Source organism: Rhipicephalus microplus, chromosome 7, assembly GCF_043290135.1.
Source record: "Rhipicephalus microplus isolate Deutch F79 chromosome 7, USDA_Rmic, whole genome shotgun sequence".
Classification (NCBI taxonomy): Eukaryota; Metazoa; Arthropoda; class Arachnida; order Ixodida; family Ixodidae; genus Rhipicephalus; species Rhipicephalus microplus.
In genome coordinates this window covers 123674655-123746743 of record NC_134706.1, presented here as the reverse complement: position 1 = coordinate 123746743, position 72089 = coordinate 123674655, and the positions used below count along the sequence as shown (strand labels likewise).

Below are 72089 nucleotides of genomic sequence, written 5' to 3'. Positions count from 1 at the left end.
AAACAGTGGGAAACGAGATTTATTTATTATCTAAACTTCTATTACAGCTACGCCAATGAAATTTTTTCGGGACGTTGAACTCAAAAAGATAAATGAAGAGAACGAAAACGAATTCCACAAAGGATACAGTTTCATAATTGAAAAAAAAATGAAAACACGTTTTACATCAGTTTCAGTATGGTGTTTGTTTACGAAGGATAATCGTTAACAATTATAACACCGTTTAAGTGAGGTCGATTACAGGAGTATATTGAAGATCACTGAGCCTTTACGAATCGAAGGACGCCTAGATGTCCGCTTTATCCTGCGTATATTCTTAATTATTAGTGAAAAACCAGGAGCTTACCAGAGCTGCCGCCGAGCCCGGAAGCGGTGCAGTGGAGTGTGGCAGCTTGGGCTCGTTGGTATGGCGTGACGATAGTTATGGCGCGAGAGAACAAAACGACGACACAGTGTGCTTCGTGTCCTTCTTGTCTCTGTGTCGTCGTTTTGTTCTCGCGCTGTAACTATCATGGTGCAGTGGAGGCACATTGTTTATTGTGAGGCAAGAAAAAGAAATCCTCGGTAGTGGAGATACAGAGAGACATCTGTTGTTGTTAGGTAAAAAAAAATAAATATTTGGCACGCACCATAAACATATAGCAGGAAGTGCCAATTAGAAAAGAAAAAAAAAAGAACAGAGCAGAGGAGCCAAGTGAAATTTCGACAGGGAAGGATCTGCAGGAGAAGTGGACTGCACCCCAGTAGTATCAGACAAAAAAAAAAAAAAAGGCCCTCAGTTTGCTGTACAATGTTGATCTTGCTGCTAACATGTTGGTAATCTTGCGATGCGCAGCTCAATGGTGCTGTCTTGGAGATCTTGCTTTCGTGTTGTTTGTTACAGTAGGAGCTTCCGGTGGAGTTCAACTTCTCTTCATAAATGATTGCTCTGTAAAGCTAAAGTACTTTACTGCATGATGATGGATGGTAGCGCAGACAACGAACACGGACAAGAGAAGGCACATAGACACAACACAGCGCTAACTTTCAACAACAGTTTATTACACGCAGATCTCCGTGGTGTATGCGATCCACCACGCCAACGTCGCACGTGCGTAGCTCTAAAAACCATCAAATATAACCAACGCGCGTGTTCCAATACTTTACAATTTTATATTTTTCAATCTTTTTTTTACTTTTTCTTTCTTCCTTTTATCCCATGTTACCACAAACCCTATCGCGAATACATGTAATCAAGTTCCTTATCTGTCAACACCACTGATGGGCTGCTCACACACGTGTCACCTAGCTCTGAGCTAGGTGACACGTGTGTGAGCAGCCCATCAGTGGTGTTGACAGATAAGGAACTTGATTACATGTATTCGCGATAGGGTTTGTGGTAACATGGGATAAAAGGAAGAAAGAAAAAGTAAAAAAAAGATTGAAAAATATAAAATTGTAAAGTATTGGAACACGCGCGTTGGTTATATTTGATGGTTTTTAGAGCTACGCACGTGCGACGTTGGCGTGGTGGATCGCATACACCACGGAGATCTGCGTGTAATAAACTGTTGTTGAAAGTTAGCGCTGTGTTGTGTCTATGTGCCTTCTCTTGTCCGTGTTCGTTGTCTGCGCTACCATCCATCATCATGCAACCATACCAACAAGCCCAAATCGCCACCCTCATTTACTTTACTGCGCCCCCTTCCACCACCCATTAGTCTCAAGTTGCTTTGAATATAGGTTTCATCAGTATTTTTTTTCCCTCTAGTAGCCGATGCAGAGTAGGTACGTAGGATTAAAATTATTCTTCGATTTTCGTTTCGATTTTTGATATATGATGATGTTTAGTGGATTTAAAGAATCTCGAGTTGCTTACAATATTACTGGTTATTAAACTTTTTCGTAAACTTTGGAGCTATAATTGCACGATTCTAGTTCTGAAAAATAAATTTTTGAATCATGACAGATGAACCTCAATATTTTTTTAGAATTTTACCCGTCGTATGTGCAATGTAAACATTTTTCACAATTTTAGCTTCAACATTTATTTCTTTTTCTTCTTCAAGTTTTTTTTCCTGTCTCAACTTTCTTCCTTTTTTCTTTTCTTTCATTTTCCCTTTTTGTTCTTTTTCTGTTCTCGCTCTGTTGCCTTCTTTCCTTTCATAAAGCAAAACATACGGGATTTTAAGTGCGAATCATTTGTTAGCGAACTTCGGTGACTTTGAATCTATCTATCTATCTATCTATCTATCTATCTATCTATCTATCTATCTATCTATCTATCTATCTATCTATCTATCTATCTATCTATCTATCTATCTATCTATCTATCTATCTATCTATCTATCTATCTATCTATCTATCTATCTATCTATCTATCTATCTATCTATCTATCTATCTATCTATCTATCTATCTATCTATCTATCTATCTATCTATCTATCTATCTATCTATCTATCTATCTATCTATCTATCTATCTATCTATCTATCTATCTATCTATCTAGCCGCCTAAGACTTTTAGCTCTCCTGGCCGTTTCGATAACGGTATCGAGACCAACATTGGTATGGCATAACATGACTGTATGAACAACATATTTGATTAGTCATAACATGAAAATCATGACATGTCTGTCATGAATGTCATGATTTACATTTCGTGGTCCTGCAGCTCTTGCGGTAGTTTCGTTCACATGGCATATTGCAAAACTGGTATGGTATGGCATGATTGCATGGCGAACACAGGTGACAGACTGTAACATGAAAATCATGACAAGCCTGTAATGTAACAACATGACTACATGCCACGCTCATGATGCGCTGGCGGCCATTTCGCAAGCGTCACATATAACAAATTTGGTATTACAGCATGTGAATGAATGACAAAGGTCTGATACTGGTGCAAACATGATAATTATCACGCATGCGTGTCATGTAACAACATGACTACATGCCACACTGATGATGCGCTCACGGCCGTTTAGCTAGTTTCACATATGCTAAATTTGGTATTAGGTGATGCCAATGGACGACGAAGGTATGTGACTGGTGCAAACATGATAATCATGAGACGCATTTAATGTAACAACATGGCTACATGCCACGCTCATGATGGGCTGGCGGCCGTTTCACTAGATTCACTTGAACCAAATTTGGTATTACGTGTCGTGAATGGATGACCAAGGTATGATACTAGTGCAAACATGATAAACATGAGATGCGTGTCATGTAACAACATGACTACATGCAAACTGATGATGCGCTCGCGGCTCTTTCGCCAGTTTCAGAGGTGCTAAATTTGGTATGACGGGATTGCAATGGATGGCGAAGGTATGTCACTGGTGCAAACATTATAATCACGAGATGCGTGTCATGTTAGAACATGACCACATGCCACAGTCAAGGTGCCATTACATTTCGACGTGACACGATGCGCGTGCTCGCAGGCGTTGCCACGCCAGGCGCCAGTCCTGCCATATAGTGGCAGGCGCGCGCCGCGTTGCGTTCCTGTGACGCATGCGTGTTTCTGCGCGTCTGACGTCCTTCCGTCACGAAAAGAGGGAGACGCAGTGTTTTCTGTGCAGCACATCAGCGCGAAATGCAGCATTTGCATTTCGCGCCAGTTGCCCTCGGGCCGCGCCGATGGACGCTGGTCGTGCCTGCCGTCAGACTATAGAGTGCTCACGTTTTGCTAACGTTGCGTCACTGTGCGTGTGCGCGCGTCAGTGCTACATTGGAGTAAATTGTGCACTTCATGATGCACTAGCGGCCGTTTTGCTAGCTCCACATATACTAAATTTGACATTACGGGACGCCAATGGATGACGAAATGTACGACTGGTGCAAACATGATAATCCTGACACGCGTGTCATGTGAGAACATGACAACATACCACTCTCATCGCATGCTCATGGCCGTTTCGCTCGCTCCACATATACTAAATCTGGAATCACGTGGCGTTTATAGATGATGAAGGTAAACGACGCATCCAAACATGATAATCATGACGTGGAAGTCATGTATGGCATCATTTAGCTACACCTCGTAACGTTGTGCTGATTTTAAAGCGACATATCAACATGGGATCTGCCGATTTTTTCTTCATCTGTATCTCTTTTTTATTTATTTGCACCTTGTTTCTTTTCCTTCTTCTTTACTTTTATATCTACTTCTTTCGTCTCTTTTTCTTTTTTTTGTTCTCGTTTCTTTTTCATGTCTTGTTTTTCACATATTTTTTCTTTTACATTCATTTGACGAGCTTTCCTTTGGCAGTAACTTAGCTTAGAGAACCATTTAATAATAATAATAATTTCTTCTTCCTTTTAGAATGTATTAGGAGTAAGAAGGAGCATTTGCTTTCGGTCTTTTATTATTGATGAATCAAGTAGTTCTAATCTCTCTCCTCCCTTTCTTTCTTTTCTTTTTCTGAACAGTTTTTTTAGTATGATTTCATGATGAAAGGAACCGCATTCGTAGTCTCCCGTTTGTGATTTGCCCTGAACACCTTATTGTACCGTAAACGTTTTAGCGATCGCAGCTCCAGTTTGACGTCGCTACTCGTAAGGGTTTTCGAAGTAGCTCTGAATTAGGGCGAAGTAGCTCCTTTAGGGCTGTTATATGCCACCATCTTCTATTTCTGGTCCGCACACCACCCTATGCACTGATTGAAGTGTGTCTGAAGGGGCTTCTGATATCCCGCTTTCTATCTCCTAATGGTCAACATTTCTCAATGGTTTTGGTTTTGGTATTTTGCATAATTACGCAGTTGCTCGAGGTTGCCCTGCTCGGTTGCACCGAATACAACGGTTGGTGGGGATTTTATGCACCCACCTTCAAACCAGCGGGTCTTAGCTAAGGAGGATGTAGTGGCAGGTGTATTTGCTCCAGGTTGCGGTTGTGGGATTGAACCAGAGTTATGATGTTTATTCGGAGAGGCTTAAAACCCTTTTTTTGGTATGGGGGTCTGGCTTCCTCTGAGAAATTGTAGGGTCGCTTCATAGATTTTTGGTTTTTGAATTATCATAGAAGTATTTTAAACAATCATTCTCACATTTATGCATCTTGTTTTTTTCCTTTCCCATTATGATGAGTCGATAGGGATCGAGATTACTTACTGTTTGTTGTCCCTACTCACTCTGATCTCTCTTCTTTCGTTTAGTGGCGTTATTTTAGTGATTACTGCTGTTCCTTACTTTTGTATATTATTACAGACAGACAGACACAGACAGACAGACATACGGACGGACGGACAGACAGACAGACAGACAGACAGACAGACAGACAGGACTCACGAACGGACGCTTGGACGGACGCATGGACGAAAGCATGGACGAATGGAGAGAAGCCTGAATGCATGAACGGACTGAAACACCGATGCACGGACGGATGGACGGAAGCAAGAACAAACAGATAGACGGAAGCACGGATGGACGGCCGCATTTACGGTCTAAGGGCCCTTACACGCGCTAGCCGCACGACCGCTCCGCACACCCTCACCGCACAAATGGGAGAGAGCGGCCTTCTCTGTGACGTCAGGCAGAGCGGCTCTCAACTTTTGCAAGCCGCAAGCCGGCTCGCATGGCTCTTCCTCATTGGCTACTGCGAGAAACGGCCTGCAAGGCCGCCCCGTCGGCTCGCTTGGCAAACATGGCGCTTGCTGAAGAAAGTCCTGCAGCGACATGGAAAAAGGATAGCTAATTTTATCATTGTGACCATCGTAAGCGATGTGAGACTCCCGGAAAGATATTGGTGGCCATCCAGTGTTCACTGCCCCGTCAGCAAGTGCGATCGACAGCGGAGACGAAGAAAGGAGCACAGTGTAGAAAGTGTGTTCGCGGATGCGAGTGTCGTCGTTTCGGGTGTTTCCTGGGTTGTAGCACCATCTTTCAAGTGTAATCGCAAAGAACTTCCAAGATTTCTGTGATGTGATCATCCACCTTTCTAAAGCAGGATATGGGTTTAGTGCGCGCCGTAGTGAAACGTTTGTAGTCATCGCAACAAGTGTTAGCGTCGGGTGTGTTCTGTGTGTGCCGTTCATCGCAGAAAAGAGTACGGATAAATTTTAAACGCTTCCGAGCGTTAGCTTCTGCTACGATAAGGATGGGCAAGCTTTGTTGCCCATCTTTGTTGTTATTCATAATGCGCAACGCCGTACGACTGCTCTTGTGTGTAGCTCTGTGGTGAAGTTCTGTGGACCGTGTCACATTTGAGTGATTCTGTCCAGTGTTGTGAAGTGTGTTCATCAAATGGAAACCATGAAATATGTAGGAGTGTACAGCTCACTTTCCCATTTGTGTAGTTGCGTGCACGTGCCCTGAAGAGGAGCTTGCATCCAAGATATTTTTGTGCATGTAGCCCCCCCCCCCTTTATTAAAGGTACGCTTTATGATCAATTGTCTATGAATGCGTCAAATAAGTTATTGTAGACCAAGTTTAAGACCAAGTGTAAGTATTGCAATAAATTGTCAGATGTTCGACAGTATCTGCTAATGCAGTATCAATAATTTTGTCAAGATTAGGCGTAGTCATGCTACATTACTTGAACACCATAACAACTGATATAATATGGATGGTTATCTGCTGGCATCAAGCATTTGAAAAATAGTTAAATAATATTTTCAATATCGTGCGGAAATGCCCATGTCGGTCTTGTAAAATATGCATCTGTCATCATCAAGTGTGTAGCAAAATATTTCGAGCGCATGTCAGGTCAAGAAAACTTTAAACAACAAAAATGCTTATTATCGTTAGCTGAGTGTTGGATGTCATATAGTGCACAGAAACTGAAAAACGTACGCCTTGTCTACAAAGAAGGATGCCGTCTCTTAATTAGCTCAAATATTTTATTAAATAAATACATTATTACGATGAGAATTCATCATTCTTGTCGGTAGTAGATATTTTGCAATTGGTACAAAGTAGCCGAAGAAACTCGTCGGCAATCCTGTACACTGATCACCCATCGTTAGTAGTTGTTGAGTCTATTTAGGTAAATGAAATCAGCATAATCTTTCAAGCTGGCTATAATAAATAAATCCAGCTATATGTGCATGTTATTGAGGGGGAGGTGTTGCAAAGATTTCTGGAAAAAACTGGAGCTATTCCACTCTGTGAAGGTGGGTTACCAGCCGAGCTGTGTCGCACAAGGATTTTGTTTGCTTACTTTTCATATTTATACATTTGTTAATATTCGCATATGCTTTTTAAAGCAGTTCCACCCCAGTTTATGTGGCCTAAAAGTGCGACATGCAGGTTATGTATTTATTTATCCATTTATTTTGTTGCTAATCACTTTTTTCAGTCACCTTTTTGTGTCTAATTTTTTATGCACCAGTAGTGAGTGGTAATGTTGGCCCCATTTCTGTAGGGCATACCCTCTAGGAGCTTTCTGTAGATTAGGTATGTGTTTCCGGAGTCACAGTACATCCATACTTATTACTCTCGTTGCACTGACGTCAGTCAATTTGCCTAGTGCGTCAGCTGCCAATTGAACGCAGCCTGGACGCACACTGTCTTTTAATTCGAAATTTCAATCTAGAGACAGTTGACGACCATAACTTTCTCTTGAATATGTAGCTCGTGGAGTTGTGTGGACCTATACAGTAGAACCTCGCTGATACATTCCCGCCTGATACAATTTCCCAGCTGATTGATATGTGTGGTTTAACATGCCAAAACCACGATATCATTATGAAAGACGCCGTAGTGGTGGGATGTGGAAATTTTGACCATCTGCGGTTGTTTAACGTGCACGCAAATCTGAGCACACGGGCCTGCAGCATTTTCACCTCCACCGTAAATGCAGCCGCTGCAGCCGGGATTCGATCCCGTGACCTGCGGGTCAGCAGCCGAGTACCTTAGCCACTAGACCGTTGCGACATGGCAATAATTTCCCGGCTGCTACGCTCGCAGTCGTGAAAATAAATGAAACCGATTTAGATCATAAGTATTCTCAGATCCTGCATTTATTGTGCACTTTTTTTTTCAGAAACGTATCCACGTTTTATTGTATCATAAATGTAAGACATGATTCTAACATCGCGACTTAGGTGACTTCGAGGCAGTCTAATCACGTAGAGATTAACCTGTTTTGACGAGACAGCGACGTTGCTAGAATTTTGTTGTGTCTCTGTGCATGAATAACAAAGGAACCAGCACGTAATGTACTGATAGCACTGACGTAATATGACAGTTCGCGTCCCGCTGTTTCGGTACTGCAACATGGCTGTTTTAGGCCCAGCAGTGCAAGCCATTGATAGCCTTGCTGTCAAGAGCACTGAGAATACTCGAGTGCAGTGTGATTGCATTAGCAGCAGCCATTTTACTGTATTCGCATTTGCTTGCCATTCATTTCTCTATAAACACGTTTACCGTGCTGTCCCATTGTGCCATTGTGCACTGGGTTGAAGTCAAGTCCAAATTTGTGCATATTGTAGAATATTGGCCGTTGTAAACTCTCCTAGGGTTCCATTAGCGATTGCGACCGCAAAGTACCTACTATTTGTCTGCTAAACGAATCACGCTCCTGTGTTGCTGTAAATTTTTTTGAATGCTGTGGTTGTTGACGACGATGAATTATAGCTGGGCACTTTGTAGTGGTTTGTCTTGCTGTGCCTTATATTAGTGGCCGATAAAACACTGGGCTTTCGTTAAAAGGAACCTGGAATGGTTTTGGTGATTTTGTACAAACCTATTGGGCTGGTAGATTAAGTCTCAATGGTTATTTAAAGGCCGATTCAACCACTCTGCATAAACTGTGTAATTTATTACTACGCTTTAAAGCTGCCAATCGCTGGAAATCGGTGCAGATTGTTGCAAGTCAGCCGAATGCCTTTCAAACTGCCCATTCATAGAGCAACATGCTCTGCCCAGAGCACGTCAGCAGCCTTGTCAACTTGGCTGCTTATCTGATTGGCTGTCATAGGCTGTAGAATGTGCAGAAGTAAAATCGACTGGTAGGGTGGCAGCACCTGTCAGAGCAGATATACATAACTTACTTCGTGCTCTTTCTTCCTGTTGCCAGACGGCGTGCGTGCTGCCAGGCGCAGTGCGTGATGGCCTCCGAGACTGCACGCAACCTGTCGGTGTGCCATCTCGGAGGTCTAGACTGGTAAAAGCTCCAAACGGCGAGCGCACTCATGAGAGCTCTGCGATCGCCAGCGGGCCTCGTCAGTTGCGGTGGTCAGGCATAGGTGAGAAGAAGGGCATGATATAATTGTTGGTTGTGGCCTTGGTACACTGCGTGTCAATCAATTTATGGTGCGAATGGTTTCATGATGCTCTGACCTAAGTGCTGACAAAACTTTACAAAACCATTTCAGCGTCTCTTTTATGAAAGTTTGCCGAGTTGAATAAGCGTTGAAGTACAAGAATAGGTAGGGCTACGTAGAGGCAGGAATGCCTAATGGCAGATTCCGATGGTGGAGCGGCCTATGTGCAGAGTCGGAGGGGCAGACTTTTGATACTTTATGAGCCCGGAAAGGAGGAGGAGGTGTAAATGAACAAAGAGGAGGGATCTGTAACTGTTGTAAGCGATAAATGCACGTACGTGACACGAGTGAAGGACACAGGACAAGCGGTTCGCTCGTCTTGCATATGTGCATTTAGTGCTTACAAATGTTATGGATCAATACCAACTACCCTGAACCCAGTGCCTTCTCAGAGAAGGAGGAAGTGGAGAATTCCAAAGAAGCATGTGGCTTGTGTAGGATGCTGCAAATGATGGTTGTGTCATCTGTGCATAGGCGTACCAGCCGGGGAGGGCAAGGGGGTGTGAGCCCCCCTACTGAAAAAAGTTTGGGGGGCCGAGCCCCCCACTTTTGACAGTGGTGACTGTTCGCTGCACGCCGGGGAAAGCAACAATTGAGGCGAAGTTTTCCTTCACCACAGTGGTGACTGAATTATGTTATTACAAGGAAATATAACAATATACTAAAATTCCTCCAAGATTGTAGTTGTGACGATTTTCCTTCTAGGCTCTTGCGGTGCGGGCCACCTAAGCGGCGCTTTCGTGCCTTGTGCTGTAGCATTCTAGAGCAGGCCAGCGCTGAACAGGCGCCTAATAACATTGCATAACTTGTCCACGCTTTCGTTCTGCTGCGACTGGCTGATGCAGTTACGAATGCCAACGGGCAAACTTCTTATGAACTGGTGAAATCCTATGCTTCTCCAGGAAAATTATTTTCTTTGATCAAAAATAGATATTGCCACGTTCCATTTCCCAAGCTTTTGTTATCGTCCCAAAACACCACACGATTCTCAGCGCAAACCGCGCCTGCAGTTTTCGAGAGGGTTCCGGACTGTAGTAGATCATTTCGATAAGATCACGCCTACTGTGCGAATGGTACAGATTGTTCTGGAACGTACGCCGCCGCCAGCGGTAGCGCTAGAACATTCGACGGCGGGAGTATAAATGCCGACGTGCTTCACCGCTTGTGAGTTGTTGATCGAAGGTGTTTGGGTGTGGACGCCGATACGCCGACGTGGACTAAGTGAAAAGCTTCTGCGACGGTACTTCGGACCGTACAGGGTGGTTCGACGTCTCGGCTCACTTGATTACGAGGTTGTCCCCGACGGCATCACGAACTCTCAACGACGCCGATCGCGACCTGAAGTCGTCCATGTCGCACGCCTAAAGCCGTTTCATGCACGTTAACAAATTAAAACAGTGCTTTTTTGTATTATTGTTGTATTGTAATTTATTCATTGTACTTTCTTGCATTATTATTGTACCTTCATCTTTAGTTAAAGCATCGGGACGATGCCTTATTCAGAGGGGCCAATGCCACGTTCCATTTCCCAAGCTTTTGTTATCGTCCCAAAACACCACACGATTCTCAGCGCAATTCGCGCCTGCAGTTTTCGAGAGGGTTCCGGACTGTAGTAGATCATTTCGATAAGATCGCACCCACTGTGCGAATGGTACATATTGTTCTGGAACGTACGCCGCCGCCAGCGGTAGCGCTAGAACATTCGACGGCGGGAGTATAAATGCCGACGTGCTTCACCGCTTGTGAGTTGTTGATCGAAGGCCGACGCTCCGTTCGCCGCTATCAGTCCGAGACTGCTATCTGTGCGAGACTGCTGCTGTAATTGGACTTTCCGTTTACCGGGCACAGGTCCGCCCAAATAAACAGTTAAATCCCAACACGAAGTCTCCTGTCTTCGGCCCCGTCACGAACCCGTGACATCTGGTGGAGGTGCTGCTTCGTTCATGTACCGCACGCCCCCGTCAAGCCGTGAACCCAGCCCACGTCGCGAAGAATACACCGACGCCAACCAGGAGCAGCGAACAAGCCGCCGACAGCAAGGGCTACCACCGGAGTACGGGATTCTAGAAGACAAGGCGCGGAAGACCAAGGCCATGACCGCGACTGCAGCGACAATGACAACCACCGCATCCCTGCCCACGATGGTCATGCATCAACCAAGGGAACCACCTATTTTTCATGGGTCATCGTTCGAAGACCCGGAGTCCTGGCTAGAAACATACGACCGTGTGGCCGCCCTCAACCACTGGGACAACGAAGAAAAGCTCCGGCGTGTGTACTTCTACCTGGAAGACACCGCAAGGACCTGGCTAGAGAATCGTGAGTCCACGCTCCGAACGTGGGATGTCTTCTGCGGCGCATTTCTGCAAACGTTCGCGAGCGTCGCTCGCAAAGAAAGGGCCACTGCTCAACTAGAGACCCGGGTTCAGCTACCGAATGAGAAGGTTGGAATTTTCACAGAGGAGATGACCCGCCTATTTCGTCACGCTGACCCAGACATGCCTGAGGAGAAGAAAGTTCGTTTCCTCATGCGAGGGGTCAAACAGGAGCTCTTCGCGGGACTAATGAGGAATCCACCGAACACTGTCCAAGAATTTGTATCCGAGGTGACCACCATCGAAAAAACCCTTGACATGCGCACCAGACAGTATAATCGTCGCCTGACTCCAGAATGCGCTGCTGCTCAAACCAGTGACTCTGAAAACCTGCGTGAAACGATCCGAGCGATCGTGCGGGAAGAGCTGCGCAAACTGTTGCCTTCGGCGCAACCTCAAGTGGATTCGATCGCCGACATTGTGCGAGAAGAAGTTCGGCAATCACTTCGAATTCCCCATACACCGCTGCCCGAGCCAGAAACTATGAGCTACGCCGCTGCAGTGCGCCACAACGCTCCTCCCCGTCCACGCCAAAACGCCGCCCCGTCGCACTTCCGTCGCCAGACACCACTGCCGCCACCACCCCCACCGACGACCTACCGTTCACCAGCGGGCCAGCGCAGTGCGTCGAGAAAAACCGACGTTTGGCGCACCCCTGACCACCGCCCACTGTGCTACCACTGCGGCGAAGCCGGGCACACTTACCGCCGTTGCCAGTACCGACAGATGGGACTGCGTGGCTTCGCCGTCGATGCACCGCGTCCGCAGCCAGGAGATCGGCCACGTGACATCGCCGACTACCTGGCAGGAACTCAATGGACACCACGAAGTCCTTCCTGTTCGCCGTCGCCCAGCCGCCGCACGTCACCGCACCACCGACAGTACTCTGGCCTAACGCGGGGCCGGTCTCCTAGCCCGTATCCGGGAAACTAAGGGCAGCAACCGGTGGAGGTGCGGTTGCTGTGCGACGAACTACCGAAGATCCTCCGACGACGCCGCGACGGGGCTTTCCGAACACAACGCCAACCAGGCAAAGCCCTGACGGCGAAAGCTCACTTACCGAAGGTGGCCTGACGACGCAACATGGAAGCAGCGGAACAAGCCGACGCAGCCGTGACGCGACGCCACGCCCTAACTGTAATGCGAGACGGCGAACTAGCGACCTCGACGTTCTTATCGACGGCCACAGTGTGACCGCTCTCGTCGATACTGGAGCCGACTATTCTGTCATCAGTGGGTCGTTCGCCGCGAAGTTAAAGAAAGTTAGGACAGCTTGGAAAGGCCCTGAAATCCGCACAGCCGGAGGTCATCTCGTAACGCCTGCAGGAATCTGCACAGCGAGAGTCAGCATTAACGGCCATATTTATCCTACAGACTTCATAGTCCTACAGCGTTGCTCGAGAGATGTCATTCTTGGCATGGACTTCTTATGCCTCCATGGTGCTGTCATCAACTTAAAAACAAAGTCGATAACGTTATCCACAGAAGAAGCACTACCGCCGCGCACGCCGTCTGGTGGAAGAACAAGTCACCATTCCGCCTCGCTCAAGCGTCATTATTTCAGTCGGCGCTCCTGAATCACCTAATTTCAAAGGCGTCGTTGAAGGCAGTCAGCATCTGTTGGTCACCCGAAATATTTGCGTCGCTAGAGGAATTGCAGAGCTGCGGGGAGGCAAAGCAACGGTTATGCTCACGAATTTCAGCAATGAGTACAAACATGTGAACAAAAGAAACAACGGTCGCATACATCGAAGAAATTGTCGAAGCCACCAGTGCTTTCGCCCTCGCCGATTCTGCGGAACCTGCTCAGAGGAACCAAGCACCTCCCATAGCTTTCGACGTCAATCCCAGACTTCCGAACGATAAGCAAGAACAGCTCAAGGCCCTGCTCCTGCAATACGAAGATTGCTTTTCGTCGTCATCGAAAATTCGGCAGACCTCAATCACGAAACATCGCATCATAACCAAAGAAAATGCCAGACCACTCCGTCAGAGTCCGTAGAGGGTTTCGACGCGAGAACGTGAGGCCATGAAGAGACAAGTTGATGAAATGCTGTGGGATGACATTATCCAGCCGTCCAAGAGCCCATGGGCGTCCCCCGTGGTGTTAGTGAAGAAAAAGGATGGGACCCTACGTTTCTGCGTCGATTATCGCCGCCTGAACAAAATCACAAGAAAGGACGTGTATCCTCTCCCACGAATAGACGACGCACTTGATCGGCTCCATAACGCCAAGTACTTTTCGTCAATGGACCTCAAGACTGGCTATTGGCAAATCGAAGTCGATGAAAGAGACCGAGAGAAGACGGCGTTTATAACACCGGACGGCCTCTTCGAGTTTAAGGTGATGCCCTTCGGCCTTTGCTCAGCGCCTGCAACTTTTCAACGCGTTATGGATACAGTACTGGCAGGATTGAAGTGGCAGACTTGCCTTGTGTACTTGGACGACGTCGTCGTGTTTTCCTCGAGTTTCGACGAGCATCTTCGGCGCCTTGAAGCTGTACTTCAAGCCATCAAAACTTCCGGACTCACACTAAAGCCAGAAAAGTGCAGATTTGCGTATGAGGAGCTCTTGTTTCTGGGGCACATTATCAGCAAGTCTGGAGTTCGTCCCGATCCACGGAAAACAGCCGCCATCGCCAACTTCCCGCCGCCCACTGACAAGAAAGCCGTACGCCGATTTCGGGGCCTGTGCGCCTATTATAGGCGGTTCGTGAAAAACTTCGCCCGCATCGCCGATCCACTCACTAACCTTACCAAGGCTGACGTGGAGTTCAAGTGGGAAACGCCACAGGAACACGCTTTCCAGGAGCTTAAAGATCGCCTCCAGACGCCTCCGTTACTTGCCCATTTCGACGAATTCGCCGAGACAGAAATACATACTGACGCAAGCAGCGTAGGTCTTGGCGCCGTTCTTGTGCAGAGGGCTGACGGACTTGAAAGGGTTATTAGTTACGCCAGCCGATCGCTATCCAAAGCAGAAGCAAATTATTCCACAACAGAAAAGGAGTGCCTCGCCATCATCTGGGCTACGTCGAAATTTCGCCCCTACCTCTACGGCAGGCCCTTCAAAGTTGTGAGCGACCACCACGCTTTGTGTTGGCTAGCCACCTTGAAGGACCCTTCAGGTCGCCTCGCACGATGGAGCCTGAGACTTCAAGAATATGACATTACTGTCATTTACAAGTCCGGCAAAAAACACTCCGACGCTGACTGTCTCTCTCGTGCGCCTGTCGACCAACCGCTACCCGACGACCCGGATGACGACTACTTCTTGGGAACGATCACTACCGACGACTTCGCTGAACGACAGCGGGCCGACCCGGAACTTAAGGCCCTAATAGAATACCTAAAGGCAGGACCGCCGAAGTCCCGAAGGTATTCAAGCGCGCACTTGCGTCGTTTTTTCTACGAAACGGTCTTCTACAAAAGAAAAACTTTTCACCGCTTCGGGCTAAGTACCTCCTCGTGGTGCCTTCAGCTCTGTGACCAGAACTCCTGCAGGCCCTGCACGACGACCCGACGGCAGGGCACCTCGGTGTTTCTCGCACGCTTGCGAGGATACAAGAAAGGTACTACTGGCCACGTCTTACTACCGACGTCACTCGTTATGTGAGGACATGCCGGGACTGTCAGCGACGCAAGACACCGCCGACAAGGCCAGCTGGACTTCTGCAGCCAATTGATCTACCTTGCCGACCTTTCCAGCAGATTGGTATGGACCTACTGGGGCCGTTCCCGACGTCGACTTTCGGAAACAAGTGGATCGTGGTAGCTACCGACTACCTCACCCGCTACGCCGAGACAAAACCCCTGCCAAAAGGCAGTGCATCCGAGGTAGCTAAGTTCTTCGTCGAAAATATCGTCCTACGTCACGGCGCCCCGGAGGTCCTTATCACCGACAGAGGAACCGCATTCACTGCCGACTTAACTCAAGCGATCTTGGCATACAGCCAAACAAACCACCGCCGGACGACAGCGTACCACCCACAGACCAACGGCCTCACCGAGCGGCTTAACAACACGATCGCCGACATGCTGTCAATGTACGTCGATGTCGAACACACGACGTGGGACGCCATTCTTCCGTATGTGACCTTCGCATACAACACGGCGGTGCAGGAGACGACGCATATATCTCCATACAAATTGGTCTACGGAAGGAGCCCGACAACGACGCTCGATGCCATGTTACCCAACGTCACCGACGAAGAAAACCTCGATGTGAGCGAGTACCTTCATCGCGCCGAAGAAGTCGACAACTTGCGCGGCTCCGTATCAAGAATCAACAGACGACCGACAGCCACCGTTACAAGCTTCGACGACGCTTCGTGGAATACCAGCCTGGTGAACGTGTTTGGGTGTGGACGCCGATACGCCGACGTGGACTAAGTGAAAAGCTTCTGCGACGGTACTTCGGACCGTACAGGGTGGTTCGACGTCTCGGCTCACTTGATTACGAGGTTGTCCCCGACGGCATCACGAACTCTCAACGACGCCGATCGCGACCTGAAGTCGTCCATGTCGCACGCCTAAAGCCGTTTCATGCACGTTAACAAATTAAAACAGTGCTTTTTTGTATTATTGTTGTATTGTAATTTATTCATTGTACTTTCTTGCATTATTATTGTACCTTCATCTTTAGTTAAAGCATCGGGACGATGCCTTATTCAGAGGGGCCAATGCCACGTTCCATTTCCCAAGCTTTTGTTATCGTCCCAAAACACCACACGATTCTCAGCGCAATTCGCGCCTGCAGTTTTCGAGAGGGTTCCGGACTGTAGTAGATCATTTCGATAAGATCGCACCCACTGTGCGAATGGTACATATTGTTCTGGAACGTACGCCGCCGCCAGCGGTAGCGCTAGAACATTCGACGGCGGGAGTATAAATGCCGACGTGCTTCACCGCTTGTGAGTTGTTGATCGAAGGCCGACGCTCCGTTCGCCGCTATCAGTCCGAGACTGCTATCTGTGCGAGACTGCTGCTGTAATTGGACTTTCCGTTTACCGGGCACAGGTCCGCCCAAATAAACAGTTGAATCCCAACACGAAGTCTCCTGTCTTCGGCCCCGTCACGACCCCGTGACAATATCATCAACGCTGCTTTGTCGAAGCTGCTGTCAGCTGATTAATGTTACGAATATCTTTAATGTCATATAGTGGTATGTTGAAGCGCCAAAAAGGGTTTCCGCTTTAGTCTTTGATAAACCTGAGCAGCCTTGCTTCTGGTAACTTGGAGCGATGGTGGCAGCTTGCAAAAGGTAACGAACAAAGCAGTGGACTCGAGCACAGTGGGAATCTCAGGTTTTGAGCTTGTCTTTTAACGTGATCCACCAGACCAAGGAGAAGGTGAAAGAGTATGGTTTTAGCAATATGGAGGCTTAATTGAGAGTCGGGCTAGTAGGTTTTCATTCAACTCGAATGATCTTTTGCAGCTCAAAATACAGCTTAGACAGCAAAGAAGCACACATGTGCAGCACTGCTTATTTCTCTCTTCCTCTCTCTCAGCAAGGACGAGCTCACACAGATGTGTTCACGCCAAACTATTAAACGCCTTGATGCTCCAAGTGAAAGTATTTTATTACGCTCATGTTATTTCATCTCGAAAGCTGCTAAAAGTAACTGCTGATAAAATGACCGGCGGCTACTTTACTTGAATATTATTTTAAAGAATATGGTCTTCGATTACGCCAAAAAGCTTTAGGTATTGTTCAGTGCGTGAATGCCCTGTTTAATGTGCATGCGCTGTAATGAACACCGCGATATTTCACAGATTCATGTAGTCATGTAAGAGGCAGGCGATTTTATGGCACACAGACAAATTTAAATGCCGGAGAACTAATGACAAACAATATGCTGACGTATTGAAAATAGCTTAATCTCTGGCTTTTTTCATGGTCGTTTATAAGTGGTCTCTACGCAATGAATATATATATATATATATATATATATATATATATATATATATATATTATGGAGTCTTGGTTTGGAAGACCTTTATTAGGCCCGAGGAACCGCCAGCCGACAGCTGAGATAAACGAACCAAGATGATGATGCTACGTGACAACGATGAGGATGCATGAGCAACACATGATAATGATGATAATGTACAGATGAAGAGGATTGGTATACTAAATGCCCACACTAATTCCCCCCACGTGAAAGCGGCCAGCCTGGCCGCGGCAAGTCAAGGGGACAAATAACGTCGCATGCAGGGCTTCATACGGGAGACATGGACGACCTCAGTAGTTCGATAACGGCGATCAGCTGGGGCTACAAGTGGCGTCACGCGATAATTCACTGGTGAAGTTTCTTCAAGAACTGTGTACGGCCCGATAAACCGTGGCTGGAATTTGTCGCACAAACCAGGTGTGCGAATAGGCGTCAAAAGAAGCACTTCGTCTCCAGGTTGAAAGGATATAGCACGATGGGATTCATCATAAACCAGCTTTCTGTCTTGCTGTCGGGCTTCAGTGTTTATACGAGCACGTTGGCGGCTCTCTGCGAGCCGTAAAATGTATTCCTCTGAAGAGGATGGAGATAAATTCACATGGCAGGTAAAGAAAGAGACGTCCAGGAGAGAAGTAGGGGAGCGTCCATAAACTAGGTAAAATGGTGAGTAGCCGGTTGTCCGCTGAATAGCCGTATTGTAGGCGAAAGTGACGAATGGTAGGACTACATCCCAGTTCTTGTGGTCTGGTTGAATGTAGGCGGCGATCATGTCAGAAAGAGTGCGGTGAAATCGCTCAGTGAGGCCGTTAGTTTGGGGATGATAACTAGAGGCAGTCGTGTGAGTTGTGCCAGAAGCGCGAAGAAGTTCGTTCACTAGTTATGAAAGGAAGGCCCTTCCACGGTCACTGAGCAATACACGTGGAGCACCATGACGCAGTATAATGGCTCGGAGGATGAAATCGGCAATTTCCGAAGCTGAACCGGTAGTGACGGATGCCGTCTCGGCGTAGCGCGTCAAATGGTCAACGGCTGTTACTATCCATCGGTTTCCAGCAGCACTGACTGGAAGGGGGCCATAAAGATCGATGCCTACAGCTTCGAAGGGTGTGGCTGGGCACGGAAGAGGCTGTAGTGTACCGGCTGGAGCAGATGTGGGTAGTTTTCTAGATTGACAGGTAGTGCAGGACCCAACGTACCGAGCTACACTAGTGGTAATACCTGGCCAATAAAACCGACTTCGAAGGCGATCGTAGGTTTTGTGATAACCAAGGTGACCTGCCGTCGGATGGTCATGAAGTGCTCTGAGGACTTCGGACCGAAGCGATCGGGGTAGAACGGGAACCCAGCGCTGACCGTCAGGATGGTAAATTTTGCGGTACAGGACCGAGTTGTCCAGCTTAAACTGCGAGAGTTGGCGACGGAGCCTCGCATTAGGTGGACGGGAACTGCCAGTGAGGTAGCCTATAATACGTCGACAGTATGGGTCAGCCAGCTGTCGAGAAGAGAAATCGTGCGGGTCGTCCGAAGGCAGCTGGTCCATAGAGGCGAGAGAGGAAACCGCCGTAAACGTGGTCTCCGAGGGCGTGTTGTGCAAAGTGATTGCGGAAACGCTGAGGGGAGCCGCTGGTTGTGGGCAGCGAGAGAGAGCATCGGCGTCGCTATGCTTTCTGCCACACTTGTATACGATGTCAAAATCATATTCTTGTAGGCGTAGAATCCAGCGGCCGAGGCGTCCCGACAAGTTCTTGAGTGTCGAAAGTCAACATAAAGCATGGTGGTCGGTCACGATGGTGAAATGGCGGCCATGAAGATAGGGACGAAATTTCTGTACTGACCAAACGATGGCGAGGCACTCCTTCTCGGTGATCGTGTAGTTCCTCTCGGCTGTGGAGATGACGCGGCTGGCGTACGCAACGACTCGCTCTCGCGAAGAGTTGTCGCGCTGGAGGAGCACGGCTCCTAAACCGTGGCCGCTAGCGTCTGTATGGAGGAATGTCGGTGCACCACCGTGAAAGTGAGAAAGTACAGGATCGGTCGTGAGGGCACTCTTCAATTTGTCGAAAGCCGATTCACATTCCTGAGACCACTGAAAGGGCGTACCAGAAGCAAGTAGCTTATGTAGTGGTGCGGCTATGGAGGCAAAGTTTTGTATGAATCGCCGAAAGTAAGAGGCGAGACCAAGGAAACTTCGCAAATCTTTCGGCTTGTCAGGGCGAGGGAATCGAAGCACCGCCGCAGTTTTCTCAGGGTCTGGACGAATTCCGTCCTTGCTCACAACATGACCGAGGACCTTGATAGATCTGCTGGCGAAATGGCACTTCTTGGTGTTAATTTGAAGACCAGCGCCCGCAAGGCAAGTCAGGACCTCGTCCAAGCGTTGCAGTTGTTGAGGAAACGTCGATGAAAATACAACAATGTCATCGAGGTAACATAGGCAAGTCTTCCATTTCAGGCCACGCAGTACGGTGTCAATCAAGCGCTCAAAAGTTGCGGGCGCAATGCATAGACCAAACAGCATAACATTGAATTCGTATAGGCCGTCCGGGGTTGCAAACGCAGTTTTTTCTTTGTCCTCTTCGTGCATGAGGATTTGCCAATAGCCGGAACGCAAGTCGAGGCTTGAAAAGAATTCAGCACCTTGTAAAGAATCGAGGGCGTCGTCGATACGTGGCATGGGGTATACGTCCTTCCTAGTGATCTTATTGAGTGCTCGGTAATCGACGCAAAATCGTACGGAACCGTCTTTTTTACGCACCAGAACCACTGGAGACGACCAAGGACTGGTTGAGGGTCGGATTATCTCCCGTTGCAGCATATCGTCTACGTTTTCCTCAATGATTTTTCGTTCGGCTAGGGAGACGCGGTACGGACGACGATGCACAATGGATGTTCCGTCGGTCTGAATACGATGTGCTGTAGCAGTTGTCTGACCCAGGCTGGATGAATGAACGTCAAAAGAGTTTGCATGCTTTTGCAACAAATCAAGCAGCTGCTGCTTCTGTGAGTCTGTCAAGTCCTTGTTGATGGCTGCTGTAAAGGCCGAGGAAGCAGCATGATCTCCAGGATGGCCTTTAGAGGAGGCAGGGGTAAGAGGCACGACGCACACAGGCTCCAGATCGGCAACGCAGGCGACAGTAGTGCCCCGCGGCAGTAAAATTTTATCTGGTGTGGTGTTCGTAGCAGCGAGGACAGCTGATCCATCGTTGAAGCGAGCCACACCTGATGCGAGAGCTATGCCTTTATTAAGGCAACGGGGCGATGGAGTTACCAAAATGTCACCAGAGTCGACGTCGTTGGACAAAACTGTGACTAATTGATGTTCGTTCGGGGGTAACTCGATGTCTACAGCAGCGATGAGTCTAAGTGGCCTGTAGGTTTCGTCACTAAGCAAGTGGTCTGTGTCAGTAAGATGGACGACACGTTGTGCACAACAAATAGCCGCGGAAGCAGACGAAAGAAAGTCCCAGCCTAAAATGAGTTCGTGGGAGCACGGGGATAGCACAGCGAATTGTATGTGATGAAGAATGTCGTCGATTAGCACACGGGCAGTACAGAGAGCGGAAGGGCAAATCATCGTTCCCTGGGCTGTAACCAGTGTTGGTCCATCATAAGGCGTCGTGACTTTTCGAAGACGGGTACACAAATCAGCACGAATAATAAAAAACCCAGCCCCAGTGTCCACCAAAGCATCAACGTCTACTCCCTCAACTGAGACTGCAATCATATTGTAAGGGCGCGCTGGAGGAATTGGAGTACTGTGTAGGAATGCAGTTTGTCCTCCAAAAACTGCATTGTTTAGTTTTCCGGACGCCGATCAGAAGCGAGGGAAGCAGGCTGAAGAGGAGAAGAGGAGCGACGGTAGCGCGATGGTGAACGGCGTCTGGTTGATCGAAGACTACTGCGCAGTTCCTGGATGCTGGCGGAGATGGAGACCGACGCGGCGGTGACGAATAACGACGGCCTTGGTACAAGGCTCCTGCTATATAGTCTCGTTCGCGTATGTCGTACCCTCGGCGCTCATCTTGCTGGCGCTTGCGGCAAAAGCGTGAAATGTGACCACGATAGCCGCAATAATAGCACGTAGGGCGAGTCGATCGATAAGGAGGGTGGTAGCTTGTGTTAGATGCATCGGGAGAGAGAGCAGTGAGAGGGACAGATGATGGCTCAGGCGGTGGTGATGCAAAGCTAGTGGGAAAGCTTCTGGGACGTGCGGCAGCAACCGACGCGTACGTTCGTGGTGGCGACGTCGAGCTGACGGTGCCTGATGGTGCGGCGACGGCATGCGAGAACGATGGGAGAGTACGATCGACTGTGGGCTGCAGGTGGGCCATATGGGTCATGGACGTAAGCTCCTCCCTGATGACATCCCGCAATGACGTTGAAGAAGGCTGAATGGTACATACTGAAGGTAGTGTGAATCCCATTGATTCTAATTCTCCGCGTATTATCACCCTTATCGTTTCTCGTAGGTTTGGAGCAGTCGTAATACGGGCCGCATCACTGTCCGGTTGTAGACGCATCGACTCAAGTTCTTCGAGGCGCTGACAGGTTGTCGCAACGTCAGTAAGGGTAGCCGGATTCTGGATTGCAAGGGCATTGAATGCGATGGGTCCAATGCCCTTAAGAAGCTGGCGTACCTTGTCTGACTCTGTCATTGGGGTGTCAACCCGTCGGCAAAGTGAAAGGACATCCTCGATGTAGGATGTATACGACTCGCCGATGTGCTGTTTTCGAGTCGCAAGAGCTTTCTTTGCGAGAGCTGAACGGACAGCCGGTGTGCCAAAGACATGGCGAAGCTGATCTTTGAAGGCTGACCAGTCGGGGATGTCCATGAAGTGGTTGAGGAACCACGTCTTCGCGACACCCGTGAGGTAGAATGACACGTAAGCGAGTTTGTAGGTGTTATCCCACCGGTTAGCAGCGCCGACCCGTTCGAAATCGTCCAGCCATTCCTCCACATCTTCCCCGCGCATACCAGCGAAGGGATGGGGCTCACGCTGGAGGCTGTTAATGACGTGAAAAGGCGCGGCACGTGGTGGCGGAGTGGGAACGGCTGCAGCACCGACCTCTTCTTGGTGCGACATATTTCCGGACACCTGGCCCAAGCGGCGACCTGAACGTAGCTCCAGGGGGTAGAGTGGTCGAGAGGATGGCGGGGGATCCAACAGCACGCTCCACCACGTATGGAGTCTTGGTTTGAAAGACCTTTATTAGGCCCGAGGAACCGCCAGCCGACAGCTGAGATAAACGAACCAAGATGATGATGCTACGTGACAACGATGAGGATGCATGAGCAACACATGATAATGATGATAATGTACAGATGAAGAGGATTGGTATACTAAATGCCCACACTAATATATATATATATATATATATATATATATATATATATATATATATATATATATATATATATATATATATTATGAGACCACGTCCGGTACGGCAGCAACCAGGTTCTCTTTTTTAATCCAGACGCACGAGCCAGAGAGCCAGCCCGTGTGACATACGATGATGATCACTACAATGGTTTGGTCATACAGATGAAGATGAAGTACATAATCAGCGCTCACACTATTTTCCCCCCTTCGCGAAAGAGGGCAGCAAGTTAGAAAGGGTTGGGACGCCGAATATATCGTTTCAGTCGAGAGACGTGGGCGATCTCGGTGTGGCGGCGACGACGATCAGAAGCCGCGTTGACAGGAGCAACGCGATAGTTGACTTCAGATGTTCGTTCCAGGACGGTGTATGGACCGAGATATTGGTGAAGGAATTTTTCGCAGAGCCCAGGTACACGAACAGGTGTCCACAAAAGAACTTCGTCGCCTGGGCGGAACACAACAACTCGACGCTCTGCATCAAGGTCGACTTTTCTCTTGTCCTGAATGGTAGCAGTGTTGGCGCGGGCGATTTCACGGCAGCGGGCGACGCGAGTGGCGAACTCTTCCGGGAGAGATGAAGATGAATTGGAAGATGTGGACAAAAAGGTGGTGTCCAGAACAAAAGTCGGTACACGGCCATACACGAGAAAAAAAGGGCTGAAATTCGTTGTACGCTGTATGGCAGTGTTATATGCGAACGTGACAAAAGGAAGTATTGTGTCCCAGTTTTTGTGATCTGGTTGCACGTACATAGAGATCATGTCGGACAAAGTTTGGTGAAAACGCTCAGTCAGACCATTAGTTTCTGGGTGATACGCTGATGTGGTCTTGTGGATGGTGTTAGAGACCTGTAAGACTTCAGCAAGGACATGTGAAAGAAATGTCTTGCCACGGTCACTAAGGAGCACACGCGGTGCGCCATGTCGTAAAATAATGGCGCGAAGGAAAAAATCAGCTACTTCAGAGGTAGCACCAGATGAAAGAGCTGCCGTCTCCGCGTAGCGAGTAAGGTGGTCTACGGCAGTAACAATTCAACGGTGACCGGCTGGCGTAAGCGGAAGAGGTCGGTGTAAGTCTATGCCCACAAATTCAAAGGGAGTGGACGGGCACGGCAGTGGTTGCAATGGCCCCGCGGGAAGAGACGTGGTACGTTTTCGGTGCTGGCATGACGCGCAGGAAGCTACGTACTTGGCGACAGGAGTCCCGAGGCGGTCGTAGGTCTTGTGGAACCCTAAGTGGCCAGCTGTCGCATCGTCATGAAACGCTTGTAGAACTTCCAGACGAAGTGAGCGAGGAATGACGGGAACCCATTGGTTACCGAGAGGATGGTAAATTTGCCGACATAATGTTCCCTCTTGAAGCTTGAAACGGGCAAGTTGTCGTCTAGGCGGCTGTTTGGAGCACGCGATAAGCCAGTGAGCCGATCGATGATTGTGCGGCAGTAGGTATCGGCATGTTGGAGCGAGGCAAGATCTGTGGACGAAAGAAGGTCCGCCGAGGCAACTAACTGTTTCGAAGCAGCAGCCGTCTGTTTGGTCACTTTGGCGGGCGGTGAGGAACAGATTGAAGGTGACACTTCGGCGCTTTGCGAGAGCGGGCAACGGGACAAAGAATCGGCATCTTGGTGCTCTCGGCCCGACCTATATGTGACGCTGTAGTCATACTCTTGCAATCGTAGTACCCAACGGCCAAGGCGTCCCGACAAATTTTTGAGAGACGATAACCAACACAGAGCATGATGGTCAGTCCCTATTGTGAAATGCCGGCCGTATAAGTAAGGACGAAACTTTTGTATGGACCACACAATGGCGAGACATTCTTGCTCAGTGATGCTGTAGTTTCGCTCAGTAGGTGACAGGGTACGGCTCGCGTAGGCCACGACTTGTTCTTCGGAAGCGTGGTTCCGCTGAAGAAGGACAGCACTGGTGCCAAGTCCACTTGCGTCAGTGTGTAGCACAGTAGGTGCTGCAGGGTCGAAATGGTGAAGCACTGGCCGTGATGTGAGGCATTGCTTGAGGGTGTGAAAAGCGGCTTCGCAGTCATCCGACCAGACAAAGGGTGCGCTCGCGGTCAGAAGTTTGTGCAGAGGAGCCGCAATAGTAGCGAAATCACGTACAAAGGGGCGGAAATACGACGCTAAGCCAAGGAAGCTGCAAAGGTCTTTCTGTGTGGTTGGTGTAGAAAAGTGCAGTACCGCGGCAACCTTGTCGGAATCGGGCTCAACGCCATGTTTACTGACGACGTGACCTAATACTTTGATGCTCTGACTGGCAAACAGACACTTCTTAGTGTTGAGCTGGAGACCGGCCTTAGCTAAACACCTGAAGACTTCGTCTAGCCCTTCCAAGTGCTGTGAGAAGCTCGACGAAAAAATGACAATGTCGTCCCGGTAGCAAAGGCAGGTCTTCCATTTTAATCCCCGCAGTACCGTGTCTATCATCCGTTCGAATGTGGCTGGGGCATTGCACAGGCCGAAAGGCATTACATTGAATTCAAAGAGCCCATCTGGCGTAGCAAACGCAGTCTTCTCTTTATCAGACTCGTGCATTGGAATCTGCCAATAACCGGAGCGCAAGTCGAGACTTGAAAAGTACTCGGCACCTTGTAAAGTATCAAGAGCTTCGTCAATGCGAGGCATTGGGTAGACATCCTTACGAGTGATTTTGTTGAGTAATCTGTAATCAATGCAAAACCGTACCGAGCCATCCTTTTTTTTTCATTAGTACGACAGGAGAAGACCATGCGCTTGTCGAAGGCCTGATGACGTTGTGCGCGAGCATGTCGTTGACTTGTTCTTCTATAAGCTTGCGTTCAGAAGCCGACACACGGTAAGGGCGGCGGCGAATCACACGGGATCCGTCGGTGTCGATACGATGGGCGGTCACTGTTGTTTGACCCAGACCTTCGGAACAAACGTCAAATCAAGTTTTGTGCTTCATTAATAACGCTAGCAAGGCATCAGTTTGCGTTGGGTTGTCATGTTCACACAAAGTGGCCTTGAAAGCAGGAAATTCATCTTCCGCTGGCATACACTTTGAGAATAACGAAGCAGGTGAACCAGTGACGACACAAAGCGGCGCTTCTTCGGTAATGCTGGCAACAGTGGTCCCTCAGGCAAAAGAAGTGGTTCTGGTGTCATGTTGGAGGCCGTGATGCTTGCATAACCACGGGAGAACCACGCTAAACAAGATGCAATGGTGATCCCCCGAAAAATGCAGCGCTGGCAAGGAGCAACCACAGCGTCACCATCTAGAATGTCTCGTGACTTGATCGTAAGGACACGTTCTCGTCCGGGAGGCAGAAGGAAATCCGCAGCTGTCACAAGGTTGGGCGACGAAAGGTCGGCAGCAGAAGAAAGCTCAGTGTCCGTAATACGAATGAGGGGTCGAGCACACGAAATTACAGCAGACGCCGCTGACAAGAAGTCCCAGCCTAAGATTATCTGATGAGCGCACGAAGACAGCACAGCCAATTGTATGTGATGACGGATTCCGTCTATGAGAATACGAGCAGTGCACAACCCGACGACAAGCAGTTTCCCCTCCAAAAACTGCACCTTCTAGTTTTCCGAGTCCAGAGAGATCAGAGCGGGACGCAAGGGTGATGACGTACGCCGAAACGGTGACGAAGAACGGCGGCGAGATGAACGAGAAGGATGAGGCCCAGCATGAGACTGTGAAGGGGAGGGCGACTGACGGAAGTTGGATGGATACGGTGCAGGATCGTATTCATCGGGTCTCGGGGCAAAGTCTCTCTCGTAAGCTGAGTAACCACGTCGTTCATCCTGCTGACGGCGGTGGTAGAAACGGGATATATGACCCCTTATGCCACAGTAGAAGCAGATGGGGTGGGGAGGACGCCATGTAGAATAGTGGCGTGGCCTTAGCGTTTGCGTTGTCATCGCAGCCACATGGTCGCATCCGACGTCCGCAGGCACGGTCGGAACTGGCGCAGGGGCCCGCGATGCAACTTCTGCGTACGAAGGCACTGGGAAGCACACAGGAGACGGGGCATGTGCAGCGCTTGTCATTGATGCCCGTTCGTCCTTGATTATCTCTCGCAGGTTGGGAAGAGGTGTGTGGACAGACGCAACGGTAGGGTTGCCTGAAATAAGGCCGTGAAGTTCTTCTCTGACAATTGTGCGGATAAGGGCCCGCAATTCATGCTTTTTGGTAAGGCGAGCGTCACAGGAGGCGTGTGGAAGGCGCATGGAATGAAGCGCGTCCAGGCGTTGGCATGTAGTGATGACGTCCCGGACGGTAGTCGGATTCTGAATCACGAGAGCACTAAAGGCCACAGAGTTGATACTTTTCAGTAGATGTCGGATGCGATCGGCCTCCGTCATGTCATTTTGTGCTCGGCGACAGAGAGCCAGAATATCTTCAATGTAGGACGTATACGATTCGTCGTCCCCTTGGATGCGGGTTGCGACCTTCTGTTTCGCCACTACAGAACATCCTGCAGACGTGCCAAATACCTGACGGAGATGCCCCGTGAAGGCCGACCAATTGGAGAAGTCGCTCTCGTGGTTGTAATACCAGATTTTAGCGACGCCATTGAGGTAAAAAGGAACGTAGCGCAGTTTGTGTGCCTCGTCCCAATAATTACAAATGCTGGTTCGATCATAACTGTCCAGCCATTCTTCGACGTCTTTGTTGCGAAGGCCGGAAAGTACCGGAGGGTCTCGATGAGAGATACTCATGGTGTAGTGAAGCCTAAGTGGCTGAGAAGGAGTGATTGCAGCAGCAGACGCGTTGGGTTCTGCCATCGCTGTTGCTTGAGGGCACAACCGTCGACCAGACCGGAGCTCCAGGGGTGACGGGTAGAGCAGGAGGACGTGGGAACCAAAGCACGCTGCACCACTTATGAGACCACGTCCGGTACGGCAGCAACAAGGTTCTCTTTTTTAATCCAGACGCACGAGCCAGAGAGCCAGCCTGCGTGACATACGATGGTGATCACTACAATGGTTTGGTCATACAGATGAATATGAAGTACATAATCAGCGCTCACAATATATATATATATATATATATATATATATATATATATATATATATATATATATATATATATATATATATATATATATATATATATATTCCTGCTTACAGTTGGTAATTTTTTCATCCACTTTTCTTTCTTCTTATTTACATTCCATTAATGTTAATAACTTCCCCTGTACAATCCTTGGCATTACTGTCTGTTATATCTCATTATTATTGTGTTAAAAACACGGAAAAACGAGCCCTTAGGTATACACTTCTTTCCCTTATATATATATATATATATATATATATATATATATATATATATATATATATATATATATATATATATATATATATATATATATATATATATATAGGTTTGCCCCTACTCGTGAAAGAGTCAGTATTCCCATGCATTTATGGTTCTTTTTGTTACATCTATCCCTTTCTGAAGTCAGTCCTTCAATCAACTGTGAAATCCTGGGGCTGTATGGTTCTTCGAGGTCCAGCAGAAATTCCAGTCTGCTTCCGTTGATCTCTCCCACGCTCACTGACTTCAATGCGTTTGTCTGAGGAAGGGCTTGCTCTGTTGAGTACTTGGTTCCTTCTCAAGATGCTATCTTCCATGTGAACTTCATACGACCTGTCATAAAAAATCTCCTAATAGTTGTCTGTGACCCATGCTCCTGTTTTCATTGATTGAAATGAGACATCCACTGACCCTTTCTAAGGCTTGGTGAATCCTTCGCTTGTCTGTGATGGTAGCTCGTGCGTTTCCGCCTCTTCTACATTCTTTTTTCACTCACATCGACTGTTTCAGATTGCAGTAACTGTGAAGCTAGTGGCACACTCATTTTAGTGTGGCAACTCATTGACACTTGTGCTGGAGTACCATTCTTTTCTTGAAGTGATGTGTGTTATTAATAAACAAATGTTATTTGTGGGTCTGAGTGGCTTCCATGTGCTTTTTTAGGGAGCATTTTCGCTCTCATACTGGCTAATTCAGCCCTTCTATTGGCACATGGGTAAACTGAGCTTCGCGTTTTGTCATTACTGTTTGCCATTACTGTTTGCAATTAGTAATCCCCTCTGCAATTTTCCGGAAGCCAGTTTTCCATTCAAAAACGTCCCTGCAAGAGAATTGTTAAAGTTGAACGCACAGTGTAAGAGGCAACCTGAGCTGTTTACACTTGCATTGAGCCACTTTAATTGTTTCAAACCTATAACTGGCATAGTAATGGGCAATGTGGTTGGAGACGCACTTCCAAAAACATAATTTCAGTTATGTGTTCAGTTGTGGTACCGCTGGTTCGATATGATGTCCTACATTTGAGCGTTTTGCTCTCAATTGGCAACATATATTTTACGGCTTGGGTTCAGGTGGGTTTTAGAAAACTGATATGGATTGATTCTTACTAGAAATTACTCTTTGGGTACAGTTTTTTTATTGGGGTTTGGTGCGACACCATGGTGTTACAACAAATAATGAACGGACAAATATTTTGCGAAGTAGGCTTCCTACAACATGCATGCCGACTAGCATAAGCATGACGTGCACAGTGCCATCCTCGTCGACCCACTTAAGGTTGCTTTCAGTGCAATAAGTTACAATCCCATGATTTGTCATTAGTGTTTAAAAGCTTGTGTTTGGACATAGCTGAGATTTTATTTTGAGGAAATGAGGAGTGGGGAGTGGGGGGCAATATAATCACTATGTACATACAAATGTGAGTGTACATGATCTCGCGCATTCAAACTGAATCATTATTTAGGTGTTTCAAACATATCCTTTAGCTTGTTTGTGGTCTGTAGCATAAACAATATGGGAAGGAATGAAGCATCACTTGTGATGTGTGCATTTTCAATGAGCATGTGAATGCACGATCAATTGACCTTCAGCACAATGGCTTGGCTGCTGTATCTTTATAACAATACAGATTCTTAAATTGTTTTTATTGTGCTGATGGGGCTGCTTCCATTATACTTGGTTATACGAATAGCTTACTGTTAAACGTGCTCACAGTATCACATTTGCAAGCAACATATTCTCCACTGTTTTAAAGGGGTGCCCAAGAACTCTGAGTCTGTACTACAACCCAAGAACAATGTGACATGTTTTCCTGCGTCTCCCAATGCTATATCCTGTGGAAGCTGCTAATCAACTACCTTGTGTAATGCAATCCTTATTGTCCTTCATTAAGGATACAAAAGGTATTCAGACAAAATTAATGAATTAATTGCACATACCTTGCAGCAGTTTACAATTATTATAATAGCACAATTGGCTCAATGTTCTATCCTATGTCATTTGTTGCAAGCTTTCATCTCATTGTCCATTTAAGCAGCTTGCTAGAAGGAATGCACGTGTGCTAGAGGGTAAACCTTTTTTTCTATGACACCACTGAACCCCTTTTGAATTTTAATCAGTGTATTATTTTGGATTAGTTTAGAATAAAATACAGATACTGGGAAGCTGTGCATGTCTCTTTATTTAATGTTTTTTAGCAAGTGCTGACCTTTTGACACTTTATCACTGTGCTATACAATTTTTAAATAAAATGTCGTGGCAGATGGTCAGCCACTAGGACCTTGTTTTGTAGGTTATGGTGCCCCCTCTGCATTTGTAATGCTTTATACTCAATAAATGCATGAATGAAATTTGGCACTAAGCATCACCACTGTGAGAAGAAATAACACAGGCAGATTTTTTTCTATTGCTATTTGATCTCACAGTGGTGACATTAAACAATAATTAAAATTAATATTGCATTTGAATAAGGATGCTGTGATAGTCTGGTTCAAGACAAGGGAAGACAATGAGCAAGATATAAATTTACTGATAAAAAAATAAACTTTTTTTTTCAATAACGTGGTTTTTCTGAAGCAGAATTTTCTAGTGAAACAACAGCTACATATAGAGTATTTCACATGTTACAAAAGTAATAACACTGTAAGTAATCATCTTCTTGGTGTGTTCATGAGCATTTTGAGCAATTTCTGTTCTGCTCTATGGCAACAGACTGTCACAGACAGACAAAATGGGTCATCAGACTGACTCAAGAAGGGCTGCAAACAGTGGGATGCGAACTCTAATGTTGCGTCAGTGCTATCAGTACATTACATGATGGTTCCTTTGTTATTCATGCACAAAGACACAACATAATTCCAGCGACGTCGCTGTTGCGTCAAAACAAGTTAATCTCTTCGTCATTAAACTGCCTCGAAGTCACCTAAGTCGCGAGGTTAGAATCATGTCTTACATTCATGATACAATAAAACGTGGATACGTTTCTGAAAAAAAGTGCACAATAAATGCAGGATCTGAGAATACCTATGATCTAAATCGGTTTTATTTATTTTCACGATTGCCAGCGTAGCAGCTGGGAAATTATTGCCTTGTCGCAATGGTTTAGTGGCTAAGGTACTCGGCTGCTGACCCGCAGGTCGGGAGATTGAATCCGGGCTGCGGCGGCTGCATTTACGGTGGAGGTGAAAATGCTGCAGGCCCATGTGCTCAGATTTGCGTGCTTGTTAAAGAACCACAGGTGGTCAAAATTTCCACTTCCCTCCACTACGGCGCCTCTCATAATCATATCGTGGTTTTGGGATGGTAAACAACACATATCAATCAGCTGGGAAATTGTATTAGGCGGGGATGTATCAGTGAGGTTCTACTGTATAGGTCCACACAACATCACGAGCTTAAATATTCAAGAGAAAATTATGGTCGTCAACTGTCCCTAGAGTGAAATTTCGAATTAAAAGACAATGTGCGTTCAGGTTGAGTTCAATTGGCAGCTGACGCACTAGGTAAATTGACTGACGTCAATGCAACAATGAGAGTGATAAGTATGGATGTACTGCGACTCGCCAAACACATACCTAATCTACAGAAAGCTCCTAGAGGGTATGCACCACAGAAATGGGGCCAACATTACCACTGACTACTGGTGCATAAAAAATTTGACACAAAAAAGGTGAATGAAAAAAAATGATTAGCAAAGAAATAAACGTATACATGAATACATAACCTGCATGTTGCACTTCTAGGCCACATAAACTGAGGTGAAACTGTTTTAAAAAAGCATATGCTAAAATTAATAAATGTATAAGTATAAAAAGTAAGCAAACAAAATCCTTGTGCGACACAGCTTGGCTGGTCAACCACCTTCACAGAGTGGAATAGCTCCAGCTTTCTTTAGAAATCTTTGCAACACCTCCCCCGAAATAACATGCACATATAGCTGGATTTATTTATTATAGCTGGCTTGGAAGATTATGCTGATTTCATTTACATAAAAAGACTCAACAACTACTAACGATGGGTGATCAGTGTACAGGATTGCCGACAAGTTTCTTCGGCTACTTTGTACCAATTGCAAAATATCTACTACCGACAAGAATGATGAATTCTCATCGTAATAATGTATTTATTTAATAAAATATTTGAGCTAATTAAGAGACGGCATCCTTCTTTGTAGACAAGGCGTACGTTTTTCGGTTTCTGTGCACTATTGGACATCCAACACTGAGCTAACGATAATAAGCATTTTTGTTGTTTAAAGTTTTCTTGACCTGACATGTGCTTGAAATATTTTGCTACACACTTGATGGTGACAGGTGCATGTTTAACAAGACCGACATGGGCATTTCGGCATGATATTGAAAATATTGTTTAACTATTTTTCAAATGCTAGATGCAAGCTGAATACCATCCCATATTATATCAGTTGTCATGGTGTTCAAGTCATGTAGCATAACTGCCCGTAATCTTTACAAACTTATTGATACTGCATTAGCAGCTACTGTCAAACTTCTGATAATTTATTGCAATACTTACACTTGTCTTAAACTTGGTCTACAAAAACCTATTTGACGCATTCATAGACAACGGATCACAAAGCGTACCTTAAATAAAGGGGCGAGGGGGGGGGCGGGGGCTACATGCACAAAAATATCTGGTATGCAAGCTCCTCTTCAGGGCACGCGCACGCAACTATACAAATTGGAAACTGAGCTGTACACTCATAAATATTTCACGGTTTGCATTTCATGAACACACCTCACAACACTGGACAGAATCACTCAAATGTGACACGGTCCACAGAACTTCACCACAGAGCTACACACAAGAGCACTCGTACGGCGTTGCGCATTACGAATAACAACAAAGACGGGCAACAAAGCTTGCCCATCCTTATCGTAGCAGAAGCTAACGCTCGGAAGCGTTTGAAATTTATCCTACTATTTTCTGCGATGAACGGCACACACAGAACACACCCGACGCTAACACTTGTTGCGATGACTACAAACGTTTCACTTCGGCGCGCACTAAACCCATATCCTGCTTTAGAAAGGTGGATGATTACATCACAGAAATCTTGGAAGTTCTTTGCGATTACACTTGAAAGATGGTGCTACAACCCAGGAAACACCCGAAACGATGACACTCTCATCCGCGAACACACTTTCTACACTGTGCTCCTTTCTTCGTTTCCGCTGTCGATCGCACTTGCTGACGAGGCAGTGTAAACTGGATGGCCACCGATATCTCCCCTGGAGTCTCACGGCGCCTACGATGGTCACAACGATAAAATCAGCTATTCTTTTTCCATGTCGCTGCAGGACTTTCTTCAGCAAGCGCCATGTTTGCCAAGCGAGCCAACAGGGCAGCCGTGCAGGCCTTTTTTCACAGTAGCCAATGAGGAAGAGCCATGCGAGCCGGCTTGCGGCTTGCAAAAGTTGAGAGGTGCAGTGAGGTAAATCATTAATATATGTGAGGAATAATAGTGGGCCTAGCATAGATCCCTGAGGAACACCTGACGTGACATATACAAGGGATGCATCCACTGAGTAGAAGGAAACAAATTGTGAGCGATAATGAAGGAAACTGGCGATCCAAGAAACAAGATAGGATTTATTGAGTATGCTATCTAATTTCACTAGCAACTTAGAATGAGGAACAGAGTCGAAAGATTTTGAGAAGTCAATAAAAATGACATTGATTTGATTTTCTACGTCTATGTTAAAGGCGACGTCATGAACAAATTCGACTAATTGTGTAACCGAGCTGTAGCCACGGCGGAAACCATGCTGAGCAGACATTAGAATTTCATTGTAGTTGAGGAATTGAATGATATTCTTGTGAATAGTGTGTTCCAACATCTTGCATGACTGTGGTGTAAGAGATATTGGCCTGTAATTGGATAAGAGTTGTTTATCACAAGATTTACACTAAGGCAAAACTTTCGCTGCTTTCCATGAAGATGGTACTTCATCATAGTCAAGGGATTTCTGGAATATTACAGTGAGGTAACGGGCTGTCCATGTGGAGTATCTCACAAGAAAGGAATTCGGTATGCCGTCAAAACCGGAACATCTCTTGGTTTCGAGATTCAACATTAAGTTCAATACACATTCAGTGCTTATTAGAATATCACCTAGTTTATTGATTTGTACGTCATGATTAAAAATTGGAACAACATGATTGTCGAGGGCGAAAACTGACTGAAAATAAAAGTTAAATGCATTAGAAACTACGATGGGGTCGTTTGTAATGGTGTGATTAATCTTGAAAGAGGAACTGGTTGTTTACTAGGCAACACTGAAGTCGAGAACCTGCGATGATTGGATTTGTGTAATAAAGGAAGTTGTACAGAAAAGTAGAAGTCTTTAGCGTTTTTTGTGCAAGCGCGAAGTTCCGCCTTGGCTTTCTGAATGGAAGCTTGAAGCTCAGGGTTAGCAGCGCATTCTGCTTAACCTGTGGAAGCGTTCCATCCGCGGGCATTGCAGAGAAAGCTTGTTGAATACGTTCGAAACCTTGGACCACAGTTTGTCATGAGACTCGTTCGTATCTTCAGGTATACCATGAAGAATAATGTTATTTGTTCGTGTACGATTTTCTAGATTGTCACATTACGTGGTTAGCTCGGCAACACTGCGCCTTAAGTGAACCATCTTAGGGCGAAGCTGATCTGAGTCTTGATCCGCCAGCGCTTTGGAAAGCGAATTCTCGAGAGCAGCCACACGCAATTCCAAGGTATCGAAACGAGTATTCACAGCAATTTTTATATCTGATATGTCTTGACACATATTTTTCTGGCAGGCAACTAAATCAGCGATCATCTTCACAAGAAAAGGGTTGTCACAACTAGAAATTACCATTTCAGCTGACATCTCAAGGGAGTTAAGAGGGCTTCTTAATTTGGTAAGTGCCATATCCAGCTCTCCCGATTTGATCAGCAATCAAATGCTGAAAAATCTACCATATGAGCGAAAAAGGGCCCTTTTGGACATATAATCATGTCTGGAGCACGGGAGAGATCCCACTTGTTTGGAAGACAGCATGAGTGGTGCCAGTCCTAAAGTCCAGAAAGGATCCTGGGAGCCTCGCGTCATATCGACCAGTATCTCTTACATCATGCGTATCTAAGTTGATGGAAAGATTAGTATGTACAAGATTAACTTGGTACCTTGAACAAGGAAGACGATGGCCATCGTGTATGACTGGATTTCGCCCACGACTGAGTGCCCAAGACAGTGTTTTGGACCTATTAAGCCACATCGAGCACCACCACGTCAGCGAACTCTCGACACTCGCCGTCTTCATGGACGTTGCCAAGGCATATGATTGTGTGTTTTAGGCAGGCATCGTGAACGGGCTTCAAGCCATGGGTGTATCGCGAAATGCTCTTCGGTTCGTACATGAAATTTTCAGAGACCACTGTGTCCGTGTTAAGCTTGGAAATGTAACGAGCGAAGAGAGACGCGTTTCCCTCGGCGTCCCACAAGGAAGTGTTCTATCTTCCTTGTTTTTTAACGCTGCCAAGGCCAGCCTTCCCGACACTCTGCACTTAGCTCTGAAAGCAGTTAAAATATCCATCTACGCCGATGACCTCTGCATTTGGATCTCAGGGTACCAGCACAAACGTTTGGCCCGGATAGCACAGAGCGCTATTTCAATCATTGAGCGTCACTTGTTGACACTTGGCCTATCTTTATCAGCGGAAAAATCGGCCTTCATGCTCTTCCCGGGAGCGCGACGGAAGTCAACACGTCTGTCCCTGAATATTCGAGGCCACTCAATTCGTTGTGCAACAAGTGTCCGTTTCCTGGGCATTACCATCGACAACAAGCTATTATGGCGACGTGCGGTTGATGGTAAAGTCACTGCGTCAGTGAAAAGGATCAACACTCTTCGTCGCATGGCAGGGGTCCGTTGGGGCAACAATCCTATGTCCATGCTTAAATTGAATGATGCGCTTATAACAAGCCACATTCTTTATCAGCTGCCCCTGATATCACCATCACCAAGCCAGTTCGAACGCCTAGAGGCAGTGCACAGAAAGGGTCTTCGCTTGGCGATGGGAGTCCCTCAGGCGGCTTCAAACACGAAGGTCACCAATGAAGCCGAGTCTCTTCCGCTCCGCCTTTTGGCGTCTCAGACCTTATTGACGCAGATGTCAAGACTGGGCGAGTCCTTCGCAGGCACGGCGCTTCTGCGGCGGCTAAGAGCAAGAACTGGCTCACATTTTAACGCGGCACTAAACACATTTCAATATTTAGGCTTGAAACTGCCTAAACGGCGCCCTAAGGACCCGCCATGGTCTTTTGTGGATGCTGCGTGTAACTTCAGCGTACCCAATCTACCAGCGAAGTGCACCATTCCAGGCGCGGAAGCAAAATTTCTTGCGCTGGACCACTTGAGCACCATGTACCGCAGCCACCTACAAGTGTACACCGGCGGATCAGTGTGCACACAAACGGATAGCTGCGCAGCGGCTTTCTGCATACCCTGCCTTGGCGTGTCATAGTCGGGCCACCTGGATCGCGTGGTTTTGTCCACAACGATAGAAAGCGCTGCAATCATGGCGGCTTTGCGAAAATTGCGATCCTTTTCTGCACGAGATGTTGTAGTGCTGACGGACTCCAAATCGGCGCTACAAAGACTGCATCATGGCCTACCTCAAGAAAAGTTCACCAGGCAGTCTCTGGCACTAATCAACCACCTAAATGGCAAGAGTTTTAATATAAAGTTCCAGTGGATCCCATCCCACGTTGGCATTGAGGACAATGAAAAGGCTGATGCCCTTGCATTCGAAGCACGTACATCATTTCAAAAAGTAAGAACTCCCAAGACTTACGAGAACAACAAAGATGTGATACGCAATCATTTCAAGGCAATCAACAAGTTTCCACACCAAGCTTGTGTAATTCATGGACTTTCTCGTGAAGAAGCGACGCTGTTGTACCGCATAAGAACCGGCTCCGCATGCACCCCGGCATAGTCATTCAAGACTGGGAGATATGCTTCCCCGTTCTGTGCCTTCTGTGGTGACATCGGGGATATTGAACATTTCATTTGGCTTTGCCCACAGTTTGATGTGCAAAGAGAAGCGATGATCCGCACCTTACGAAAAGGCTGTCATAGGCACCGGACAGTTGATGACGTCATCTTTCCTGAAGGACCCGTGGCAATTAGGAGGAACGTGCAACGAATTTTGTTGGTCTTCCTGCGAGACACCAGGCTGTCAGACACGTGGTGACATTTTCCAAATTCAGGAGATGCTCAGGTGGAACAATTGCCGGCCATGCAGGCCAGGCTAACCCCACCTGCTGTAATCCCCCCCCCCACCACCACCGCCATTAGAAGGGCTTACCAGGGATTAATCAGATTAGCTCCTTTTAGAGAATACAGGTCTCCTGGGACCAGGGTTAAGCTCAATGTCACCACTAAGAAAAGACGACCAAGGCAATTTATAACGTAAGAACAATTGCAAATAAAACTACTGCTGAAAGAATCGTAGGGGCAACAAAGCAGCAACAGGAATCGATCATCAGAACGATACAGTATGAACTGTCGAGATAACGTACTTGTTTAAAAAAGACGATTCTTTTAGGCAACATGCTGAAGCTGCTGCGGCTGAAGCCACTGCCGGGACACTTGAAAATCGGAGCATTTACACTGCCGATGCTTGACGTCACTGATCTGATGTCGTCACTTGTCGGAGTTTTGACGGTAGGGGCGTCCCTAGGAATGCGCAGCAACACCGGAGACGGAGGGGCTTGCGCAGGTAACACATGCCTATCATGCACTTGGATGACAGGGCAGTAACACAGTGAACTACCGGTGATTGCCACGTGCTCGACCATTGCAGGTTGTATCATGCTCTTGAACCAAGCATCAGGGCCGGTGAAAACCAGGAGCTGTATAAACAAGAAGAAACTTTTAGGCAACATGCTGAAGCTGCTGCTCCTGCTGCTGCAACGCTAGTGTTGCGTACGGCGTTGAGCTGCCTAAAAAAGCACACGCACAAGTGGCGCTGCAGTGTTTTGCATTGTTGCTCTCAGATGGCGCGACAATCGACTTACTCCCATTAGGTCGGCCAATGGCGTGTCCGGGTTTCGGAACGCAGTTTCGCAACTCACATGATTTAATGACTCTGGCTTGTGGTAGGGGTCCCGGCACGTGCGTTGCAGCATTCTGGGTAATGGCCGTTCCACGCGCTACCCCCAAAGCTGCAACGCACGTACCGGCACACCTGCCACACCCAAGCGGAGGGTGAAAGAGCGTCGCTAATTGGCCTATTTGTCGCCTGCTTGCGTGCGGCAAGGGTCTCGGCACGTGCGTTGCCGCTCTGCGGTGTTACAAGGCGCGATGCCAGCATGGTTCCGAGGCGCCACTGCTCCGAAACTCGCTGCTGCCACGGCCACTGGCTGTTCGGTACCGTACGTTTCTCAGCTCGCGACTGCTTCTGCGCAGAGCTGATAGACGAGCGGACAAGACAACGGTGAGTAAATGCAAGGTTTATGTACAGCATAGAAATAGAGGTGTTAAATATTCGGCACTCAGGCCGACACCATAGGAACTCGAAGAGCCGAGATGTCTTCTCTCTGACGCATACGTCGGCTTCTCTCTGACGCATAGGTCGGCTGCTGGCGACGCACCACTTGGCTTTTTTTATAGGCCCCGGGTGGTGCCTTACGTCACCAACGTCCAAAGAGAAGCGCTGCTGGCCGTGATGTCAGATTCCTGAAATGGGAACCCACCGCTGGGTGGCGTCATGATCCTGCAATCCGGAGCCACTGCGCTTGGTTGCACCCAAGGACGAGTGATGTTGCCACGCATTGCGTAAGACTGGCCAGACTGTATGGCGCCGCTTTATGACGTTGTTGAGTTGATGGCGTTAGACGGGCTTGCTCGCTGGCCTTGACGCAGATTGCCTTTGCAGATTGATTGATATGTGGGGTTTAACGTCCCGAATCCACCATATCATTATGAGAGACGCCATTACGGAGGGCTCCGGAAATTTGGACCACCTGGGGTTCTTTGACGTGCACCCAAATCTGCGTACATGGGCCTACATCATTTCCGCCTCCATCGGAAATGAAGCCGCCGCCGCTGGGATTCGATCCCGCGACATGCGGGTCAGCAGCCGCGTGCTTTAGCCACTAGACCACTGCGGTGGGGCTTGCCTTTGCAGAGGCAATGACGTTCGGTCTGGACTCTCAGGCGTAACAGCACCCCCGCCGCCAGACAATACGCCGGAAAGACGAGCTGCTTCAACGTGACTCGGCTGTCGGCCACGCTCGTTCGCCAGGTCCCTCCAGGTTCACCCCCAGGGCCAGGGGAAAGATGTGACTCAAGGTTCAGTTCCGTGAACACATCCCATTCTTGAGGGTGGATCCCAGCTCCACTGGTTGTCGCCCAAACTTGTCGATGTTTCTGCAACTTGTCAATAACGGTTCGACAACAGTAAACACACGACACAAGCAAGTGCCCTCGCTCACCCCAGAGAACAACAAACAAAAATAGTACAACATATACCTAGCTACGTCTCTATCGGAATTTCGTTCCCTCTACATCAAGAGGCACATGTGGGACACAAGACTCATAAAATAAAACTCAAATTTTACACGTACAACAACGTAATAAAATAGAATACAACATAAAGTTGGCCTCTTGAGATCACTCTGGACGAGAGCGCTCAGCTAAGGCCGTGATGAGGACAATTTCGCCACGAGCCTCCAGTGAAAGACCGAAAGGTGGAGACGGTATTAACTAAAACGCACGGCTCAATGCGCCTGCATTAGCGTTAAGATTTACTTTCTTGTAGCGAACGTCTAAGTTGTGCTGTTAGAGTATCATGCTCCAGCTCAGTATTCGGCCACTTTTAGGTGTCATGTTATTTAACCAGGTTAGAGGACAGTGGTCCGGTTAGAGGACATTGCTGAATGTCTACGCCGGCCACGCCCCACAACATGTCCCAGGTAAGACACCTCGCCGCACCCTAGGTGACATATAGGAGGTTTCACGGTGAAAGCAGCTTCTTTCAACCTGTTGAGCCGACTCAATGTTCTACATGTCCTTCCCAGCGATTCGAGAAGATGGCGACATCGTCGAGATACGACAGAGCGAACTCAGAGAGGCCATTAAGAACGCGGCCCATTAAGCCTGAAAAACAAAAGGAAGCATTTTTCAAACCAAAGCTCACCTTAAGTGCACAATACGTTCCGAATGGAGAAATGAATGCGGCATAGCGGCTAGAGCGCTCCATAAAGGGGACTTGTCAATACCCTCGCACGATGTCTAACGTGGAAATATAACTAGAGAGTGACACAGTTTCTACCCTCTCCTCTAGATTTGTTATCGGGTAAGTTTGATCTCGAGTTATGACGAGGTGGCGATAATCGATGCATGGCCTCGGATCTTTTCCCAGAATTTGCACCAATATTAGAGGGGATGTATATACACTCTCGCCCGGTACTATGACTCCCCACTTCAGCATTTTATCGATCTCGTCTTTCATGCTCTGCTTTTGCACAGGGGAACAACGATACAGCTTGCTACATATTGGCTTTTCAAAAGTTAGCTCGATATCGTGTTCAATTACCGTCGAGTATACGGGACGGTCCGAAAACACGTCTTTAAACTCGGAGACATTCCTTTCCAAGTACTCCTTCTGGACTTCAATTAACTTAGGCTCTAGGTTCAACTTCTCCAAGATTACCTCTGATCCCCTTTCGGTTACACCACTAGAGGGTAAAATGTCTGCTCCTTCTTCCTCTGAAGCATTCAAAAGCATTTATGACTGCTTGACGTTGAACGGTTTCATCAAGTTGCTGTGGTAAATTTTTTTCGGCCGCCTTCCTAATTTCACTTCAGAATTGGTATCAGAAACCTTCGATAATACTTTGGCGGGCCCTTCCCAATAAACCTTAAGATTGTTCTTTTTGGACGGCTGCAGCAGCTTTACTTGACTACATATTCCAAATGTGCGTTTCTTCGCCGATTTGTCGTAGTACAGCTTCGACAACACTTGTGCAGCCTTCATGAGGCTTTTCACAATATCTTTCCTTTTTTCAAACCTTCGAAGGAGGTCGAGAACATATGCAACTACATTAGGGTCCTCATTGAATCCCTCCGATGACTCGCGTAGCATTCACAATGGGGCTCTCAAACTCCTGCCATACACTAGCTCTGCAGGGCCAAAACAAGTGATCTCATGAGGAGCTGATCTCAAAGCGAACGTAGAGGGAGGAATACACGCTTCCCATTCGCATTTGTGCTCGTAGCAAAACGCTCTCAGTATCCATTTCAGGACGGAATGCATACGCTCTACCGAATTAGATTGTGCGTTATGGATCGAGCCATGCAATACTTTTATTCCGAATTTATCCAAAAAGGTAGAGATAAGGCATCTGGGGAAGACACTACCGTTGTCACATTAGATTTCAGAAGGAAATCAGACACGTGCGAATATAGATAGCAGTGCATCCACGAGAAGAGGAGAATCGGGCTCCTTAAGTGGTATCACTTCGGGAAATTTTGTGGCTACATGGAAGGGCCGTCAAGATGTACCGAAAACCTTGCATTGACTCTTGCGATGGCCCAACGATATCAATTACTAGGGGCCGAAAATGTTCTGTGATAACTGGCACAAGTTTCATGGGTGCCTTCTACTTGTCCGTAGATTTCCCCGCTCTCTGACTAGTGTCGCATGAGCGTAGAAAGTTTTCGATATCGTTCTGGCATTTCGGCCAATAAAACTAAAGTGAAACTATAGCATTGGTCTTCTTTATGCCGAGATGCCCTACCCACGCATTTTCACGTGCCAGTTCCAATAGTTGGCGACGATACTTTTGTGGCAACAAGAGCTACTCATGTTTGGGACCTTGCACATTTATGTAGCTCCGATACAGGAGCCCTGCCTTCTCAAAAAATATACATTCTTTTTTCTTGTTCCCAACTTTACGCTTTCCATTAGCGCTTTTTTGAATGATCGACACGCTGCTCTCGAATGTGCGTTTCTCAATAAACCCTCGACCGCTTACTCCAACTTTCCGCTACAGGCGAGAGCGTTGCACCGCTCCCGCTCTGACTTAATGGCGCCATGTCGTTGCCTCCGCCGACTGAAACTGCCCCAGTCGCTTCGGCGACGAGCCGCTTGAGTGACTGCTCGAGTGACTCACGTGGAGAATTTACTGTACGAGGTTCCGTCGACTCGCTTGCAAGGTCACAGGATCAGCAGCTTTTGCAGGTGGTGTTTCACCACATTGAACAAGATCAAGTTCATGCGAAAGCTGCCGCGCTTGCGATCGCGTGAGGGCTATGTACGCTAAGTTGCAGAAGATCGATTTACCCTACTCTTTGAGAAGCTGCTCAGAGTTATTGGAAAAAAGACAAGGAAAACGACCGGGAAGCGCGGTAGACACAGCAGCTTCAGTGCGAAGCATACTGAATGGGCCTTCAATGACAACTGTAGCAATTCATAAGCTAGCACTCTGCTCCTTGGCGACTTGCCTGATACACGCGTATATTCCTGTTGTGTCATCCGGAGACACCAATGAAGGATGGACAACATCCATGGTTGCCGCTGAGTCCCGCGGTGCTCGACACGTTTTCCCATTCACACTAATTTCCTGGAGGTACGACTCGAACAACCACATGTTCTTTTCCGATTACCGGATTGTTGTGAAAGCAAACTTTTGCTTACAGTTTACCACGATGTGCCCTTCCTTTTTGCAGTTGTAGCAGATTAGTGGCTTCCGTGATTCAAACGCCCGTGTGGTATCAGTGCGTTGTTTAGGAACCTCACTGGATTTATCCGCTTCCGTTTGCCCTTCCTCTACAGTGTCCTTCGTAAGAGACGGGTCCTTCTTGAAATTACGGTGCGGAGCGGGTTTCCGTTGATCAGGTTTCTTTGAAAAGCCCTCTTTCCTTTCATCTTTTTCAACGCGCACTGCCCTGGTATGCAACTTTCGGCGAGTATATTACTCCTCAGCTAACTCTGCTGCCTTGTTCAGCTGCATTTCGCCAAGTTCGTCCTGCAGGCAAAGCTTGACGTCATCCTCTATGCAGTGGTAGAATTGTTTTAATGCAATGCATTCTACCCCTTTATCGCGATCGTCACAGATATCTTCGCCCTTGAGCCATTCAAATAAATCGGCTTTAAGACAAAATTCGAAGTCAACGTGTGACTCATTCCCTTTTTTTGCATACCGGAATCTTTGCCGAAAAGCCTAGGGTGACAACTTATAACGTCTCAAAAGCACTTTCTTAACCTCGTCATAGCTCTCAAACGATTCTCTCGACAAGTACGTTATCACGTCGGATACTTCACCGGGAAGTAGAGTTAACAGGTTCTGCGCCCAAAGAGACCACTCCAAAGCATTTCGCTCACATGCGTGTTCAAGCTTGACGAGATACTTCGCGATGTTCTCACCTACTACGAACGGTGACAGTTGGTCCCGAATCCTATGAATGCTGACATGAACCGCCGCAGAAGCTACGCTAGGCGCCTGCAAACACTGTAGGATTGCCAATTATATACTTTTGAACTCGAGGCACTCCTGTCTCTCGGGCTGCTCACGCTCGCGACGTTCGCGCCTTTCTGCTTCTTCACGTTCACGAACTTCTACTTCTCGCCTTTCAGCCTACTCGCGGCTTGTTTGGATATCCGCCCAGGCCTCATCGACTTCCTCAGACGGCACTCCTTCATCGTTCATGGCGTCACGAATCGCTTGTTTTCGTTTTGCACGGCCCAAAGTAAGGCCAAGTTTCTCAGAAACTTCGATCAGTTCCTTCTCTTTGAGATTTTCAATCGTTCACCCTAGCCTCTTGCTGTTTGCTTCTGTTAAAAATCTACTTGCCATACCCACTATAAGTCTATTAGCAAGACAGGCGAGTACTTTTTAACACTGGTGTATTTACACCCTCCGCGTTAACATTGGTTTCAAAGCGCTCCGACTTGGCCTTAAACGAACAAAGCTCACTCTAATGCTTCACACAGCCCTTCTCTAAACTACTATAACCTGTGCTAGGCTAGTCTGGTGAACTGAGGGGAAACATCAGGCACTCACCGCATCGATGTCTCTGACGCCTGCCGATCCAGCAGCTGCCATCCACTGTTAAGAAGCGCGACACCAACACGGTCTCGAAGGCGCCCCTGCCAAGGTGACTGGCTTTTTGGTAGTGTATGTTCCTGAGTTCACGACTGTTTCTGCGCAGAGCTGATAGACGAGTGGACAAGACGACGGTGAGTTAAGGCAAAGTTTATGTACAGCACAGAAATGGAGGCGTTAAATATTCGGCACTGAGGCCGACAGCTTAGGGACTCGAAGAGCCGAAGATGTCTTCTCTTTGACGCATAGGTCGGCTGCTGGCGACACGCCGCTTGGCTTTTTTATAGGCCCCGGCTGGTGGCTTGCGTCACCAACGTCTAAAGAGAAGTGCCGCTGGCCGTGATGTCAGATTCCTCAAATCAGTACCCGCTGCTGGGTCGCGTCATGATCCTCCAATCCAGAGCCACTGTGCTGGGTCACCGAAGGACGGGTGATGTTGCCACGCATTGCGTAAAACTCACCAGACTGGATGGCGCTGCTTGATGACGTCGTTGAGTTGATGGCGTCAGACGGGCTCGTTCGCTGGCCTTGACACAGAGAGGCAATGACGTTCGGTCTGGACTCTCAGGCGTAACAGCGGGGAGCGTGTGGAGTGGTTCAAACAAACGCTTCACCCCACTCTTCTTCATTCAATCCGTGGATATGTTGTGTTTCTTTAACGAAAATACTCAGCCAAAATCACTGTCACCTAGTTACCTTTCAGGTGAAATTTTTTTTCAGCAGAATCGCCAGTGGTGGAAATTTTGCTTGGGTCGTTTCGCTTGGAATGACCATACGGTAAATATTATAATGGTGGCACGTAAAATGATCTATGGGTGGAACATAGACAGTGAGGTAGCTTCAAATGGTGGGAAATAGCATGCACACCAGTGTGTTACCCAAGCTGAATACCTTATCATTAGGTACGTAGGCATTCTTCTACTACGGAAGTTAGTTGGTCCGTCCAACAAGCTTGCACCACACAATCGGGTAGATTCTTTAAAACCTATCAAACACATAGCACGCATAAGCAAACAGTCATGTTGATGACCCTGTGAATTGCATCCACAGCAGCTGGTACACCGCTGTTAAGAGGGGGCGCTGCGAGCACTCGATGGTGACAGACGCACTCCACATCGCCTCCGTAGATTTTCTGCCATTTCTGCAGACATCCACCCTGGTGCCCCTGAAACTTGGGTTTATCGTCACCGCCAAGTTCTCCGCTTCGCCTTGACAACACCTTCGTCAAGGTGGGCCCAGTTTTGAAAACTCAAGGGACGTCCTTCACTCCCGGCTACAACGCCACCTCGCTAGGGGCTCTCAGCCCGGCGATGGCGGCCGCTAACGTGGTTACGGGCTATGATCCTACCTAAAGCCAAGTACTGTCAATGGAGATTTCATCCTCCCCAAACAATTTGCCATCGGAAGACGAATACTTCGACGACATGGTGACACTGTGGCAACGCAAGCAAGCGTAATCGAAGTCCGCGTCTCAACAACAACAAGACGCCACAGCTGGCCGCCATTCCCCAGCTGTGCAAGTGAGTGAGTGAAACAACTTTATTGACGATCCGGCATAAAGGGGGAAGGGGTAGGGGGATTAAAGCGAGACACTAGCGTGCTCGGACGTCCCGGAGCAGCAACCTACTCGCGTAAAACCCGTGGGGGCGCTGCTTTCGGCCGCTGGCGTTCCAGGATGCTAAGCACGTGCTGGACCACGTCTCTTTGATTGCCTGGCTCTCGGCTGATAATTTTGCTGCTTATGGCAGTTGGCATTACTTCTTTGTTACCCGGCGGCGGTGCACAGTCCCAAAGGAGGTGTCTCTGGGTGGCTTGCGCCTTCTTGCAGTGTTGGCATACATCAGTGGTGTAAACCTCCGGGCAAACGTGCTTTGCCCAGACGGGGGTCCATATTGCTTGTACTTGCAGCTGCCGTAGTGTGGCTGCTTCTCTGCGTTGTAGGTCTCGGTGAGGCGGTGGGTAGAGGCGTCTGCTCGTTCTGTACCATTGCAGAACGTCGGCGTAGGTTGTGATGAAATACTCTCCGTCTTCGGCATCGGGTCGTTGCGGCTCCGAGGAATGCGTTGACAGAGACCCGCGGCTAGTTAGCGCGTGTGCCTCCGTATCTGCCTCCTCGTTGCGGTTCGGGCCCACGTCCAGCTCCCCGGCGTGCGCAGGGAACCACTTGACGGTAATGTTGGTTTCCGGTCTTGCTATAGTTGAACATACTCTTGCAGTGGTTCCATGGACGTTGTTTGTAGCAAAGTTGGCTATTGCCGTCTTCGAGTCGCTGAGGACCGTGCGGCAATCCGGGATCGCTAGTGCCAGTGTGATTGCAAACTCTTCGGCTTGCGTGGGCGACTTGCACCGTATGCTTCCCGACGTTGTGAGTACTCCAGTGTCTGCTGCGATGACTGCTGCTGCGTACGTGTTTGGCCGGTGGGGATACTTCGCCACGTCCACGTAGTACGCGCGCGGATCGTTGGCGTGACCTTTTGTGAGGGCCTTGGCTCTCGCCATTCTTCTTTCTTGGTGCTCTTGTGGATGCATGTGCTTCGGTAAGGGTGGAACCTTCAGTCTTTGGAGAACGTCTCGGGGTAGCTGCTTTGCTACCTCCGGAGTCGTCGCTGGCGCGTTGATTCCGATGCGCTGTAGTATCGTTCTTCCCGTCCTGGTCTGGGACAGGCGGTGATACTGCGCCGTTCGCTGGGCTTCGGCGATTTCTTCCAGCGTGTTCTGAACGCCCAACGCGAGCATGCGTTTTGTGTTGGTGTGGGGGTATAAGCCCAGGGCCGTCTTGTACGCCTTTCTGATCATCGCGTCAATCTTGATGTTCTCCGCCGCTTTCCAATTGTGGAACGACGCTACGTAAGAGATGTGGCTGACTGCAAACGACTGGGTGAGTCGTAGTAGACTGTCTTCTCGCATGCCCTGGTACCGCGTGGCTACTTTCTTGAGTAGGCGGGTGGCCAGCGAGAGCTTTGCTTGGAGCTTCTGTACCGTCACGTTGTTGCGGTTCAAGTCCTGGAGGTGCAGCCCCAAAACTCTGAGTGTCTGCACGTGCGGTATCGGCGTTCCGTCTTGGGTTACAACGTCGATGTTCTGCGTTGTTGGGCGTCGCGCACTTCGCGGTGAGATCACTAGCAGTTCCGACTTGGTTGGTGAACATTTGAGTCCGGTGGGTCGTAGGTATTCTTCTATGGCGGCGACGGCTTCTTGGAGGGCTGCCTCGATCTGGCTGTCGCTTCCTCCCGTTGACCACAGCGTGATGTCGTCCGCGTAGATCGTGTACTTGATGTTTCTAACGCGTTCCAATCTTCTTGCAACGCCTATCATGACAAGGTTGAACAACAAGGGGAGATCACCGAGCCCTGTGGTGTCCCCGTGCTCCCCAGCTGCTTGAGCGGTAGTTGTAGTTCTCCTGCCACAAGCCGCGTGGTGCGGTTGGTCAGAAAATCTTTGATGTAAGCGAACGTCCTCTTCCCCATGTTAAAGTGGGACACCTGCCGAAGGACGGCCGAGTGGTGTACGTTGTCGAATGCTCCCTGGAGATCCAGTCCGAGCACCGCTCTGTTATCCAACGTGGGAAAGTGTCTGTCCACGATTTCGTTCTTGAGCAACAGCATGGCGTCCTGGATACACAGTTTGGCCCGGAACCCCAGCATTGTATGTGGATATATGTTGGATTCTTCCAAATAACGTTGCCATCTGTTGAGTAGGACGTGTTCAAGCACCTTGCCCACGCACGACGTTAGAGAGATGGGTCTCAGGTTGTCTATGCTGGGTGGTTTGCCCGGTTTGGGGATCAGGACTGTTTTCGCGGTCTTCCATTGTTGCGGTAGCTTGCCCGTCCGCCAGCACTGGTTGTAGTACTTGGTGAGGGCTTCGATTGCCGTGTCGTTCAAGTTCCTCAATGCCTTGTTGGTGACGTGGTCCGGTCCGGATGCTGATTTACAGTTGATTGTTTGTAGAACCGCTCGCACTTCCCATTCTTCGATGTCGGCATCTAGTTTTTCGTTGGTTGCCCCTTCGTAGCTGGGGAGTGGGTGCGTTGGCGTTACGGGGAGATACTTGGCGTCCAGGTGTCGTTGCACCTCAGCCTCTCCCATTTCTTTGAAGGCTTTGTGAATTGTCTTGTTCAGCATGTAATGCTGAGCTCCCTTGGTTGTCTGATCGTTGAGCAAGTGGCGTAGCAGGCGCCACATTTTGCCTTTGTGTAGTTGACCGTCCGCTTCTTGACACACCGCGTGCCACTGCTGTCTGCAGAGGACTGCGCTGTGATGCTCGATGTCTCTGTGGAGTTGTGCTATACGTTTGCGTAGCTTTCTGTTTTGGCGTTGACGTTTCCAGCGCCGTATCAGCGAGTTGCGGGCTTCCATGAGGTGCGCTAGTCTGCTGTCCAGCATCGTAGCCTCCGGCTCCGCTTCTACCGTCTGAGTGGCGTCTTTGGTCGTGGCGTTCAACATGTTGGTCCATGCTTCTATGTTTTCAATGGTTTCCGTAACGTTGTCTTCTAATTTCTTTCTGTACTCGTGCCAGTCGATGATTTGCTGTTGCTGTGCTCTTTGCGTGTTCTCTGCGATGGGTATTGTAATTTCGAGTACGCAGTGGTCACTTCCCAACGTCTCCCCGGTGTTCCGCCACGTGACTCCACGCAGTGCTGAGGCCGTGCTTATGAAAGCGAGGTCCGGGTTTGTGTCTCGCTGCGACGACGTTCTGTTTCCCGTAGGTGCGTTGGGGTCGTTTAGCAATTGGTAACCTGCGTCCATTGTTTCGTAGTAGAGACTGTGGCCCTTCGCCGTCGTGTATGGATACCCCCATGCCGTATGTTGAGCGTTGAAGTCTCCACACAGTAGGGTTACGTTGGAGCCCGCGAGCTGTTGCGCTTTGTGCACAAGGGTGCGGAATTTTTGCTGGAAGTGCCTCGGATTGCTGTACACGTTGATTATAAAAGTGCTTTCACGGCGCTTGCGCTTCCCGGTGACGATTTCAACCGTGCTGTGCTCGATGGCGCCGTTGGGTAGCAGCTCGTGATCTATTGAAGTTAGATTCTTCTTTACCAAGTTGCAGACCCCCTGCCCTGCGCCTTTCCCAACTGTTCGTGCGCTGGGGGGCTTCGCAAAGGATCTGTACCCTGGTAACGTCGGTGGGGTTTCACTGTGCGTCTCTTGTAGTATTATAACGTCGGGTCTCTTGGTGCTTTGTTTTATGTACTGTTGTAACGATGCTTTTCTCCCCTGTATGCCGTTGGGATTCCATTGCCATATGAGGAGATGATGCTGTTGTGTCTGTGCTCTGTTTCTGTGGTTAGCGGTGCCTGTTGCCGTTGTCCCGTCCATTATTGCGGTTGGGTGAAGGCCTGTTGGGGGATTAGTCCTGACGCCGTCAGCGCGTGTATTAGTGCATCCAACTTAGTCTGTATTCCTTGTATGGTAGACTGCATGCCATGTACGGGTGTCACCAATGTGTCGAGGCGTGCGTTGATAGCATCGAGGCGATCGTTAGTAGCTTTGATGACTTGGCTCAGGGTTTCGTAGTTGGCTTTCATGGTCTGTTCTAGTCGATCTTGACGTTCTTCTAGGCTGTCCAGCCTAGCGTTGACTCTTCGTTCACGTGCGTATTCGAGCGCTCGCTTCTTGGGTGCCGGTTCGCTTGTCCTAGCACCGTCGATCGTTTCGGGTTCTGCGCTGTTAGCTTCCGTAGTAACTGGGACTTGTACCTCCATGGCTGAGTTTGTGTTGTTTTCCTTTGGCGTTGGGGGTCTTGGTTGACTCTGCGGTGGCGACAGTGGCGGTGGCGGAGTCACCTGTTGTTGCTGCTGCTGCTGCTGTGCGTTGATGAGTTGGTTTAACTTAGCGTTCATCTCTTGCATTTGAGCTCTCTGTTCAGCGATGCATCGCTTGAGCTGCTCATTTTCATTGCGTAGTGACTGGATGGTGTTGTCCTTTGCTTCAGCTACGTGGTTGAGCGGATTGCGGTTCGCCGCTTGCGGGTTGATTGCTTGGGCCCCATTTATCACATTGCCCGGTCGCTGCTGGTTGCGGTTGTAATTCATGTTTTCGCTGCGCTTGCCGTCGGTGCTTCTGCCGCGGCTCGCCGATTGTCTCCTGCTTTTGTCCCGCTTGCTCGAGCGGCTGCGTCCTCTCTTTGATAGATGCGCTTCGTTCTGTTGTTGCGGTGGCAGCTGCGGGAAGTCTTGCGACGAAAACGCTGATGCCGCGTTTCTGCGTTCCCATCTGCGCTGAGTAACTACGAAGGGCACCTTGTACTTGTTCGTACAGCCCTCCGTGCCCGTGGCGTGGCCTCTGTTACACAGTTTGCAACGTGGCTTGCACCGCGCCGCGTGGTCTGCCGTCGGGTTAGGCGCGCCACACGCAAAGCAGATCTTGGTTTCCGGCGTGGGGCATACATCGGCTCGATGGCCGATTTTGCCGCATGTCTTGCATACGTTGTGGTGTTGTCTGTATAATCCAGACTTTACTATAATGGAGCCATACTTTATGTAGTTGGGAACCTTTGTTCCTGCGAACAAAATGACGATCGAGGTAGTGTTTCCAATCCTGTGTGCTTCGAGGGCCTGCGGGTTTGCTTGGTTAACGATATTCTCGTGCAGATCTTCGGCAGTGTTCTCTACTGCGATGCCACGGATTACTCCTTTCACTGTGCCGTGAGGCGCGGTGCAGTAGGCATGCGTTTCATTGCTACGGCCCCCAATGTACAGAGAGCGTACGCTTGCGTAGTAACGTGCTCGTTCTTCATCGGGCGTGCTGATCACGATGATGTTCCGCGTGGGATTAATACAGATCGTATCTGCTTTCGCTGTGGTCTTTGGAACGTTGGCTGCCGTTATGACTGCGGACATTACGATGTCAGCTTCCAGTTTTGCTAGGAATAGCCCTCCTCTCGGTCGTATTACAATCTTCTGCTCTTCCCGCGGCAAATTCAGCGGCATACGGGACGCTTTAGTAATTCTCGCTACCATGCGTTTTGCTTGAGCTTCACTAAATTGCGGAGTTGGCTTGTTGCTTTGGGTAACTTCGTTAAGCTGGGGCTTATTAAGTCGTTGGCTTACTTGTTTTCCGGAGATTTTCCATCCCGCGATGTCGCTTGGGTGTAAGTCGTTGCCGCGCACCGCGACTGCGGTGCGGCCGGTGCTGCGTAGCACCTCTTGGTCGTTGATCGTGTCGGTGGTCGTAGTGTCGTTGCCGCAAGCACAAAAGTCCATGTCTTCCGTAGCAAGGGCCGCGAAACGGTTGTGGGAAACGGCGTTGAGCTGCGATGAGGCCGAGGCCATCTTCGGCGATGAGGAGTCGAGCGTTGAGCCGGGCCGGGCGGCCGACGCAGTTGCGCGTCCCCGCCGTACTCGCGCTAAGCCTAGGCGTGGTCCGCTAGGCCCAGCGTCGCACAAGTGAAGAAAACGTCAAAAATTGACAAAAAGTCCGGTTGGCCGGACCAAAGATAGCATCAATCGAATCCAGGGATGTTCACGGACACTGTAGTGATGATATACAATCGATTGGAAGCAGTTAAGGCGGCACAATTAGCGAAAACTGCGGAGCTCATTCGGAGCACGTCTGCTCTGCTCGGCGACCGGAGCGCCCCCCCCCCAGCTGTGCAAGGAACGCCGGCGCGCCATCCCTCTGGTGGTGCGCCTACCTCTGCTCCCTCCTCGCCGCCAGCGAAGCAACGCAAGTGGCGTCCGCGTCAGACTTCTCGCCTCTCTAGCGACGACTACATCATAGTAGTGAAACCTCGCGTTCCCTGCGAGCTACGCACATTCGTCCCGGCAGATCGCGCAGGCGACGCCATCCGCAGCTACCACGGCGACCGGACCACCACGCAAATTCAAGTGTGGCCGATCTGGGAACAAAACATCTTGGTCTGTAGCACCACCATTTTGCCTATAGCACAGCGACTCCTCGGGGACTTCCAGCTGCAAGTTGGGGATCAAAAGCTGCCCATTCGAGGCCACGCCAAGGCGCCAGGGGATACATGCAAGGGCATCATCATAAACCCTACTGAAAGCTTGGAGAAGAGAAAGGCAGAACTGCATTGACCTCGAGGTACTATCCTCGCGGTTCACAAACTCGGAGATTCCGCGGTGGCGGTGGTGACTTTCGAGGGCACGAAGTTACCCCGCTTCCTCTTTTACCACTGGGTGGCGACTCATATCCGCGCCTACAAGAAAATGGTCCCTGTTTGCACCAAGTGCGGTACCATCGGTCATCCACCACCGCCGTGTCCTCACTCCGCTCCAACCCAGTGTGCCAAATTTGCGACCCCAGTGTGCCAAATGGACAACCCAGTGTGCAACCGGACAACCCAGTGTGTCAAATGCAGGTCTCAATGCCCATGACTGCCACCACAAGTGCTTCCTTTGCCACGGCACCCACGAGAATGGGACCAGTGGCTGCACGGCAAAATATCGAAAACGCAAGCTGCTTGCGTCATATTTGTCACACCTCATATTTGTCACAGCTCATAACTGCTCACCTCATATTTGTCACAGCCAGACAGCGGCACCAACCTGCATCAGCCAGCTCCGGCATTCCACGCGGACACTCAGGCATTCCCATCGCTCGAAGCACGAGCGGCGGTACCTCAGGTGAGCAGTTGGGCAGAGAATGCTGCTTCCAAGCCTCTCTCACCCCCTTCTGTCGATCCTCTCTCTCCCGAACTTGCGGCCATTCGCCAGCAAGTTGCGGCGCTTCAAAGGCAAAATTCTCTTTTAACTAAAAAACTCGAGAGACAGTGGGATCGGGCGTGTTGGTATAACATCATAAAGGGTGCTTACCAGCGCAAACGACAGGGCAGGAGGGGACAGGAGAAGAGACAAGACAGAGCGCTGAACTGTCAACAATTTATTTCTTGTGAAGGTATTCGCTTTTATACAGTGACTAGTGCAACTGGTAACTGTATAAAAGCGAATACCTTCACAAGAAATAAATTGTTGGCAGTTCAGCGCTCTGTCTCGTCTCTTGTCCTGTCCCCTCCTACCCTGTCGTATGCGCTGGTAAGCACCCTTTATAAAAAACTGAAACTCTTAAATAAGCAACTTCAACCCCAACAACACTGTACTGTAAGGCCATCTGCTTTTGCCTCCTCTTTCCAGGTGGCTACGCCAGCTACGTCCAAGCTTAGTCCTCGCGCTAAGTCCACTCCCATTAAACCACCGTTTCAAGCAGCCATGTGTACTCCAGCACTCGGAACCGGTGCCGCATCTACTCCAGAAGCTTTTGAGGTTCCTGGAGCACCCCAGGTTTTCTTGCCCACTAACCAAACTCTCCCCAGCAAGGAGCGCACCCCGCGCAAAGAGGAACGCCTTACGCGCGTCGAGGCTTCGAATAATCACCTCCTCACGAGCTTCTCTGTCCAAAGCATAGTAGTAGATGTTACTCAGGCTATTCAAGCCTGGGCGATCACCCAGTTTCAACCAAAGGCATCGCATTCCCGCTCCTGCCCAGTGAGCAGTGAGGGTGCAGCTCCACGGCGTCGTCGTAAGGTGGCTACCACCACCCCGCCGTCATACAATCCGGCCTCTGTGCCCCTCCCTGCATTTGAGGATTCCGAACGGGACATAAAGGACCAAATATAAAACCCACGACAGTCACGATGGCTACTAACCATACGTCCCGTTCAAATATTGCGTCTAAATTCGAGATCATACAGTGGAACCCTGGAGGCTTCGGGAACAGCAAAAGCGTTCACATGTTTCTCTTTTCCTCCGCTCACTTCGCTCTCAGCCGGCCGTCTTGGCGCTCCAAGAATCTGGCCCTGCTCTATCCCTTTCTGGATACTGCTCCTATATAGGCGGCACCACCACATGCCTCCTCGTGCATAAAGCTTACACGGCGATACAGATTGACGTCGATCTGGATCTTCCTTACGACTACTGCATGATATCAGTGCTGTCTCAGCGGAGGGGCCAACCATCGATACATATTGCCACCTAGTGTTGTGAGCCGGCAAGCCCTAGCGAGCCAAAAAGAGCAAAGAGAACGAAGAAGAAGTGTGGTTAGCGCCTTGTTTGAAGATACACGCTCGTGTCTTTCTGCCCCGCTGTTCCTGTCTTGTCTCTACGGCTCTTGGTGCGTGACAAACTGGTGGACGTGCTGGGTAATCTATGTACCGTACCCCTCCACATAGCAAGAACACAAGCGTCGTACCGGTGGTCACTCCTAAGCATCGTGCCAGCAGAAGAATCCGAGGGCAATCCCCTGAGTTCGGACTGCTCGCAAACAACCTGGCAGCTCCGACCAGCCCTACCGACACCAACCCAACCAGTACGAACGGCATAACGCCTCTTCATTGCACCTTACTCACATCGCGAATGCCAAATCTCTTTCATGGCACCGCACTTGAGGATGTGGAAGATTGGCTTGTTAATTACGAGTTCGTTGCCGTGCACAACCAGTGGGATGACGCAGACAAACTGCGGCACGTCTATTTCAGTCTTTTGGACGGCGCACGTGTCTGGTATGAGAACCGGGCAGGTATTCTTACATCAGGGAAGGCTTCAAACGCCGACTTCTTGGGACATACGCAAGCCCTGGCCGTCGGGAGAGAGCTGAGCACGATCTGCAGTCCCGCATACAACTGCTGAACGAAGGGGTTGTGATGTATGTCGAGGAAATGACGCGCCTTTTCCACCGAGCTGACCCCGGCATGCCAGAGGAAAAGAAGGTATGGTACCTCATGCGCGGGGTGAAAGAGCAGCTTTTCGGTGGGCTTGCACGCAGTCCACCCAAGACTGTGTCAGAATTTCTCACGAAAGCCGTCACCATTGAAAGCATTCTTAGGCACCGGGCCCCGTCATACGAACGGCACGTCAACGCTTCAACTACGGACTACTTAGGAGCTTTCGGTGGCCAAATGAATTTCTTCCAAGAGCTCATACGTTCAGTCATCAGCGAAGAACTCCAGAAGCTGTCAGTGCCCTCGCAGCCCACTACCTCCTCGTTGTCCAGCGTTGTCCGAGGTGAAGTCCAGCATGCCTTAAGAGAACCGCCTTGCATGCGCGATTAGCAACCACACGGTGACTTCCCCGCATGTCGTATGTTCAAGCTTTGCGGCAACTTGTTGCACCTGCAATTCCGCATCTCACTGTGGCCCCAGCCATGCCGCAGATGGTCCAAGCGGCACCATATTACAGCGCACCTCGCCTGATCTCGCGGAAATCAGACGTCTGGCGTGCGCCAGATCGACGTCCTCTCTGCTTCCACTGTGGTGAAGCTGGGCACCTGTACCGACAGTGTCCTTACCGACAACTTCGACTACGCGGATTTTCGACGAACTCACCACCACCCAAGTTCGGTCAGTGGCATCCTGAAATTTAAGAGTATGTGGCTCAACAGCGCGGAACTTCGTCATCTTTGCACCAGTCACGCTCCCCGTCACCGCGGCAATTTTCTCCTTATCGCTGCACTTATTCGAGCGTGGCGCAGGGTTGGTCACCCAGTCCACGCCGGGAGAACTAACCGCAGTGACCTTAGGGGCGAGGCCGCTCATACTGGACAAGCTCGAGGCCTCCTACCGACGCTTCCGCAAACTGACGAATCCCTGATGACGACAACACCAGCTTGTTCCGCAAAGATTTCATTTGACATTCCAGTGCTGCTCGACGGTCGCAAAGTCAGTGCTTTAGTTGACACGGGTGCGGATATGTCTATAATAAGCGAAAAACAAGCTGTTCTCCTAAAGAAAGTGACGATGCCTTGGAACCTCAGGCCAATTCGTACTGCTGGCAGGCACATAGTCATGCCACTCGGCGTTTACACAACACGAATACAGATTCGTGGTTCTACCTTCGTTGTCAGCTTGAGCTTTCTCCGTCAGTGTTATCGAGACCTAATCATTGGCATGGACTTCCTGAGGGAGCACGGCGTTATCATCGACATTAGACAACGCCTCATCACGTACGTTCTCAACAAAAAGCGCCACACCAGAGCATAATCCCAGCCACGATCGAGTATGTCTGCAGGTAATTGACGATGCTGTGACGATACCACCTCGCTGAAGCGTTATGGTTCAAGTGGCGTGTAACAAATCAGTACACGGTGAAATGGTGGCTGAGAGCAATCGATTCCTACTCTTTTCCCAAGGTGTCTGCGTAGCACGAAGCCTAGTAGACCTACAGGCTGGCCACTGCGAGGTACTTGTTACGAACTTCAGCTACGAGCACCGACATCTTTTCTCTAATACTGTCATCGCCTATGCCTACCCAGTAACCAATGTGACTGAGTGTTTTGTTTCCGAGGCAACCTATAATGCCAATCGCACCTCTCCGGGGCATCGATATAAATCCAACGCTTTCTGACGAAAACAAACGAAGGCTTAACGACCTGTTGATGAAATTCCACGCCTGTTTTGCACGTCCATCGAGAATCCGTCTAACGTCGATAACGAAACACCGTATTATCACCTACGGCGACGCGCACCCTATACGGCAACAGCCTTACCACGTTTCACCAACCGAACGACGCGCAATTCAAAAGCAAGTGAAGGAAATGCTTCAAGACGGTGTATTACAGCCATCAAGAAGCCCTTGGTCATCGCCAGTGGTCCTTGTAAAGAAGAAGGATGGTACACTTCGCTTTTGTGTCGATTATAGGAAGCTTAACAGCGTCACGAAGAAAGACATGTACCCGTTGCCTCAAGTGGACGATTCTCTTGACAGGCTGAGATGAGCAAAGTACTTTTCCTCAATCGACCTCAAAAGTGGTTATTGGCAAATTGATGTCGATGAACGTGACCGCGAAAAAACAGTTTTGTAACTCCTCATGGCCTGTATGAAATCCGAGTGCTCCTGTTCGGCTTCTGTTCCGCTCCGGCCACATTCCAACGAATGATGGATACCGTTCTCGCTGACCTCAAATGAAAAAGTTGCCTCGTCTGTCTAGATGATCTCGTTGTCTTTTCAGAAACGTTTGACGAGCACCTTCGTTGCCTTCGGAGTGTTTTTGGAGCCATATGATCCGCTGACCTTACCCTCAAGCCTGAGAAGTGCCATTTCGGCTACAATGAACTGAAGTTCTTGGGTCACGTTGTGAGCGCTGCAGACGTTCGGTCCGATCCCGAGAAGACTGCTGCTGTGGCCGCTTTTTCAGCTCCGACAGACAAAAAAAGTCTTCGGCGATTTCTAGGGCTCTGCGCATACTATCGCCGCTTTATTGAAAACTTCTCTAAGGTTACGGAGCCTCTTATCAAACTTACGCATGACGACACCCCATTTCAGTGGACTGAGGAACCAGCGACTGCCTTTGTGGAACTGCAACATTGATTGTCTTCCCGTCCTGTACTCGGTCATTGCGATGAGGACGCTGACACAGAGGTGCGCACTGACGCAAGCAACATTGGTCTCGTTGCTATCCTGGTGCAAACACAAGATGGGATCGAACGTTTGATTGCCTACGCGAGCCGCACTCTATCATGTGCCGAAACCAGCTGTTCAACATCAGAGGAGGAATGTCTCGTGGTAATATGGGCGATTACAAAGTTCAAGCCTTATCGCTATGGGCGCTCATTCAAAGTGGTGACTGATCACCACGCCTTATGTTGGTTGGCTAACCTCCGAGACTCCTCTGGGCGATTAGCACGGTGGAGTCTGCGACTTCAGGAGTTCGATGTCACCATCGTATACAAGTCGGGAAGAAAGCATGAAGACGCCGACACGCTATCACGAGCACCTCTGGAATCCGACCATACAGCTGTAGAAGACGACAGCGCCTTCCTGGGGACTTTCAGCGGGGCGGACCTCCTCAGTAAGCAACGAGCGAGCCCCGAGTTAAGGCCCATCATCGATCATTTAGAAGGCAGCACCGCGTCTATTCCTCGTCCACTTTCCCGTACGTTGCCGTCATTTTGCTTACGACACGGCATAATATACAAGAAAACACTGGTGTTGGCAGCAAATCTTATCTTCAAGTCGTCCCTCAAGACCTTCGTGATGACATCCTATTAGCCTGCCCCGATGAGCCGATATCCGGCCATCTGGAATACTCACGGACGCTCGACCGGGTTTGACAGCTATATTTCTGGCCAAAACTCGCAGCTTGTGTCAAACGCTACGTGAAATGATGTCGCGAATGCCAGCGTCGCAAGTCACCACCTGTAAAGCCTGCAGGCCCCTTACAACCCATCGATTTGTCGCGTACGCCGTTTGACCAAGTTGGGATAGACCTCCTTGGACCGTTTCCTTTGTCTCACTCCGGAAACAAGTGGATCATCGTCGCAACTGATTACTTGACGCGTTACGCTGAAACGAAGCCATTGCCACGCAGTACAGCATCTGAAGTCACCCAGTTTTTCATGCACCACATTGTGCTTCCTTATGGCGCCCCGTCATTCGTCATCACTGACCGAAGGACAGCGTTTAAAGCAAAACTGTTGGACGACATCTTCAACCTCAGTTACACGAACCACCGAGAGACAACCGCATACGACCCCCAGAGTAACGGCTTAACAGAAAGGCTGAACAAAACGTTGGCGGATATGATTTCTATGTACGCGGTTGTGCAGGCTAAAACGTGGGACGAAATCCTGCCATGCGTAACGTTTGCGTACAATACCACAACCCAGGAAACGGCAAGGTTCGCACCTTTCCGCCTCGTTTACGGTGTAGACGTGCAAACCATGCTAGAGTCTATGATTCCTTGTGACTTCAACCAGCACGAACTACTAACTCCTTGATATCGACGATTACATTCAGCGTGCAGAGGAAGCACGTCAACTAGCTCGCGTGCATATAAGATCGCAGGAGTGTGAAGACGCCCGAAGGTACAATATCCACCATCGACAAGTTTCCTATCAACCTGGCGACCAAGTGTGGGTTTGGACTCCTGTTAGACGGCGAGGTCTGAGCGAAAAACTCCTGAGCAAGTACTTAGGACCCTACAAAGTATTACGGTGGTTAAACGAGGTCAACAACGAAGTCATTCCAGACGGAGGCTCGGCAACGACCCAACGCCACTTACCACGAACAGAGATTGTGCATGTCGTCCGCCTAACACCTTATATTACGCGGTGATACTCGCCTTATTGTGCCCGGGCAGCAAACAATTTCTTTTTTTACATTGTCCGTTGGTTCTCGAGCGAACTGTGAACTCTGTTAATGGTTTTTTTCTCTTATGACCAACCTCAGACAATTTTTTGCACCTGCATATGCCCTGTGCAATATAGGTACCATTTCTCTCTCTCTCGTTTTTTTCCTTATCGGCCCTGCCATCCCCTTGTGTATGAGCATCGGGTCGATGCTCTAATGGGAGGGGAATAATGCCACCTAGAGTTGTGAGCCTGCAAACCCTAGCGAGCCAAAAAGGGAAAAGAGCACGAAGAAGTTTGGTTAGTGCCTCGTTTGAAGATACACGCTCGTGTCTTTCTGCCCCGCTGTTCCTATCTTGTCTCTACGACTCTTGGTGCGTGACAATATCTTAAACGTGTACCCCTCGCCTTGCGAGGGCTTCGTTTGCACATCTCTTCCATTGGGCGCTGCGTACAGTGGCCTGACAACCACTGGTGATTGTCGGGGACTTTAATGCCCCCAGCCCTCACTGGGGTTACCACTACGAGAAGGCCCGGGGCAGAGAGCTCAAGGAGCTCATTTCCTCGCTGAGCCTCACGCTTGTTACCGATCCGGCAACTCGGTCACGCGAGACACATGCCCCGACCTCTCCCTCACCCGTCACATCCGCGATGCTACATGGGAAATTTCAGGCGAAACGCTAGGCAGCGATCACTTTTTACTTCGCATTTCGTTCACACCGCGGAAGAAAATGCGCCAACACTGGGGCCAAGCCCGTCTCACCGATTGGACTCAGTTCAGAATGCAACCATTCCTCGCGGTCCTGTCCTCGACCGAATATGCAGCGTGGGCATCATACATCCTCCATATGAAACAAGCGAACACTCGCACCCTTGCAACTTCTAATTCGGCTCCTGCGATTGATTCACACCTCCTACATCTTTGGCACGCTCGCCGCGGGCTCATAAGGTGCTGGAAACGCAACAAACTTAATCGAAAACTTTGCGCTCGCATTGAGGCGCTCACTGCAGAGGCGGCTGCATACTCTGCACAACTTTTCGATGCTAACTCGGCAGACACCTGTTCGAAGGCTGCAAACCAGATGAGCTCTAAGAGCTTGTGGCGACTCTGTTGAAGCCTTCTCGATTCCTTCACTACCACGGGAGAAACGCAACGCCAGCTCCGCCGTGCTCTGCATGCGTTTCAGGGCACTACGAATAAATGCACGCGAGAACTTTGTGACCGCTACGTCTGCCGCACAATTGATCCTGCAGGCCCAGCATATACGTACTCCGGCGCCCATAACACTGACATCGACGCCCCATACACGCTTTCGGATTTACAATTCGCACTCAAGAAAAGGCGACGGGGCACGGCCCCTGGACGCAACGGAATCACTGTATCGCTCCTGGCCAATCTTCCCGACCAAGCGCACCTCTCGTTACTCCAGCTTATAAATACAATATGGGACGGCTCTCCGCTTCCAACAGAATGGACCACATCCGTCGTGACGTTCATACCCAAATCGGCAAAGTCTGTTAGTATCGAGGGACAGAGACCCATCTCACTTACGTCTTGCACAGGCAAACTCATGGAAACCATGGTTGGCAAACGCTTTTTGCCTACCTGGAGGCCAGGAGGACCTTTGCCGACACGATGTTTGGCTTTCACCCGCATCTGTCGGCACAGGACGTCCTGCTCCAGCTTCAACACGATATCATAGAGCCGTCTACTATACACCATAACGATAAAGCCATGCTCGCTCTCGATCTTCGCGGGGCGTTCGACAACGTCAAACACAGCACTATGCTCACTAACCTGTCTACCACAAACTGCGGGCAGAAGACGTTCAACTACATTCGAACCTTTCTGTCACATCGCACCGCCTTCATTCGCCTCAATTCTACCGAACACAGCCCGTACTTATTAGGCACGCGGGGTACACCTCAAGGGGCAGGCCTGCCTCCTCTGCTTTTTAACCTGGCGATGATGAACCTCCCCTCTCTTCTAAGTGAGGTCGAGGGAATACAAAACGCACTATATGCAGACGATATCACAATCTGGACCAACACCGGCTCCTTAGGGCAAATCGAAGAACGCCTGCAAAAGGCTGCCCTTCTGGTGGACACCTACGCTGGTTCATGCGGTCTGGAGCGCTCTCCAGCTAAATCGGCTCTTTCAGTCTCTCCGCTACCGCCGTCTCAAATTTCTTTTCCGTCCAGGCCCGTCCCGTCAGTTTAAAATATTCGGATTCTTGGCCTTTACCTCAAATCATCCTTGGATCCCACGGGCACAATAGCAGGCCTCAGACGCACCAGCGAACAGGTGAGCCGCATGATACGGCGAGTATCTACCAAGCGCGGCGGCCTCCGCGGGTTTCAGTCCCTCCGATCGGCCCACGCGTTTGTGACCAGTCGCGACCTCTACGCCCCGCCTTGCCCTCGCCTGCGTCGTCGACACGAGCCCCAGCTGGGCGTCCTTCTTCGTTCAGTATACAAACGTGCTCTGGACCTACCTATTGCAACTTCCAACAGCCAACTTGCGGCTCTGGGGGTACACGACACACCTTTGCAGAGATACGCGAAGCTCATCGCGTTAACCAAATCAATCGACTGTCGCGGACGCCTTCAGGGTGCTGTCTTCTACACAGACTTGGCCTTAACCCGATATCTGACCGAGACCCTCTGCAGCCGGTACCAGAGCTCTGGCCTCAAAAGCTATGGGTGGAACCTCTACTCCGTAATATGAACCTTGACCTCTATCCTGGCCGTAGACTAGCCCGCACCGCGGGCCCTAATACGCGACACTTCGATCGTCCTGGTGTTTTCTACATGGACGTCTTTGGTCCCTCCCCCTCGGGTCACTTCACGGCGGCCGTGATTACAGAGGGCAAACACGTCGATGGCCTCTCCTTTCGAGCAGACAAAGTAATGCACGCTGAAGAGGTTGCCATAGCTTTGGCCGCCTCTCACCCTGCCTCAGGCACCATCCTGACGGACTCGCGCTCGGCCTGTTCTCGGTACCTTCAGGGTTCTATTGCCCCGCTGGCGGCTCGCCTACTTCAGGCAGCCTCTTGGCGCTTTAACCCTAATCTCATTCGTATATTCTGGACCCCAGGCCACTCGGGCCTGCCCGGAAACGAGGTGGCAAATGCCGCTGCCCACGCTTCTCCTATCCGGGCCGTTGCCCCTCCCTGCCCCGAGACGGAATCTGGCAACTCCAGCCTGACGCGCTTTCACTAAACTTTGGCTTATTACTGGGCTTCGATTCGCCTCTACCCGAACCCCGCACGTGGTCTGGAGAAAGCGGAGGAACGACTGCTAGGCCGCCTGCAGACGAACACCTTTATCAGTCCGGTGGTCACCAGGCGTTTTTTGCCGGAAATCAATGGCACCTGCTCGACCTGTCATGTCCTCGCCGACACATATCACGTGGTAGCGTCGTGCCCTGTTAATCCCGTCCCTTTCTCATCCGCTTTCCCTATCCCGACTAGGGAGGCTTGGGAGGAGCACCTGTTCGGCTGCTCTACCTTGGCTGCGCAACGCTCCTTGGTGGAGCACGCCTGGGCAGCTTCCAGCTCCACTGGCGTCCCGGAATAAGGTCTGGCCACTCTAGCACGCCGATGCGCCACGTCGGCACTGTCTAGTAGACTTTTTCTGAAATAAATGTTTTTTACCACCACTACCACCACCACCGTTAACGACCGATGGCCTCATCATCTTTTACCTCTTGTTTTAAATGCAGAGCATAGTTGCACGGTGCGCGCTTCGGCCTCGGCGGCGGTGACATCCACACATCCATTGCGCATGGTCACGTCTGACGTTTCCTGCCGCATGCTCGCGTCTCGTGCCGTAGCTTCACTCTCTAGCCCCCCCCCCCTATCAGCTCGCAAGGCCGACGCAGGCAGCGTCTCCTAGTAAAAATTAAAAAAGCCGCCCGCATCTTTCCACGGGGGGACTTGAGTAAGTGCGTCGCGAATCGGGGGGGGGGGGAAGCATCACGTGTACGTTGCGTAATTGGTTGTGTTTAGGAAATGCCTAATTAATATTTCGTACTTACTATTCCTAATTATTGAATGAAGGAGAAGCGTTGCCTTCAACAAGTGGTAGGACGCTGGTGTACGATCCAGTGCCTACATATACGGGGTGGCCGCTGAACGGTTGTGCAGCGCGAGCTGTCAGTTTCTGTTTTTGCTTGCAGACGATGACTTCGTCAGCCTTGCGAGGTGAGAGAGGAGGGGGGAGAGAGAGCTGGCATTATACGCAAGGATGCAGCACGAGACGCGAGGCGCGAGCCTGTGGAGTGGTCCCTGCTACTTCGCTTACGCATCGGTGGCTCCTGCCTGGCGGCCCGACGTTATCGGCTTGGCAGAGCTTCGTCCACTGCATGCACTGCCTGCGGGGCAGATGAAACCATCGAGCGCCTGTTGTGTGTTTGCCCAGCGCTTCGCACACAACGCGCTGTCTTGCTCACCGCCCTACATCACCACGGTTTACCCGCGGCTACACAGAGGAACCTTCTCTTGCCGGCAGGGCACCACACCCAGGTCTTCAAGGCGGTTCTTCACTTCCTTGAGGACACTGGACTAGACAACCGGCTATAGAAGCCTCCCGCCAAGTCCTTGGTCATGGACGCCATTTATTTTCTTCTTCTCCCTTCTTCACGTCTTTAATGTCCTCTTCCACCACTCTCCTTACATGGGCTGAGCCGTGCTTCCAATAAAGGCTGCTGAAGTTGTGTCTTTTCCTTTCCTGAACTCTCTCTCTCTCTCTCTCTCTCTCTCTATTGAGCACGTGGAGTGTGGTAGCCTACGCCGCCGAGGCCGGATTTGCGAGTAGGTGCGACGGCATTTAAAAACGATTACTCACACTACAGAACTGTTCACTGGCCACCCTGTATATGTAGACAGTGGATATCACGGCCGCAATTCAGTAAAGAGCGTGTTAGTTTTTGCTTGACGTTGAATGCAAGAATTTTCCTTCATTCAATGCATAAGAAATAATGACGAAATACCTATTGAGCATTCCAAACCACACGCTGGCGACCACTGACAAACTGTCTTTAACCATTATTCACAACGATTTGATTGTTCAAAAAACTAGCGAAAAAGTCAGCTTTAAACTCATCTCAATGTTCCGCTTAAACCGCACAACTTGTGCAGTACACATTCCAATAATTAGGGCGGAAACGTTTTACGCCTTTTAGATCACGATAAAAGCCTGTTTTTTGGCGAGAACGTGAGTGCTGCCAATGATCGTAGTGTATCATAGAATATACCAGATATCAAGTAAAACATGCCTGACAGCATAAAACGGTGCTGTATGAAATAATAAAAATGCATATAAAGTAAATTAACAAAAAATAATTAAGAAAACAACGCATGTAAACTTTGTGCATAAGGTGAACCAAAGTTAATCAAAGGATGAAATAAGTGGCCTGAGAATGTAACCAACATCACAGCGAATACTCATGGGAATGCATGCTGGCTTCCGCTGCCAAGTCATCTTAGCACGCAATAAGGGACCCTGTGAGTTCAAATTTTTAGTTCATGCTGCGGAATAGACAGATGCAAGAGCTTTTAAATGAACTTTTATTCGTACAATGATATGTGTAGTATGGACAGCAAATAGCTGCCTGCAGTATAGGTGCGCCACACCCAGTCATAAGTTGCGCACATCTGTGAATATGACATACTTTCGAAGACATCGCCAAAGTATGGAGCCGATAAACAAAGCGCACACAGGACCTGACTCGCGCATGCTGAAACGCTCGACGACTGCTGATGGCGGTCACCATGGTATATACTCCCGAAAGCTATAATCGGCGCGGGCACAGAATGCGCGGGCGCCGCGCCATCGTGCACGTAAAGTTGGCTTCGCCGCGTGAAATTGAACATCTGACGTCATTTTTCAGCACTTGACAGGGCTCGCCATATAGCGGCGCGAGCGGTGCAAGGAAAAGTTATGGGCAACTCTGGTAACTAAAGGTAGCATATACAGTATTTCTACCATTTTTAGGGGCGAAGCTCCTTAAGGCGTGGTTCTGTCCATGCTCCGTTTTTGTATGTAGCCACCAGTGGCACATAACCACTCTAGAGCGGGTATGTGCCTCCGGGGATGTGGGATGCGAGATGGCAGAACTTGGAGTGTTCGCTAGATGAACGCACGGACGGAGGAATAGACAGGAAGACGGACGGACAGATGGACGGATCTACGGCCGGGTGGACGCACGAATGGACGGGCAGACGGATGGATGGACTCACGGACGGACGTACGGGCATACGGACGGACGCATGGACGGACGCATGGATGGCCGCGCGGACGGACAGAAGGAAGAACAAGCGGACGGATGAAAGCATGGACGGGCTGACGGACGCTTCAACCCATTCACTATCATTCACTCCGTGGATATGCTATGATTTTTTTCTACCTCAGCGCCGTCTGGCGTCTGTTCATGTTTCGCTGCCATATCGGTTGGGAGTGTGTGGCGGTGTACGCAGCGTATGCGTTCACTACACAGAATATTGCTGTTTTTCGTGGTGCACGGTCAAAACTAAGGAACGCTTCGCAAGTGTATTGGCGCATCGCTAAGCTGTCAGCTCAAATATGGCTGAAGCAGAAAGCAGCGGCGACCCATGAGATCTTCCCACAGCGGTGTTGACGACACACAAGAGGTGAGCATTCGGAAAGCAGCACGTGTAAACGGGTAACTGGTTAGTATCTTTTGCTATATCGGGCCTTGTGAGGTTCTGGTAGCATGCACTTGCGTAGTAATTTCGGAGAACTCTCGAAGTAATGCGTGAAACGTAAAATGAGACGCATGAATATGGCTGCCATTGTACAGTTGGATTTAAACGCGCAGGTAGCGTTCAGAAGGGCGTTTTGAAGAGCCAGTTGGTACACGATACAGTTGGTACGAGATAGATCACCACAACACAAGCGCCGACGAACAACTGTGTAAATGTATTACACCGGGAAATATATAGCTGAAAGCGAAAGCGAAAAATAAAACCAACACGTGCACACAAAGGTGAAAAACATGACGAAACTGCCACGAGTCGAAGTGTCCTCCAAGTTAAACATTCAGAATAATAATGTCTTTGTCCAGTTGGGCGAGTGAAGGCTCACTGACGGACGTGTTTCCTTTCATTTTGATACGGAAAGCCTTTTTGATTTCGTGCTCTGTCTTGTTACGATATTATGAGAGTGTACCTTGCAATGTTGAAAGAGCGAGACGCAGCCGCACGAGGAAAAATGAGTTGCCAAGGCGCGTCTTGTTAAAGTCCTAAGATTATTCGCATGCTTTCAGGCAGTCGTTCAAATAGCGACCGGTCTGTCCAGTCAGTAGAGGTGCGGCCACAGGACAACGGACTGCCGTACTCTACATTGCTCACGTACTGCGTCCTATGTTTCTTGACGCATGCATGTGGTTGTAATTGTTTACTTTCTCGCAAAGGCGGTCGAGTTTACGGGGAGCCGAGAAAACGAGCGTTACGCCTGCTTTGCTAACGATTTTCTTCAGTGCATGGCTCACACCGTGTACGTAAGGTATGACAGAAATCGTCTGTCCTGTGTTGGGCCTGTCTGGGGGCCACGTGCCGAAACTTAGCTCAATAGATTTGTTGCCAAGGCACTGAGTAATTCGGTCGGGTAGCCGGGCATTTAAGTCGCTCGATCTGGGCACCAAAGCTTCTTTGCACTTGATGAGGGCATCTGTCATTCCATTTTATCATCTTGGATCTAGAAAAGGTTGGGGTAGTTTTAAACATGGCTATTAGAGATGGTTTTATTTAGCTGGGAAAGCTACTTCACCGAGCTATTCAATAGCTCATTCAACGCAGCTTCGTTAACTATTCGTGGTTAGGCTACAGTGCAAATTGATGATGATCTAAAATACGGATGATATGTATATTATAGTTCATCACCTATATGATAGCCTACCCTACATTATAGCCTATTAGACCCGCCACGGTGGTCTAGTGGCTAAGGTACTTGGCTGCTGACCCGCAGGTTCCGGGATCAAATCCCGGCTGCGGCGGCTGCATTTCTGATGGAGGGGGAAATGCTCTAGGCCAGTGTGCTCAGATTTGGGTGGACGTTAAAGAACCCCCGGTGTTCGAAATTTGCGGAGCCCTCCACTATGGCGTCTCTCATTATCGGATGGTGGTTTGGGGCGTTAAAGCCCACATATCAATCATCATCATCATTATAGCCTATTATAAAGCTCACGTTGGCAAGAGTGTACTTAAAGTCATATGCAAAACGCTAAACGTCAGTGTTGTCGAAATGCCCGATAACCACACGATGTGTACACAACTATATACTTCATCGAAAATTCTCGGGACTTCTAAACTCCGCCTTTAAAAGTTGAACGTGATAGTGACATACTATGCCTAGTGCATACTTCAAACACTTAGGCCCATATTCAAAAACCAACCTCAACCTTACTTCGAATTTTCCTCATCGGCTTTAAGCCGTTATTGCGCTTGCTGAACAAAATAGGCAAGTATACATGAACCAACCTCGTTGTTATATTTTACCCTGTTATCATTTATGTGCCCTTATAACGCACGTAGAGTGTGCAGAAACTTGGGGAAAATGTGAGGAAATGCCAGGGTTGATTTGTGAATACGGGCCTTAGTGCACGAAATGTTTTTGAGCTTGCTATGAACCCACTACGTGGTCATAAGGGAATAGGTGCTGTTTCAGAAGGACCAGAGAGACCGCAGAACCGACACGTCTTCGGTTTATTGTTGACAGAACAGGGAAAAAATGTGCAGAGCGTGACCCTGGCTACTTCTTCTTCCTCGCCTCCGAGCTCCATCTTCAATCTGTTTTCTACATCTTCCCGCCGGCCAGATTCAACCGAAGCAACCTTCGAGCGAAAACAACAGTTGAATCGGCCTCTTGACTAATTTTCCTTCTGGTGTACGAAGCAAGCATGTTCTCACTAGTCCATCCTTGCCTAGGAAAATATTTTCGACCTTGCAGAGTTTCCACTGAGTTCTTTTTCGCGCTTCTCCAAGCAGAAGTACATCTCCTTCTTGTACATTTGTGTGACGCCCTGTTTTTCTGCTGGCACACTTAAGCTCCCTCAGGTACTCCTTTTTCCATCTGGTCCACCATGTTATCATTGCCCGTTTTCTTGCACTCCAGTAATTCAGCAAACTGTATTCTCCGAGTCTGTTTTCTTCCTGCTTGTTCATTGCTTGCCTGCCTCCTATAACGTCCACCGGTGTGATGGGTTGTGGCTCGTTAGGATCGTCATACACATAAGTGAGAGGCCGGTTGTTAAGTACTCCTTCTGCTTCAACAACCACAGTCCGTAGTTCCTCTTCATCCAAAAGTCGAGCACCTATAGTTTTTGCCATGAATGTCTTAAAGCTTCTGACTAGTCTTTCATAAAATCCTCCCCACCATGGAGCTAACTCTACAATGAACTTCCATTTTATTTTCAGGTTACTGGTATACTGTTGAACCCTTTTATCTTCCATCTTTAATATCTTGTTCATCGCTTTCTCATATTTCATGAATGCTCTTGCATTATCACTGTAAATAGTTGTACACAATCCTCTTCTAGCTACGAATCTTCGGAATTCTTGTATAAACGCTTCTGGTGACATCCTCTTTACCAACTCCATTTGTATGGCTCTTGTTACTGCACACGTAAATATCACAATGTAAAACTTTTTCGCTTTTCTCCTCTCGAGCATTTAGCGGTCCAGCAAAGTCTATACCAACTGTATCAAATGGCCTCGTCTGTGTTATCCTGTCAGCTGGTAGTGGTGGAATTTCTTGTGCCATTGGTCTAGAATTGAATCTCCTACATGTGATGCATTTCTTTATCACATATTTCACCATCTGTCGGACACGCAGAATCCAAAAATTCGTTCTTAGATGTGTCAATGTTGCCGCAACGCCACCGTGCATTGTTACGTGATGCGCGTTCAGAACTAGGAGTTCTGAAAAGTGACTTTCTCTTGGTAAAATAATAGGATGCTTCTCATCAAAGCTCAAATCACTCCACTGAAGCCTCCCTTTTACTCTTAGGGCACCTTGATCATCTTCGAAGATGTTCGTGCCGTACAGATTCATGTTGTCATATATTCGTGTCACTGCATTTTGTAGCGTTTTCGGCTCCTGCTTTATCAGCACAAACCCTGCCTTGTCCAATTTTTCTCCTGTCAGCGAACCTGCTTTCCTTTCTTTTCGTCGGTTTCCTATATAACGCATCACCCACGCGGTAACTCGTAACGCTTTCTTGTATGATCCAAATCTGCTCACATCAATTATCTTTTCTTCACTCGTGGTGGTAGTTAAGCATGCCGCTGTCTTTTCTTCGTCTTTGTTGTCATCACTGTCCGAATCTTGCGTGATGTCATAATGAGGCCTATGTTTTTCATTCTTGATCCACATGGGGCCTTTCCACCATAATTCACTGTCCAGCAAACGTTTCATCTTCATTCTCCTTGTCATCAAATCCGCAGGATTTTAATCACTTTTAACATAACCCCATTGACTCTCATTGGACTTGCTCTTAATTTCTGCTGCGCGGTTGCGAACAAACAGATCTTTCGTCTTGTTTGACTTTATCCAGCATAACAAAATTTGAGTCAGTCCAGAATTTCACACTCTTCAGTTTCCTGATGAAATTCTCAGTTATATGACTGGCCAATCTGACTGATATTGTGGCCGCCAACAACTCTAATCTTGCTAGTGTGATCTTTTTGATTGGAGCGACTCTACCCTTTGCAATGATTAAATTGACTTCATTGCTTCCATCGGAGTATTCTGTTATAATGTATGCTGCTGCTCCATACGCCATTGGACTCACATCGGAGAACACGTGTAGAGTCGATGCTTTCACTTCAGCTTGCCTGTTGTCATAGCATCTGTTAACGGTGAAGTCATCTAAGTGCTGAAGCTCCTCCGACCAGTCCTTCCAAGCTGATCTATGCTGGCTTGGTAACGGGTCATCCCATTTCAGTTTATCCATCCAAATTTTTTGCAGCAATATTTTTGCTCTGACTGAAAATGATGTCAAAAAACCCAAAGGGTCATATAGCTTTTCCGTGACCTGCAAAACCTGTCTTTTTGAGAGTTGTCTCATGTCCTTGTCATTTCGCTATGTAGTGTCGGGTAAGCTCAACACGTCGTCTACTAAATTCCATTTCAGTCCCAAAACCATGATTTGTCCCTCTTTTCTTATCCCTCGATCCAGATCTTCTCCTTCTTCATCAAAGAGTTTTCTTATCTCAGCGTCATTTGAAATCCATTTTCTTAAATTCATTCCCGCATAGCGAGAAATATCTCGTACTTCTTTGTATATCTTTGTCGATGTCGAGTATTCGTCGGCTCATCGACGTAGATTCCTTTCCAGAGTTGCGCCACAACTGCAGGATATTTTTCTTTGAATTTATCCAAATGTCGATGAATCGTGGCCGCTAGAAGGAAGCTACTTGGTGTAGTTCCGAAAGTAACCCTCGTCATCCTCCATGTTTTTATCTTCGGGGTTGGCATATCTTCGCTGGGTATTCTTTCCCACCACATGAATCGCAGTGCGTCTCGGTCATTTTCATGTATCTTGATCTGCAAGTATGCTTTTTCCACGTCTGCTGACATAGCGATCTTGTGATGTCGAAAGTTCATCAGCAAGCTTGTGATGTCGGGGTTTAGGTTTGGCCCCTTTTCCAAGTTGTCATTTAAGGATTCACCTGGATTCTGGCTTGACGATGCGTCAAATACGATCCGTATTTTTGTCGTTGTTCGGTCCTTCTTAATTACTGCTTGATGCGGCATGTAGTATACAAATTTGTTCTGTATATCGGATCCAGCATCTTCTTCGACGTTTTCTGCTATTTCTTGCTCGAAGTACTCTCGAATAGCTTTGTCATAGGCTAGGAGTTCATCTTTATCCTTGCATAATTTCTTGGTCACCTGGAAAAGCCTCTTCTCTGCAATGGTGTTGTTGTCGTCCAATATTACGATTTTCGTCCATGGTAGCCGCACTTGGTATCTTCCTGCCTTGAACTCTATTGTTTGTCGGACGTGGTCTAGCACATGTTCATCATTCATCTTTATTGCTGGTTTCTCCTTGATGCCCATGTTTTCCAAGTCCCAGAATCTCTGCAGTTCGTCCACAGTCGTGTCCTGACCTTGAGTACCATAACCGTCGATGATTTCATCAGCACACAATGAAGTCCTACAGGACCTTGGACCGTCCATCCCAATAGTGTTTCTATTGCCATTACTTTTGGATGAATCTCGCAAATGCGACCAGTGACTACAGTCCAGTAATAATCTGCTCCAATTAATATAGAAGTTTCCACATTTTTTCTTTGTCCGTCTTCTCGTTGTCATCAGCCAAACAAATTCCCATCGATCTTGCTCTTTCGTGTATTGTCAACGGTGGCGATGGTAGCACGTTACAGGATATAACTTCTATCTCCAGTGCCTCAATCGTGACTGGCTCTGATGTGGGATCCTTCCTCACGCTGACCTCGACGACTTTCATGTCATGTCTAGTTCCATCTCTCTTCCTCCAAATCATCCTACAGTAATCCTTTCGGATCTTTTTTACCTTGCACGCTAGTTTTCTTGACAATATTTTGAGGATGAATGTCCTCTGACTCCCGTTGCCCAGCAGAATCCGTGCGTAGCACCCGCTGTCTTCTCCCTCCGTCCACGAAAAGGCTGTCTGCAGTAGTATGCACTTGTGTTCATCAGACTGCT

At 48.8% G+C, this 72089-nt stretch overlaps 2 protein-coding genes and 1 pseudogene across 2 annotated transcripts in view; all 3 read right to left on the bottom strand.

Moving 5' to 3' along the window:
• The window catches only part of LOC142767609 (uncharacterized), a 19370-nt gene extending 18125 nt beyond the window's left edge, over positions 1-1245 (bottom strand). Inside the window, exon 1 of the mRNA XM_075869630.1 lies at positions 347-1245. The gene's annotated coding sequence lies outside the window, so the exon portion shown is untranslated. The remainder of the gene's footprint in view (positions 1-346) is intronic.
• Positions 1246-45894: 44649 nt separating this feature from the next.
• On the bottom strand, positions 45895-48911 carry LOC142767067 (uncharacterized; annotated as a pseudogene).
• A 766-nt stretch (positions 48912-49677) lies between these two features.
• On the bottom strand, positions 49678-51633 carry LOC142767854 (uncharacterized). The gene has a single exon (XM_075870100.1). It carries the CDS (start codon positions 51631-51633, stop codon positions 49678-49680), a length of 1956 nt encoding a protein of 651 aa, XP_075726215.1.
• Positions 51634-72089: the final 20456 nt, after the last annotated feature.

Excerpts from the sequence above, each read along its gene's own strand:
- LOC142767854 (XM_075870100.1), bottom strand. The coding sequence starts at position 51,633 with ATGGCCTCGGCCTCATCGCAGCTCAACGCCGTTTCCCACAACCGTTTC.